The sequence below is a fragment of the Zingiber officinale genome, chromosome 6A (assembly GCF_018446385.1).
Source record: "Zingiber officinale cultivar Zhangliang chromosome 6A, Zo_v1.1, whole genome shotgun sequence".
Classification (NCBI taxonomy): Eukaryota; Viridiplantae; Streptophyta; class Magnoliopsida; order Zingiberales; family Zingiberaceae; genus Zingiber; species Zingiber officinale.
In genome coordinates this window covers 12,728,070-12,799,072 of record NC_055997.1, presented here as the reverse complement: position 1 = coordinate 12,799,072, position 71,003 = coordinate 12,728,070, and the positions used below count along the sequence as shown (strand labels likewise).

General features: G+C 37.8%; 3 protein-coding genes and 1 long non-coding RNA gene across 6 annotated transcripts in view; 1 reads left to right on the top strand and 3 right to left on the bottom strand.

The window, feature by feature from the left end:
• The window catches only part of LOC121995853 (DNA-directed RNA polymerase II subunit RPB2), a 9,213-nt gene extending 3,252 nt beyond the window's left edge, over nucleotides 1–5,961 (top strand). Inside the window, exons 7-25 of the mRNA XM_042549627.1 lie at nucleotides 1–30; nucleotides 111–155; nucleotides 235–372; nucleotides 476–548; nucleotides 648–724; nucleotides 880–987; nucleotides 1,103–1,219; nucleotides 1,762–1,917; nucleotides 2,001–2,102; nucleotides 2,452–2,577; nucleotides 2,733–2,810; nucleotides 2,898–2,993; nucleotides 3,073–3,188; nucleotides 3,274–3,343; nucleotides 3,416–3,469; nucleotides 3,586–3,729; nucleotides 3,837–4,136; nucleotides 4,232–4,654; nucleotides 5,488–5,961. The exon at nucleotides 1–30 is cut by the window's left edge and continues 91 nt beyond it. Coding sequence (XP_042405561.1) covers nucleotides 1–30; nucleotides 111–155; nucleotides 235–372; nucleotides 476–548; nucleotides 648–724; nucleotides 880–987; nucleotides 1,103–1,219; nucleotides 1,762–1,917; nucleotides 2,001–2,102; nucleotides 2,452–2,577; nucleotides 2,733–2,810; nucleotides 2,898–2,993; nucleotides 3,073–3,188; nucleotides 3,274–3,343; nucleotides 3,416–3,469; nucleotides 3,586–3,729; nucleotides 3,837–4,136; nucleotides 4,232–4,654; nucleotides 5,488–5,601 — 2,367 coding nt within the window. The 3' untranslated portion in view covers nucleotides 5,602–5,961. The remainder of the gene's footprint in view (nucleotides 31–110; nucleotides 156–234; nucleotides 373–475; nucleotides 549–647; nucleotides 725–879; nucleotides 988–1,102; nucleotides 1,220–1,761; nucleotides 1,918–2,000; nucleotides 2,103–2,451; nucleotides 2,578–2,732; nucleotides 2,811–2,897; nucleotides 2,994–3,072; nucleotides 3,189–3,273; nucleotides 3,344–3,415; nucleotides 3,470–3,585; nucleotides 3,730–3,836; nucleotides 4,137–4,231; nucleotides 4,655–5,487) is intronic.
• Nucleotides 5,962–6,466: 505 nt separating this feature from the next.
• On the bottom strand, nucleotides 6,467–8,430 carry LOC121995852. Of its 2 annotated transcripts, none has more exons than XR_006115923.1 (2): nucleotides 8,123–8,430; nucleotides 6,467–6,946 (listed from the first exon to the last, which is right to left on the bottom strand). It is a non-coding gene; the product is annotated as an uncharacterized LOC121995852 (long non-coding RNA). The 2 variants fall into 2 exon arrangements; XR_006115924.1 differs by having other exon boundaries at nucleotides 6,467–6,883.
• A 1,835-nt stretch (nucleotides 8,431–10,265) lies between these two features.
• Nucleotides 10,266–16,666, bottom strand: LOC121995851 (vesicle-associated protein 1-3-like). Its single transcript, XM_042549626.1, has 8 exons — nucleotides 16,378–16,666; nucleotides 16,020–16,090; nucleotides 14,835–14,916; nucleotides 14,609–14,724; nucleotides 14,361–14,519; nucleotides 13,832–13,873; nucleotides 12,745–12,822; nucleotides 10,266–10,583 (listed from the first exon to the last, which is right to left on the bottom strand). The coding sequence occupies exons 1-8, from the start codon at nucleotides 16,427–16,429 to the stop codon at nucleotides 10,473–10,475; spliced, it is 711 nt and encodes a 236-aa protein (XP_042405560.1). The 5' UTR covers nucleotides 16,430–16,666; the 3' UTR covers nucleotides 10,266–10,472.
• Nucleotides 16,667–17,408: 742 nt separating this feature from the next.
• LOC121995850 (oxysterol-binding protein-related protein 2A-like) lies at nucleotides 17,409–25,940 on the bottom strand. 2 transcript variants are annotated; one of them, XM_042549624.1, is made up of 10 exons: nucleotides 25,436–25,940; nucleotides 22,783–23,145; nucleotides 22,554–22,635; nucleotides 21,742–22,193; nucleotides 21,069–21,224; nucleotides 19,335–19,502; nucleotides 19,119–19,259; nucleotides 18,812–19,039; nucleotides 18,609–18,722; nucleotides 17,409–17,945 (listed from the first exon to the last, which is right to left on the bottom strand). In XM_042549624.1, exons 1-10 carry the CDS (start codon nucleotides 25,805–25,807, stop codon nucleotides 17,799–17,801), a joined length of 2,223 nt encoding a protein of 740 aa, XP_042405558.1. In that variant the 5' UTR covers nucleotides 25,808–25,940; the 3' UTR covers nucleotides 17,409–17,798. The 2 variants fall into 2 exon arrangements, with proteins under 2 accessions (XP_042405558.1, XP_042405559.1); XM_042549625.1 differs by lacking the exon at nucleotides 25,436–25,940 and adding an exon at nucleotides 24,683–24,944.
• Between the last annotated feature and the right edge of the window lie 45,063 nt (nucleotides 25,941–71,003).

Sequence of the window (71,003 nt, the reverse complement as noted above, 5' to 3'; positions counted from 1 at the left end):
GGTCCTCTGCTTGGTGGCTTGTTCCGAATGGTTTGTCTCAGTATATTCTACATCAGTTGATTTTTTATTGACTTGAGAGGTTGAATTGTTTCTTTTGTTTCCATGTGTAGCTCTTTAGAAAATTGACAAGGGATGTGAGATCCTATGTTCAAAAGGTTATAATCCTCCATATCTCGTCCTTGATCCTTCTATAATTGTCTGATTTCTGACTTGGTTGTGTTTTTGATGTGTTAGTGTGTTGACAATGGAAAGGATGTGAACTTGCAATTTGCAATCAAAGCTAAGACTATTACTAGTGGTCTAAAGTACTCCCTTGCAACTGGAAATTGGGGACAGGCTAATCAAGCTGGTACTAGGGCAGGCGTTTCACAGGTCCCATCTCTTCATTCTTTCCTATATAAATCCGCTGCCTTTAGGTATTAGCTTTGCTCTATTTGTTGGTGTAACAACTCTGTATCAATGTTTCAACTATCAGGTGTTGAATCGATTGACATATGCATCCACACTATCTCACCTACGGAGGTTAAATTCTCCCATAGGACGTGAAGGTGATTCCTATTACCATATTATAACTTTAGCATCCTTCAAAGTTATTTTACTTGCCTATTCTTTTTGCTATATTAATACTGATATTTTTTTGTTATCAGGGAAACTAGCAAAGCCTCGTCAGTTGCATAATTCTCATTGGGGCATGATGTGTCCTGCTGAAACACCTGAAGGACAGGTTGTTTCTTTAAATGTGCAAACAGCTAATCAAGAGTTGCCTTATAATTTATTATATGACATGCTATATTGTCTTGTGATTGATTATCCATGTTCCGTTTTTGACACTTGTTTTCACCGTTAACTTATTTATTCTGGTCATTCTGGTCATCACAGGCTTGTGGCCTTGTCAAGAATCTAGCATTAATGGTGTACATAACAGTAGGATCTGCTGCAAATCCAATATTGGAGTTTTTAGACGAGTGGAGTACTGAGAACTTTGAGGTAAGTTCTACTTGTTACAGAAAATATGCAGATATTGTCAATTTCAGGTCTAACATTCTAGTGGCTGCTATAATACACTAATTCACTTTAACTTTTTTTATTCGACTTCCTGCAGGAAATCTCTCCGGCTGTTATTCCACAGTCAACAAAAATTTTTGTCAATGGCTGTTGGGTTGGGATTCACAGAAACCCAGAGATGTTGGTTAAAACCTTAAGACAATTGAGGAGACAGGTATTATAGCTCATATATCATTTGGCCATGCGTATAAAATTTCATCTGTAGCTGTTGGTGTTTTCAACTATGGTTCTTTTAACATATATCATGGTTTTGAAATTTTTTTACTTTGAGGTAGAAAATAATTCTTTTTCACTTGTCTTTTTTTTTTTTTGAGGTCTTTATATGCGGGTTTAAAAAAAGAAGGTAGGACCATAAGTAAGTTCTGTTTGTGCTCCCCAAGGTGTTAAAAACACTAAAATTTTCTAAATATATAATTAGGTCTAGAATACTAAATGAGAAAAAACTGCCAAACTACCTTTTTGATTTTTCCATTCCCAAGATATGCATAGTTACATCAGTATGTTTGCCATTTTTTAGCGGAAGAAAATAGGAGCTCCAAATTGCTCCCTTTCTCCCCTTTGACTTTTCTTCTTGGTTTCTTCTGAGTATTTTATAATGATCACATGCAATTTTTTCTTTCAACATTATGTTTTACTCGATGCTATTGATGCTTTCTCTTATGAAGCTTGATGCCTTTAATATATGCATTCTCACAGATTGATGTCAACACTGAGGTGGGAGTCATACGGGACATTCCGCTGAAAGAATTGCGCCTTTATACTGACTATGGTCGCTGCAGTCGTCCACTTTTTATTGTTGAAAAGCAAAGGCTTTTGATTAAGAAAAAGGACATTCGAGCACTGCAACAGAGGGTAATATTATTCCGATGAAAAAATGTCAAACATTTTTGGTTTCTATTCATTTTGTTAACTATTATATGCATCTCATTTTACAGGAAACTCCTGAGGAAGGTTGGCATGACCTTGTTGCTAAAGGATTCATTGAATACATAGACACTGAGGAAGAAGAAACTACCATGATTTCAATGACAATCAATGTAAGTACCCAGATAGTTTGTAAAGTGTCTTTTTATGACACAAGTTCATTTTTTTTTTCGAAGAGATAAGACATTAAGCCTATTGGCCCCAAGTATTGATTATATCATGTTAGCTAATGCTAATTGATAATAGTGCACGACCTTTTCTATGTGAGACAGTAATTTTTTTAGAATCTTGTTCGCCTTTTCATTCATTGGAGTGCTTAGAGGATTGCTAACTGTTCTGTTTAAACATACTCATGATGGTTATATAAATATCTCAACTAAAAGTTGGCATTTACTAGGGTTTCTTCTGGAGTTGTAAATGCTTGTGTGAAGTTTCTATTAACTGGTATTGCTGTTGCTTCAGGATCTTGTGAATGCAAGGCAGAATCCTGAGGAGGCTTATTGTGATACTTACACTCATTGCGAGATCCATCCTTCGTTGATATTGGGTGTTTGTGCATCCATCATTCCCTTTCCCGACCACAATCAAGTGAGTTGTCTGTATTGATTGATGTCGTGGTAATTTGATAACATATTTCTATTGGTCTGCCAATTGATGGGAACTAGCTCTCACTTCAATAGGAACATGACCAGAGGAGCTCAATTAAACATATCTTATTTTTAATTTTCTGGTAATTGTTTCAGTCTCCTCGTAATACATATCAATCAGCAATGGGTAAACAAGCCATGGGAATATACGTCACAAATTATCAATTAAGAATGGTTGGTATATTTCAAATATTATAGTTACCTCCAAATCACAGACTTATGTGTAGGTGCATATGGTAATTTGTTGGGGTTTGTGTGCAGGACACACTAGCTTATGTTCTGTACTACCCTCAGAAGCCACTCGTTACAACTCGTGCTATGGAACATTTACACTTTAGACAACTCCCAGCTGGCATTGTAAGAATTTTTCGTGTCATCTGAAAGAGGCATGCTCTTATCTTTGAGTATTGGTTTCATATTTGTCATCCTTGTTTAGAATGCTATTGTCGCCATTTCCTGTTATTCTGGGTATAACCAAGAAGATTCTGTCATCATGAACCAATCTTCGATAGATCGTGGGTTCTTCAGATCCTTATTCTTCCGTTCCTACAGGTTTGTTATAATTAAACTTGATACATCAAACTTTTGAATGCTTATTACGTAGAACAGTATGTTGCTGACCTTTTTCCTGTCATAGAGATGAGGAAAAGAAAATGGGAACTCTTGTTAAGGAGGATTTTGGGCAACCAAATAGGGACAACACTATGGTTAGTAGTTCACATTTTCCTTGCCATGGTCAAGAATTTGCATCTGAGATGGTGTTGTTCTCTTAATTTCAGGGCATGCGTCATGGTTCCTATGAAAAATTGGATGATGATGGTCTTGCACCTCCTGTAAGTATGATATTCCAGTGCATCTGGAAGGGTGCCCATTTACAGTTTATAGTTTATGTCTTGCTCACTTCATTACCTCCACTGCCTTTCAATTTGTTTGTATGAATTTATGCCAGGGTACAAGGGTCTCAGGTGAAGATGTTATAATTGGGAAGACAAGCCCCATTGCTCAAGACGATTCACAAGGACAAGCTTCAAGATACACCCGACGAGACCATAGTACTAGTTTACGGCACAGTGAGAGTGGGATGGTGGATCAGGTAATTTGAAGACTTATATGCCAGCGATGGATTATCTCTTACAATTCACAAGCCTTTGTACTTCAAGCAGTCTTGTTGTGGTAATTTAAGCATGTCTCATCTTGCAGGTTTTGTTAACTACAAATGCAGATGGGTTGAGGTTTGTGAAAGTGAGGGTGCGATCTGTGCGGATACCACAAATCGGAGACAAATTTAGTAGCAGACATGGTCAGAAGGGAACTGTTGGTATGACATACACGCAGGAAGATATGCCATGGACAGTCGAAGGCATTACCCCTGACATTATTGTGAACCCGCATGCTATACCTTCTCGAATGACCATCGGTCAGCTGATTGAATGTATCATGGGTAAAGTTGCTGCTCATATGGGAAAGGAGGGTGATGCTACGCCATTCACTGATGTCACTGTAAGAGAAAATCTATTGACATGTTCCTATAAATAAGATTTGCCATCCCTTTCAACTAATACATCTTTTTTGTTTGTATGTTTGTTTCTTTTTAGGTTGACAATATCAGCAAGGCTCTTCACAAGTGTGGTTATCAAATGCGTGGTTTTGAAACCATGTATAATGGTCATACAGGACGAAGGCTGCCTGCCATGATATTCCTTGGTCCTACCTATTACCAGAGATTGAAACACATGGTCGACGACAAGATCCATTCTCGAGGGCGTGGACCTGTGCAAATTCTGACAAGGCAGCCTGCGGAAGGACGTTCTCGAGATGGTGGCCTCAGGTTCGGAGAGATGGAGCGAGACTGCATGATTGCCCATGGTGCTGCACACTTCCTCAAGGAACGACTATTTGACCAAAGTGATGCATACAGGGTTCATGTGTGTGAGAAATGTGGGCTCGTAGCCATTGCCAATCTCAAGAAGAGTTCCTTTGAATGCAGAGGGTGTAAGAACAAAACCGACATTGTTCAAGTAAGTTCCTCTGTTCCTCTCTTTTATTGTGTATCTGCAAGTGTTGGTTCATTTTCTTCCCGTGTTTCTTCTACCGTTGGTGAGGTTTTCATTTTGCTCCCTGAGGTTTACATTTTTTTCAATATGCTTTCTGGAATTTTGAAGTCATCAAAACACCCTATGGAGTTTCCAAACTCTTTGTTTCACACTTTAATTATGATCTTCATTAGTTTCCCTAATGGAATAATGATGTCGTGGGTATGTCGGTATGTACCTTGTCGAGGCCATATCCCCTGGTCCAAAAAAAACAGACTAAGGGATGGATCACTTGTAATTGCGGCCGGATCATGATCGCAATTGGTTGCGATCCCTCCTTGGCTTCATCGTCCCTAGGTTATAGTTTGGGTCGGGGCGGGTGGCCACCCAGAAGCCGCCCTTTCCACTTGGCGCCAAGCTGCTCGGCCACTTGCCCGTCTCCGGCAGCCTCCGGCCATCCGTCCCAACTCAAACTATAACCTAGGGGACCAATGAACTCAGGAAGGGATCACAATCAATTACAATCAGGTCGTAGTCGTAATTGCAAGTGGTCCATCCCTTGAGCCACTGTTTTGTGGACCAGAGGGTCTGCCCTTGTACCATGTCACCTTAGAAAACACGGCAAGAGTAAGAATGTTGGCTGTTAGCGGGTGAAATGAGGAGAGTTTGAGAACCTGGAGGGATTTAGAAAAAAGATGGTAAACTGTGCGATGTTGAAATGGAAAACTTTCCTTTTCGTTAACGTGGAAGATTAACATGCTATTTCTTCAAACAATATAGTCATATTTTAAGTGATACATTTTGATCTACTCATACAGGTACACATACCATATGCGTGCAAGCTTCTATTCCAAGAACTGATGGCCATGGCTATCGCACCAAGGATGCTCACCAAAGAACAGCAGCTAGCTAAAGATCAAAAGAAGAAATGAGAATCATCAGGTGCTCTGGATGTTCGGTTAAAGAATCTCCATACTTGGATAATTCAAGCCGTTAGCATGTGATGCCAAGCTCAATGCGTCTCATTGTGTGGACGTTCAGTTATCGCAGAATAACAGGGACCCCTGTGACTTTAAGCTTCTGCTTATCTGCAACGAGAAAATAGTTTTCTTCTCTGGAGTCAAGTTTGTGCACGTGCTTGGAGAAAGACGGTTTTCTACCATGGAACTGGTAGAGTTATGTTGTAAGTATACATATTATGATGTATCCAAATTTAGATAATATTGAAACCGGATGGTTCATTGTACTCGTAATATTTTAAGATGAAACAAACTTATAGTCTATTTGGAAAATTCTAGCAAGTTTTTAACGTGATGGTTGTATATTAATTACTATCAGAAGACATCTTATATCCTAATCAGAATAATTTATTTAAATTCATCCATTTCTATAAATAGGGTTTTATGTTTTAATTTAACAGAAATTTAGTAGGGAGAAATATGTTGACTGAGTTTAGATCCAGATTGATTACGGTACAGTTCTAAAAAAATGATTAATTAAGTTAGAAACAGATGATATGGACACGTTCAGCATTTTAAAAAATTTAGATGTAAAATATTAAAACCAATAGTTTATCAACATAATAAAAATAATATAATTAGCTTAAATAATATTGGTGATAGCAGTCTCACAGAATGGAGAAACGAAATTTATAAAATGCCATATCGAAAATAATTATAACAAACAATTTGAAAATTATACGTACCATTTAATGCTTCGTTTAATGCATAAAAGATATATCGGTCGCTAAATCAATACGTGCAAGAACACAATCAAAACAAATTTTAAAAAAACGAATAAACAATGCACAAGGATATAATTTCTGCAGCGATCGTGAGCAAAACAACCGCAAATCCAATGGTGGGGCCCTCGGTTTGATAGCCATCAGCCAAATCTTAGCCGTTGATTGTTAATCTATCAAACGGCTAAAATTCCATCTGCCCAATCAGACAAGACTATAACAGGACCCTCTCGACCAAGCACATGATCGACGATAGGTTTGGGGGTCTTAAGTTCAGTCTTCATTACAGTTGATACGCAATTATAATTGCTCAAACTATGTCTCACCAACTCGACATAGCAGCTGATGAGCATTCGTGTCCATGGCAGCACGATGCGAAAAAACAGACTCGTACTAAAGGAAATTGACACAAGAAATAAGCTGTCGAAGGATTCCATGGCTTGCTTCTTTACTATGCTCGCAGTCCCAAAGAGCTGAGGCACCAAAATCACATTGTTAGTGATGAGTCGAAGGATCAGATGCTGATCATAACATACCTAGTGAAAATAAAACACAAAAAAATTATATCTCCAGGATCAGCATTAAAACAATGGTGCATAAAGAAATAATGATTCCAATTTTGTACCATCATCAGCAATTGTATCAAAAATTATGTTTATCACAGTTCTAAAAAGCCCCTGCTTAAGCTACATAATGGGACGGCTAAGTAGATTTTAAAGGGAACCATATATATGATCAAATAGACATCTAAGTAGTTTGGCTTCATAGCACGTGGTGCATGAGCCATTTTTGGCATAGCCCAGGTTTCTTGCACAAATTGGGTCATTCCAACAAATCCTCTCTCGCTCACACTCTCAACTCTTTGAGTTGAACATTTATGTAATGTGGCAAAGGGTTCGATCCTTCCATCTACTGTTCAGAAACAAATGAATCATGCCATGAGAGTATATCCATCACAACACAGGCAAAATCTTCAAATTTCCCTGCTAATGTCTCACACCATGCTTACTTGCAGCAAAACCCCAAGCAACCTAACAAACAGACTCCAGTGGCCAATTGTATGCTCACAATCATGCAATAAGATTGCATCCATTCCAACTCTAAATGAAAGGTATCCAAATTACTGACTAAAATGTAATCTTAACACAATTTCTCACTTCAACAAACCATAACAACAAAATCAACAGGTTTTCCATGAAGAGAGTATATGTTCAATGATCACAAGATATGTTGTACAAACATCTCCTGTGAAATGAAGATAATCCAAAATTTCACCACTATTAAGTCTCACAACATGCTTACTAGCTTCCTGATAACTGTAAACAATCAAACAATCAGATCTTCAGCAACTACATGTTAGCAATTGTGAGATCATTCATCAATACTTAAGCAAAATGTATTCAAATTTCAACATTAAAAAAAATTAGACCATGATTTCTAACATGCAAAAAACCTAACGACCAAGCAAACATGAGCAATTGTATATTCACAATCACGAATTCAGAGTAGTTAACCACTGGAAGTAGGAAAGGTAATCTCATAAAAATGCTTGCTACTGCAAAATCTAACAACCAAACAAAAGTTCCCCATCTAGCAATTATATGCCCGCAGTCATGCAACAAGATGGCATCGACGCAGCTAAAGCGAAAATAGAAACCCTAGCGTGCGAACAAAGTGATTCCCCAATCGAGAAATAGAAAGGCGGAAAATACCAGAAGCGAAAGAGGGCGAGAGGGGAGGAATGCGGTCAGGCGAGATCCTGATCGTCGAAATCGTCCTCGAAGGAGTTGAAGAAGTCGACGTCGACGGGAGGCTGCTGTCGATCGAAGTCGGCGAGGATGTCGACGGGGTCGGAGTCATCAATCTCCATGCCGATCGACACGCCCGCCGCCTCCTCTATCTCCTCATCCTGCTGCTGGTTGTACAAGTACGACGACGCCGGCGGCTGCTTCATCGCTGCTGCTTCTTCCTTCACCGACACTCGGCTCGACCGGTCGACTTTAGGTCTACCCTTGCCATCTGAGGCCTTATATATAACACAAGGCAATCCACTGAACCACCACTGCACGGGTGTATTTGAACCGGGGCTGAACCACTTTTTGTTGCCTAGGGAATGTGTCATTCATATTTGTGGCCAGATCGTCATCGCGATCCGATCATAAATGATTGCGATTTCTTCTTGGGTTCATCGTCCCCACTAAATTATAATTTTTGTTCGGAGTGGACGGCCGGAGGTCGCCCGGAGGGCACCCTTGCTCGGTGCTCAGTAACCTGGCCACTTATCCACCACTGGAGCCCGCTCACTCCGAACAAAAATTATAACCTGGTGGGGACGATGAACCCAGGAAGGGATTGCAACAATTTATGGCCAGATCGCAACCACGATTCGGTCGCAAATACGAGTGGCACATCCCCTAGACCATAAAAAAATGATCCAAAAGATTTGTGCTCATTTAAACCGAGCCCAGCCGGAGAGGAGATTCTCTGGACCGCTTTTTGCGCTCCAGAGAATGCTTCCTTTCCATGCATTGGTGGAGATGCATAGTCCTCACCTATTTTATAAGTGAGGATCATGCATCCCCATCAATACATACAAAGGGAACATTCTCTGGATCGTAAAATCCGGCCTGGCCCAGCCAAACAGTAAAGGCTCAAATTCAAGCTCGGTTTGTTATCCTTAAGTTCAAACTCAGCTCGAGTTTGATTCAAATTTTAATTATGAGTCTTTTAATGAATATGTCTGTGAACCTCTTAATGAATATATTCGCAAACCTCTTAACGAATATGCTCACAAGTTCATGAACTAAATACTATTAAGCTCGAGCTCGGCTCGATAATTTTTTCGAGCTCGAAATCAAGCTCAAGCTCGGCTCATTAACTTATCGAATGAATTTTTTTCGAACCGAGATCCGAATAACTCGCGAGCGATTTAATTTATTTCCACCCAAATATTCAATTACCCAAATCACCGCCCTACCTTTTCAAAATTAATAAATCGCCTCCTTTTTGCTACAATTTAACTTAATCAAACCAACTCGAGTAGGCGACTGCGAAATCACAGCCAAGTGAATGAGCTAACCATAAAATCGTAGTCATACGGTCGAGCTGATTATGAAATTAGTGGCCGAGTTCGTCTAAAAGTCGCAGTCAGGCGACCATAAATTGTGACCAGATAGCTAAAGTAGCCGCGAAATCGCTCGACCGGAAGGTCATGATTTGGCAACCTCTTAGCTATGATTTCAAGGCTTTACAGTCTCCTAAAGGAGTAACGAACTAGCTGATTTCTTTTCCACTCTACAATTTTTCATTAGTTTAATTTAGGTAAGTAGATAGGTAGTTAAGCTAGCTGTTAAATTGCAGCAAAGTGACTACCTAGTCGAACGATTTCACAGCCAATTCAACTGACAGGGAAGCGAGAATTGTGCGTCGAATGAACACATGTAGCAGTGCAGTGGGTTGAGTGGAAGTGTGAGATTAGTTAGGATTCTTGGTATGTTGCGTTGAGATGTAATATCGATAGCTGCCAAGTTTACAGAGCTAGGTTTAAGCTCAATTAGATTCTTGCTAAAAACATGAGCAAACTCGAACACAATCCAACTCGATTCAGCTCATTTATGCCCCTGCATTCTGTGAACCAAATGAATCAGAACATTGGATGATATAACTATTGCTAAACACTGTCTAAATATTTTTTTAATCAAACAGGGCACCATTAGTAGAACTCTTAGGGAAGAAAGAGGTAGAAGTGCTGCAATGTAAGAAAATATCCACCTTGTGCTATGCTAAACAAAGTGAAACACACTCCGGGTTTTTTTTCCCAACTCAAAGGGAACAGCATTGAGCAAGAGTCAAAGGTAAGCTTAAACAAGCCCCAGAAACTATGTATTTTGAGGTCTTTACCTCCAGTAAAGGTATTTCAGTCTATAGCATAATGAAGAACACAATCCAAATAAATGACTACAACAAGATTACTAGATAAGTTATGATTGATAGGAGTCCCCGGTTTGATCAGAAGAACAAAAAAATACCATCGAGTTGGAGAAGCAATGGGAGAAGTGTGTCCTATGACTTCTTGATTATGTAGCCAATAAGAGCACCGAGCAATCCCACCAACACAACAAGTGTAATGCTGAAGCCACCTTGGTGCATGCTGCATTCTTTCCTTAGTAAATCCTGTCATTATAGAAACATCATAGGAACGTTAGTATCTCGAGAAAAAAGTATGTGGTGATCAAGGGGAATAATGGGAAAATTCTATGTTGACATTTTGACTGCGACCGGAGTGGTGGGTTTTTTTGAGGCTAACACTAGACATGTTTCGCCATAGTTCAAAGCTTATCGAGACCAAGTAACATTTTCATCTTATAATTCTCTACCATTTAGCTTGTTTATAAAATGCCGCTGTACCAATTTTACAGTCAATTGAATCAAATTTAGAGTAACAAATTATAAAAATACACCAATTTTACAGTCATTTGTACTTTACTAATAGCAAACCAGTATTGCATAATTCATGAGAGTATTGATTCTTATAGCATTCTATAAAGATTCCTTAAATTATGCTCTTAGGAATTCACATGTTTGCCCACAAATATATGTGGATTAAGCACTGAGAGTTAAAATAGAGCCACATGACTAGAAAAAGATGAGCAAGTATATGAATGACTACATCTCAGTTTCTTTGAATTCAACATCACTTTTCTTCTTTGCAGTTGTTGGTGTTCAATTTGGAGTTCACAGTCCTTAGTGTTTTACCTCTTTCCATGGCTGACAAACCAAATCAAAGGACAAGGAAAATAGAAATTTGCTGTCTTGGTTGGTTCGAAATGATACTGACTGAGACAGGCCTATCATGGTTGGCACAAGTAAAATAATGTTAATGTGATTTTCACAATAACATTTATCTATGTTGGCATGGTCTTTAAATTGGCCAATTACTGGAATGATATGTTTCAGTACACAATCAAACTATACTAGGAATACCAATAACTTAATCTAGAATAACTTCCTACTGACGAGCACTTGAAATCACGGTTTTAGAGATCTAAATTTTTTATTGTTGTTTTCCTTATAATCACCTTAGAATTGATATATGCAGCTGGAGAAATCTAGAAAAATATTCTAGGGATGTTCCGAGTAGACATCTAATACCCTTATTGATTGCATGAAAAATCATTAGATATACTCGTGTTGCATATCCATATCTAACTCGAAATAATATAGCTAATTTGACTTCTTGAATAATCTGTAAGAGGTATCTGAAAAGGTAAGGGAAATACATGTTGGACAACCTTTCTGCACCAAACTGCTGCCACCTTAATCAAGTATGTGTATGTTTGGCTTGAGTTGCTCTCATCCACCACACAATGGACATCCTGTTGTATTTTAATTTTTTTTATTACAGACCACTAAATGAAGCTAAACTAATTAAACTTGTCCCATTTTATGTAGCTTCCAAACTTCATCTAGCATCAACAATAAATGTGCCATGCTTGGATCCCCTCACATATCTCTTCCCTAAAATAGGGAAGCCACCTTAAGTCCACGTTCTCCTGAGATAATGGCATTCACTAGCCTCTTCTCTTCCTGTTTTGTTGTTGGCTTTCTATCTAGCACTATCTTGCCTTCCTGATCCGAGAGCTCTCCTATTTGGCTGACATTTTTAGCTTACCTCTTTTCTCACATTATATGCTTATACCTTTGGAATATGTAGGTCGCTTTGAGTGGCAAAGCTTTCCGGCACTGAACGGATGTTCCAGTGTTAATGAGTGTTCTACTGAGAATATGAATTATCATCTTTGGATGGAGATAGTTTCTTGGAAATATCTAGATCAATAGATAGGCCTCCACTAATGAAGAATTCCAAATTTGGGCCCCTCTATTAAAAAATTCTCGATTCAGCCATTTTAAATTGAAGTTGTGCTAAAATTGATCTAGGTGGTACCAATACCCAAAGCATATTAAATCGTGATAATGATAATATAAAATGAGGGAAAACGGTCATGAAACTATTTCACCAGACAACTTGGTAAAAAGCAACTTGTATGAAGGGGTAGTTCAATTCTTCGACGCAGTGGATTGCGAGAGAGTCTCTCATTCGGATATTGTCAAATACAGAAGCCCTATTTCAGTGCAATGAATTTGGGAATACAATGAACTTTGAAATGGAAGCATATGAAAAAAACATATAACAGAAATAACAAAGAATCAAAGGTTGCAGTCACCAGACTAGTCCCCCATATTTTCATTGTGACTTAAATGATAATCTGCAGAATTAAAGCCAAATAACACACTTAAAAGAGTAAAATACATTTGCGTGCAGAAAACTGCATACCAGTTCTTGTCTGAGCTTCTGGTTATATTGAATGGCAGAATTTTTTTCTTCAGTCAATTTTGAGATCATAGCCAATGTCTGCATGTGGCAAACAAAGATAAGCTATTGTCATACAACTCTACTAGATGATAAAATAAAAAGAAAAAAACATGTCTAGGGGTTTTACTAATAATAGCATATGAAATAAGAATGTCAAGAGAACTAAATCCAAAACTATTTTATTTCATAGATTAAGGTGTTTACATTTGGTGGTCAAGCACTTAAACATAAAAATGTAGGCTCCCAACTTGTATTACTACCAAGCCATCAAGCTAACCATTTATGCATTGAACTAGACACATTGTCAGATAAACTCACAATGGACATAAGAGACTTGGGAAGCCCAGTCAAACAAAAGTAAATCATAACTGAGAAGCCATGTGTTTGACACTAAATCTATGAAAAACCTAAACTTAGTTCTAACCTTGGATGTCAAGTAAATTGATGCACATCTTTAGTCTTGTTATGTAATCATTAAACAATAAGATTCACTTAACCAGACACAATGCTGAAATGATAGAGAGTAACTCAAAGATGTAGATGAGAATCAAGATGCAACCATGCCATGGATCAAACAACTAAGTGATTCAGAGGACACTGAATCTGTAAAATCATAAGAATTTGCACTGCTAGACCTGATACTCCTCAACATTACATTTTAGAAATAATAAAAAAGATAATAATTCAGGGCCAAGGAAAATTCAGGTTACTTCTTTTTTAAAAGACAAATTTGTTCATTTTTTTATGTGGCTCATTATTAGAAGCCAGTTTTGAGGAGCTTTGTGTTAAAGAATAACAAATCAGAAAAGATCGGCCAAAAAAGACTGGATGAGGCAACGGAAAGTTCGAGATTCTTAAATTTCTCCAGTAAATAGAATATATCAAGTCACTTATTTTTTTTCGCGTTTTTTATATTAACAAATCACTTGTAAACTTCTATGCAACATGGTATCTGATTGTATTTGGAAATTTATATTGTTCTAATATTAGCTTAGTTTCTATCAGTTTGATGCCAAAACATATAAAAGCGAAGGGAGAAAGAAATTACCTCTGATGACTTCTCCTTTGGGGGTTCATGTGATCTAGTTTCCTGAAATTTGTTTAGGAATCAAATAAACTAAGCAACATATAAAACACTTTGAGTATGCATCATTAAGGTTCTATTTAGAATTTACATCCTCGGAAAGGAGAGGAGAGGAGAGGAGGGAAAAGATTTGATCTCCTCCGACCTTGTTTACAAGCACAAAGAAAGTGGAGAGGAAAGCTAGGTGGAATAGATAAAAATACCCTAAGTACCTAATATTATTATGTAAAGTTGAAAAGGGATAAATTTGTCATTTCTCTCATCCACCTTTTCTCTTCTTCTCCCCTCAAAATTAGGGGACGAGTTTGGTGCCAAAAAATGGCTCTGCCTCAGAGTACTACTCACTCCATCCTCTGCTCAAATCACACAGGTAAACAGAAAGCAGAGAGTGACTCCGCATGCTACTCTCCTCTCCCACCAAGTAAACAGGCCCTAAAGAAAGAAACATTTGTGCTAATGCAGTTCAGTTATGGACTGGTATCATTGTACTTACTGAATCATGTTGAAAACTTTGAGCCCCATTTTCAAATGTTGATGACCTTGGTGAAGATCCTTCTTCTGCTTCCTCAGGCACAGGCGAGGGTGGACTAGAAAGAACATAAAGTACCGGCAACTTGAACTCATCTACAACCTTACCAGGTTCTTTATTGAACTGACAATTGGAATTTATAATCAATTCTAGTTACTGTCCTAAAATAAAAATAAACACAAAATATATATATTTATATGGCAATGAACTACCATTTCAGGGGTTACATCCTTGGTTTCTGCACCATGCTCCGTGATAACACTCTGAAGTAGGAACTTGTCTTTGCATTGCATGTCAGGTGGGGCTTCCTTTTGAGCTTGCATTGTGACTAAAGCATCGAGCATGAAGGATATAAGCAGTAGTAAGATTGAATGATGAAGACAATGAAAGTGAATCAGTTATCTAACATTCCCAACCAAATCAAGAATTAAGGGGTACCTGTGACATCACAGGTTGCCCTAGGTAAGACAATCCCTGTGTTGGGGCGAACACAATATTTCTTTGGATTGGTTGTTTTAACCTATAATGCAGGACAAAAACAATGATCAATATCTATTAACATATCCTTCTCTTTTTTTTGGCACTTTACCAAGTCAAGCCTCTGCACTCATTAATGATTAAACCATGCTCCTCGTGCTATTTTTTACCATACATGCCCCAACTTTATTTTTTTCAATATTGATATTGGTTTTGAAACGACAAATTGATTTGAGAATCAGCAGCATAATTTTTAAAGAAAAGTTAGATTATCTTGAGCCCCCATGAATCTAAATTGGGATTACACATCAATTTTTGCATGAAGTTATGGACTTAAACCCATAAATTGATTTGCAAATCTACTTGCATGATGAAAAAATAGGCAATGGCCACTAATCTTGTTTACAAATGATACAGTTCGACTAGATATTACATGTGGTGAAGAAATGTATGGTGATTCATATACATGAATGTAACAGCCGAAGCATATAATGGCTTTAGCATGAATAATCTTACATAATACTGAGGCGTGGATGATAACCAATAAATGATTTATATTGAGATGACAATTTTTTGTGGTTAACAAAAAACTCAAACAATTAGATTTGAATGAATATCATATTACAAGTTAATAGCTTTTCACCATGCAAGTAGATTTGAAGTCAACTTGCAAAGTCAAGACCCTAGTTTAAGGAACTTAAGCTGTGAGAGACCCCAAATTGAGGATATTAAATCAGAAGGTGCTGAAAAAATTAGTTATTTTTTCCAAAATGCCACATGCAAGCTGATTTGCAGAGCAACTTGCCAGACTAAGATGAGAAAGATCCTACTTTGACCATCTTAGGTTGGAAGACGATCAAAAAAATTATTTTGTTATCCATAAATCATGAGTTGGAGAGGGAAGTTGAAAATCAAGAATAATCCTGTTAAAACAAACTGGATCATAATATGGTGAAGAACCAACAAGATTTACACAAAACCAGGAGCGTGTTAAAACACTCATTTTCTGATTGTGCACAAAGGAGGTGAGGCAGATATAATAATGCAATAAATGGAGAAAATAAATTTGATAAAATGCTTTTCTTTTACCAAGCATGTAGAAATGCCATAGATATAATAATGCAATAAAAAGGAGAAAAGAAATACCTTAAAGGCAACATACTGATCTGTCTTGTTAATTAGTTGCAGGGAACACGAGCTCTGCTTCTTCAACTCAACTGCTCGATCCACAACCAGCAAAAAATTTGTTAGCAAACTAACTGAATTCTTTGCGATCAAACAGTCCACCCAAGAAGCCAAACAAAACAATCCACAATCATCATGCACGATCATCAAAAAAGAGGACTTTCGAGGATCAAATGCGAACCATTAAGCAAGTTTAAGATCGAACGCGAGTACGCGACTCCAACCTCACACCGTCCAGAAAGAAAGCCAAACCGCGTAAAACACACAGAAAACATGGATCGATTGATCGAGGAGAAGAAAAGGGAAATGTAGGACTTACAAACGAACTTGAGCTCCTTAGGCTCGATTTCCAGGAACCCTCCTTCGCTCATTTCTCCTCCCACCTTCAGATCTACTTTACGACGGATCTGGAAAATTTTATCCACCTCTGCTTACGATTCGTTGCCTCCTTACAAATTGAATGTGTAGAACTAGGAGATTGGTACAACGATGGGATCTCGGAGAGGAAAAGTTCGATTTTGGAGGAGCGCAGATCCCTCTCGCCCTCTCACTCTCTTCCTCAGTCGCAGTCCTAATAATAGTCGCTCTCTTATCTCCTCCAACAATTCTCATGACGAAAACACCCCGGGCTGGAGGAGGTGTTGGGTGATTGAATCGCCTTTTACCACTATGGACGAAAATACCCCTGAGGCCGGATTTTAATTGTCCTACATTGATAATATCATTTGTATCAGGGTGATTTATAAAAATGTTCCGTAATGTTTACTTCATATTTTTTTTTAAAGAATCACAGTATCTCCACCGCTTATGTAAAATTAATTATTATTCTAAATTTTCTATTTATTGTTAAAAAAAATATCATTTACGTTGAATGCCCTTATAATTCTCTAAATTTAAATTTATACTACAGTTTGAATCATAGAGAATAAAATTTTTTATTCTAAAAATAAAATAATATTTCCACCTTCCTACCACTTAAACTCTTTATTAGTACAGATATTATAATAATAATAATAATAAACAATAAAACAACCTGAAGATAATATATTACACATTTTAAAAAGTTAATTATTATTCATGTCCGTGCTACCTAGTGATTTTATTTATTAATCATTTTTAAATTGAGTTAGATTAGATTAATTTGATCACAGTATATTAATTAATCGACTTAAAATATTAAAATTACTATAATTAATTTAACTTAGAGAGTGATTTAGCAATAACATAAAATTCTCAATAGGCATTTCATAATAATTATATATTTAATTATACAAAAAAAAATTAAATTTGTTTGCAGTTCGCACCACCTGGCACATCCAAAAGTTCATATCCAAACGAAATGAAACATAATTAACAAAGGAAATATGAATTACTATGATCATTTTATTGTCGCCATCAATTGTACATAAGCTGAAACTTTGTCTGCACTACTCTTGCCACAAAATTTACGGTCTTGACCTCGTTTCGTTCTTGTCGAACAATTGTTGACTAATTAAACTCTCCCGGGAAAAGGGGATTGAATAGATATGACCACAAACAAATTGCTAATGCAACAAGAAAAAATAAAGGAAGAAAACAACTATAATTCTATGAATAAATACTGTTCTTGTTGGATGAGATGCAACTTCCTGGTGTTTGATAATCTTGTGGACAAATTGTGACTCCTGAAGGAGGAAGGTAGGATACTGTGAAGTGCCAACCTGAAGTAGTGGCGGGTCTTGATGTAGAGGAATGTGATCTTTAAACTTCGCCGAATATGTTTGGGCATTGATTCCAATTTTTCTGTTCCCTTGCCTCCCAATAGCCACCTGTGTAGCGGTATGTACCATCTTCGCTTGCTCTTTGGAACCATCTTGGCTTCCAACCATTCTCTTGCATTTTCCTTGCCTGACAGACAGTTCAAAGTATCAGACCAAGAAATTCATTCCTGTCTTAGCTTATATGTTAAGATAGAAATGCCACAGACAACTCAACAAAAGAAGACTCGAGTCGTTAATTCTTTTCAAGAGGTTATAGGCCATCCCGTAAACAAGCTAAACTGTTGGTTTGGCAGAGTCATAGTTTGCAGTAAATCCAATGGTTCATTCTTGTGGAGGTGAAGGGTTCTCCATCTTGTAGGAGAAGAGAGTGGGGAGCTAAGGATTGTGTTCCCCCAAATCCCTTGGTGGATTAAGCAGACCCACTAACTAGTCACTCAAAAGTAGATACATTTCTAAATATAAACATAACGAATCACTATGCTTGTACATGTAGACTAATGAGCGTGGAGATCGACATGCTCCCCTTTGCTCATCATGACTAAAAGGAACAGTCTTAGCTCTGATACCATATAAAATTAATAACTAGTCATTTTGGGATGGAATAAGCTTCGCCCCAATTTAACAAAATGGCTTTCCAACTTCAACAACATTTCTTTGCTTAGTGATGACAGTTAAATCGCTTTTGTTTCTAAACCAGCAAACATAAGGAGGCACACTGTCTGCTGTTCAGATGATTTCTCACAAGAATTAAGTAAAACATTTACATAATAACTGAAGGATGCTTGCTTACCATTCGCTGCCTTTGTTCCAGACGTAACTTCTCTTCATTTGCCTTCCCATACTCCCCATTTTCCAGATGCCTCTGATCTGGTCGAAGTCTCGAATCTGTAGGTGGGAGTTTCTCCTTGATCCATAAAAAACCATTTGCATCAGAAGCATTAGAAAGAGTAATGCACAAGTAAAAAACTAGCAACACATGTTCTAAACTGATACCTGCAGCTCAGAAGTTAACTCGTTGAGTGTGATTGCAAATGATGTCAAGTTGTATCGTGTTGGATCAGTAGAAGGGTCACTCCTTTTCCATAGCAAACAAGCATTTTCAGTAGGAATAGCAGCCTTGTTAGAAACATCATCTTCTTTATAGTAATACATTCTGTCATCCCATTTTCCAATTAAAGATGCGACTTTGGTCTTGTTTGTGTCCTCAACAAATCCTACCACCTGTGTAATAGTTAGATTGTTTCATGTATGGTCTTAGAAGTTGAAAGCAAGGCCAAATGCAAAGTAGTTTTCTTCTTACTTGATGAGGATTTCGATCTAGAAGAGACTTCTCCTTAAATCTGAGTTGGCATGAAAACATTCTGTTTCCTTTTATGTTCATGATTCCATGGTGTTCACAGTAAAGTTTGCCAAATATGAGATTATAGATGGTGGTTGTGACCTAGGATATATAAATTCAAATTATAATGAAAAACTTAAGCTGATAAGATTACATGAGAATGCCAGGTTAACAGACCTTGCTCCACTGGAATATCTCGCCATCATCAAATTCAAGGGTCAAAATGCCAACAGGATCGAGCTGGATAGATTGCCCCCAGAACTTTGAGGTAAGGTTGCTATCCCCCCAAAATTTCCAACCTTTGCCTTCGCAGTGGCAGGCAATGAGCATTGGATGATGGCTAACCTAGAAATTAAAATGATGAAGAAGATCATATCCAATTCAAAATCTTTTACTTTCTGATCTGTGAATAACTTTAAACCAGGCAATCAAGAAAGAAAGCTGTATGCAGGGAACAGAGATGTTTTAGATATCAACCTAATGATTCTTTATTTGAGATAATAGGTTAATAGATTGTATAATATGAAAATGTTTCAAGTAATTGTTAATTGGGCAGCAGTTACTGAAAAAAAAATTGGATGAAATGACAATTTGTTTTTACAAGGAAAATCACATCAAAATTAGCAAAAAAGATAATTCATGTTGTTGGCGTGGTATGATTTCTTTTTTACTTTCTCAGATCTCAAGGTATATTACTCTAAGATTCCTTTGGGAAAATAAATAATAAATCATGCTATAAACACCGATGGATTACGTCGGACATTTTTGGAGAGGAATATCAATATGACATTTCAAAAGGAGAGCGGAGTCTTGGCAGAACGGTAAAATTAGTGTCATGTGACCTTGAGGTCACGGATTGGAGTCACGAAAATAGGTTGGGTAAGGCTATGTACAATAAACTTAATATAGTCGGACCCTTCCTCGGGACCCAGCATTGGTGCACCAGGCTACACTTTAATATCAATATGACATGTTTATATTAGGAAACCAAATGTGCTAAATCTAATCATAAGAGAAGATCAACAGAATGCCCTTGATCATGGATACTTAATGAGGTTAATGGGAGAGAACCAACCAAGTAATTTGTTTCTAAAGATAATCCAGATGCATATATGCCACAGTGATAGAAATTTCAAAGGATTTTACACAAGCAATAAGAAATCTTATGAGAAATAAAAGCAATAATTTGCGAACAGATGTCTTTGCTTTGTTATTAAATGAAATAATTAAGTCACTTTGCCATAAATTAGTAAGTTATGTTGAAAAGGAAGAACTTCCCGACTGGTTTGTGGTCAGCTAAATCGCATTCTGTCCAGTCTTAGGATTTAGCTCTTAATGAAAATTCTGACAGCATTTGCTAGTTATGTAATCTATCAAATATAGTTGCATCTTCTTAATCAGAACATAATAAACAGAATAAGTAGGCATTCAAAATAAGTATTTAGGTTTTAACCTATACAAGTTTCTGAGTGCAACATATGACAGATAACAGTGATTGAAGCAGGTAATAGGAGAAAGGGAAAACGTTGTATTTATATCCATCAGAATGTTGAAAAGAATATTCAGCATTCAAGACACAACATCAGACAATATCTATAATTCAAAGGAATTGTTGCATGAATCTTATTCCACCATTGACCCTCTGTAGCATCACACCTTTGGTAATAAGTTATTTTAGATATCTTTCTCATATGAAGTTCTCTTTCATCATGCCCTATTCTTCACACTTCTTATTTATTAGACTCGGGCTGTAAATGGATAGGCTATCCAACAACATGCTTTCCCTAACTCTTTCATCTATGAGAATGAGATTACACCTAATTCAAAGCACATAATTAAAAGAAATATGAACAAGTTATAAGAAATTGATCTGAACATGTTCATAAGTGTATTGAACATGTTACTACTGACCTTTTCTGAGATGAAACGGATCCCTTTTTCAGGGAAGTCAGCTTCATATGTTTCTCCTAACAAAGGGTTGAAAGGCTTGCAAATTCGACCAATAGAAGAGGCATATGCAGAAACTGCGAATGCTGCTACCTTCAGAATTCTCATCAGACTGTTCCCCTAATAAATAAAGAAAAAAAAAGATCAAGTTTTATAAAATGGAATTACATAGTGCAGAATGAGAATTATAATGATTTCAATACAAGATTGAATCAAGTCAGACAAACTGGTTCATCAGATAACACCTGAAAACTAAAGTTTGTTATTATAGGAGGTGCTAAATTTGAATCAGTATGGACTCTAGAGTATTAAATGGAATTGGATGAAATAATCGCAACTGATTTTTTAGGCAATTCTTATTGAAAATTAGGTTGTCCATCCATCATTTTTCTACCTGCCATCCTGATTTTACATAAATCATTTAAAATAGGCAGCCCGCTGCACGAAGCTCCCGCTATACGGGTCCCGGGGAAGGATCCATTATACGCAGCCTTACCCTGCTTTTTTGCAAGAGGCTTTTACATGAATCATTTAGTTTGGAAAAAAATGGAATCAGCACAAAACTTTCAGCAGGTATTTGTTAATTAATGCATTGACATCAATAAAATAAGCAATGATAAGCAAAGAGCCATCAAACCTTTACGCCATATTCATAGGCTTCATCCAAGAGTTGTGAATACTCAAGCTCTTCAAAGCACTTCTGAAGGGATGACAGTGGTTCATTGAAGTAAACTGGTAGGCAAACACGTGTCAGATCCTTACCAACATTGTCTTTAATCAAAGACCAAAGACCCACACTTTTCTCCTTCTCAACAGGTTCTGGTAACTTCTTTCGCCTTTCAGGATATGGAAATACATCCTGACAACAATCTTTTTCTTTGGAGTGCATTATCTTCACATCACCAATGTTCTCACTTCCAGAATTCTTACATTCATGATGTGTCACCCTGGTCAAAGTAGAAGAAGAATGGGATCCAGAATTGTCACTGAAGCACTCATTTGTATCAAAGAAATTTGGCTCATCATCATCTGACATGTCATCAGTCTCTTGCTTTTCTACATCATCTGATGATTCCGTTGTGCTATATTCTGGACAGCCAAAAAAGAAATTAATAGGGAAGAAATTTGTGCAGGCCTTGAATCTGTTGCTCATTTATTTCTTGTTTTTGCTGACCGCGTATTAATATTATCTCATTGTAATAGGGTCTTAGGATGGATAAGGCAATCAAACACCATGATACCAACAAAAGAAACCAATAATCTAACTGAATACCTAAAAGTCCTAAACCATTTGCTAATTGACAACAGTGCAATTTGAAAGATATATGGAATAGTGAGCACTTCAAGCACCATTAAAAAAATGTAAATATTGAATATAAACAACATAAATGATCATCATTATGAAGTAAAACTTGAAAAGATAGGAACATGTTATACCACTGTACTTACCGTGTCCAGAACAAGAAAATTCAGTTTTCAATAGCTGCAAATGACCACCACAAGTTGTTTCTTCATCTTCAGTGTTAATGTCCTGCAAAAGTGCATATAAAACTCTGCATATTACATACTATGTTATAGCAAACACACAAATAAACAATGTTGTAAAGTAAAATAAATAAATACATTTTTAGTCTAGGAAAAACTTGGTAAAGGATTATTTGAAAGTTGTACTTCTTACCTCTAAATGCTGCTCAACAGTTCCTAGAAACTTTAGGTGTTCTGCATACTGAAGTTTTACCTGCCTCTGATATTCCGAGAGCTCTGATAACATAATATGTTCACAGTCTCTTATCACATCCTCCCTAAGTCCCTCAGCATGCATACGATCTCTAAGTCTATCGGTTGAAAATGTTACACCATTTGAGAGAGAAGAAATTCGTTCGCTTAATGTTCTAAATGAATATACACTTCTTGCCAAGATTAATGCCTGAATCCATGCAACACGATCTTTCTCTGTATCAGTTTTCAGATGAAGCGTCTTTGTGCGAGAAAATATATAGAACCGTCTATCATCAGACTTGCTCTCTCGAAAGGACGAAACCTAAGAGGAGTTAAATATAGACAAATTAGAAGTTTAAGGAGAAACAAATGAAAGTCTAATCCAATATAGCTACAAAAAAAACTCAACACGTACTAATGTAATCTACCAATCTAGTTTAACAAGATATTTTTGTGTGGCTTGAAGACCAAGAACCAAAGTTTGCCAAACTCCAAACAACTGACCTCAGGATGCAAAATGTAAACTTTGTTGTTTCTTAAACATTTGTCTAAGCCGTGTTTATTTCCTAAATGCTTGTTAATTGAATGATAGAGAAACCACACAATCTTACAATTGGTGAAGATTGTAGCTAAATATAAGAATTAGAGTAAACACACGCTGGATGGCATTTTGGCATACCAGTACTTACCCCGCTAGAATAAGAGGCCACAAGTGTTAGAGTGGGACATCAAAACATGGTAACAGTCAATTATTTTTATTCGTGATAAACATAGCAAGAAGGGGAGTCTTGGCGCAACGATATAGTTGTTGCTTTGTGACCAAAAGGTCACGGATTTGAATCCTGAAAACATGTCTCTTGCAAAAAGCAGAGTAAGACTATGTACAATGGATCCTTCTCGAGGAGGACCCCGCATAGCAGGAGCTTCGTGCACTGGGTTGCCCTTATAAACATAGCAAATTGCAATTATAGGCAACCAGTGAAATCCCTATTACCTCTATTGCTACTGTTTTATTGATTCTGAAATCCATATAACAGTCATTGTGGTGTGATGAACTATGTATCATCTCCTTATATGAATGGTCCAGGATATGCATCTATTCATTCCACTGGTACAGATCTGGCATGCACCTCTGTTGCAGTTCAGCACATAAATCATTTGAGTACTGTAAATGTGCCAGCAAGCAAATGCTAATCTAGTCATTTATCACAGTATCATGCATATCTGACATCTCCAACCATCATGCAATATTGGACATCTTCATCCACTTACCTCCTTTGTTGCCATGCTCCTAAGTCCCTTAAGAAAATCGCCTGTATTTTTCTTCAGTTGATTGATAAACTTATATTTCAAAGAAATTGTTTTGGCCTCTTTGAATTCATATTACATAATCTGTTGCTCATAGTCTCTCTGCTTAATGAATTAAACAATTGCAGTGTTCCTAAAGTAAAGTTTGTTAGCTCTTACAAAACTGCTCTTAGTTATCCTAGTCAAGGGCTGGCATCACAAAGTAAAAGTAGATGCTCTCCAACCTACATTTTGACAACATAAAGTTAGTTGAGATGTTAGTTCCCAGAATACATGAAAACCTAAGTTTGTGTGATCAGATTAGATGCCTAGGAGTATTCTGAAAGATACCTAAAGCAGACAAGTTTAGCAAACTGCTCCATTTGATATAAAAGAGGACCATAGCCCTCACAAGTCAACTAAATCCCTCTTAAAGCAGGCACCAAAGCTAAAGCGGAAAGATTCTCAGTTACAAGAAAGAAAAAATTTGGAAAAATAAATCAAATACAAAAGAACCTATCAAAGAAAGAATAGCAAAATAAATTTATTCTACTGTAAAATTAGAGATCCACCTTAGCTATGCTTCTACGGTAACTATTTTTTCCAATTCAAGGCTCAATGTGCCCATGCACCCTGTGCCCCAATCTAGTTGTTTCCAGGAATAATCATGAACAGTAGACTGACGCCAGCGACTAATACAACCCTAGAGACAAGCAACCACCAGCAATAAAATGTCCAAGCAAGACGAAACAAAACTTCGCTTCCGTGGCGCGGATCAAAACAACGCCGAGCTGCTCCCCACTTTATAACCAAAGAGTAGAGCGCCGTGGGTACTGCCTTGGTAGGCAACAAATTAAACCCTCGGAAGGGTGACCCACTCTCGAAAATTCACCTCTTTCACTGCGAGTAAGGGAGAGTAAAAGGAAAGGAAAGAGGTAAAAGAAAATCCATCATGAGAAATGAATTTGGAACTGGGAAAAAGAACTCTTTTTCGTTTATACATAAGAAGACGGGTAAGAAATTGAGAAATAACTAAAATAATTTTTTGGGAGGGGGTAGAATGGATGGAAGAGAGAGATCCAGTTGTTTAGCCCCACGGAGCTCGAAAGCGGGAGAATCGCAGCCGAGCGAGGAAATCGGGCGAGGTTTTTGTCTAACAAGTTAATTCCAAATTTTTCAATCAGCTCAACATTTTGGCCCATTCAAATTTCCGGATCTGGTGCAATGCCACTCGAGGGGATTTCTCTTTCGTGGAGATAATTAAATAGACGGGGGAAATAGCATTTTCCGCAAAATGAGATAGATGATCGGGATCTGCCGCGTACCTTAAGATAAACGATGCCGACCGGCTTGGCGGACGGCTTTCTCCCAGCGGCCGCTCGGGCGGAGAGCTTCGCGGAGGCGTCTCCGATGATCCGTACGCCGCCTTCTTCCTTGGCTACGTCGTCGCCTGGCCGGATCTTGGAGTAAGAGAGCACACCGTGGCGGAGGGAGAACCAGCGGGACCGCCAGCCGCGGCCGTAATTGGTCCACTTGTAGAGCACACCTTCCACGGCGACTTCCTCGCCGTTTTTGGTCGGCGCCGCCTCCGCCTCGTCGCCCCCGGAGGGCGCCAGGTCCAAGGATCGGTCGCCGACGTCGCTGTGCCGATCGAGGACGATGCAGCAGAGGGGGTGCATCGCCCTCGCAGAGCTCATTGCAGTCCTCCTCAATGCCCGATCCGGGAGCCGATCACGAGCCGGCGATCCGCATTGGATCAGGAGCTCCCCCAAACTGCCGATTCTTGTGGCACAAGAGAAGAGAAGAACTGGCGTCAAGATAAAGAATTAAGACGGAAAGAGAGAGAGAGAGATTGAGTTTTGTGCTGTAGAAGAGTTATTATTTGCAATTAAATATTAGAATAAAATAATAATAATAATAATAATATAATAAAATAAAATGATGTATAGTAAAGAGGATATTTAAACAATTAATTATTATATATAGATTTTTATTTGATAAAACGAATTTACACCCACAATTTTTTTTAGGAATAAATAAATGAAATGTTTTTATGTAGTTTAGATACGAGAAATAAATAATTTAATATTCCTCCATTAAATTTATTTTGATGTAATAGAAAATTTCATGGACTTGGGTTTCGATGTGAACAAATAATAAGCAAATTTTGCAAAAAAAAAGGTAAAATAAATAAATCGAGTCGGTTCCAATTTTGGATTATTTGCTAAATTTAGCAATTGTTTTTTTCTGCATGCATCTTTAAATTTAATTAAGTGGATGGAGTTAAAAGGTTAACGCTAAGTATTTAAATTACTTTTTAGTAGAAATAAAAAAAACAATTTATATGAATTAATACCAGAATTTTATTTTTGTGAATTATTATTTATAATTTAATTTTTAAATAAATGGTCCAAGCACTGATGTGATTCTAGACCCCATCAAAGTACAGTCACATTAGAGATTCTAATGAACAATGAGTGTGCATTATATGCCCGGAAAAATAAAGTACAGTATGCATATTTTTTTTTTTTATCGAATTTAGATAATTCTGTTGTTTACTTGAAGGAGAGGGGAGGTAGAGGAGGAGAATACAATTGGGATAAAGAGAAATGATAAATTTAATAATTGATAATATTATTTGATTTTCTTTTAGTTATTAATTTATTCTCTTCGACTTACTTCTATTGTCGTCAATCTCTATATGGGTACATGGCCGACTATCAAACTCTTTCATTTGCTCCCTCACCGTATAGCCGACGTCCTAATGAAGGTATACTTTTTATTAGTGGTTAATGCGTTTATAAGCAACACACTCCTTGTGTGTTGCTTATTAATTAAAACACAAAGTCAGTGATGAACTAACTCGTGATAAGTCAATTTTCATCGAACATGCTAAATGACCGATCACCAATTTACCTGGGCCTAAAGTTAAATTATATATATATATATATATATATATATATATATATATATATATATATATATATATATATATATATATATATATATATATATATATATATATATATATATATATCTTACTATTTTATTAAAAATCTCCCCCTTTTACTAACCAACTTTGGTGAAGCCTAAAATGAATTTACGTTAATATCCTTTTTTTCTATTCACACTAAAAATAATTTCAATCTTTATTAGTAATTCCACAAGCGAAACAATCAGTAAATGATTTAGAGTTCGAGACTTAGTTGCGGCATATTATTATGAAATTTTCTCATCATTAATTTTCTCTGGTTATTTTATATAAAAAAATATAGTTCTCTTTAGTCCCACATCTTAGAAATGACAACACTATGATCAAAGAAATTTCTATAAATATTTTAGGTCGACAATATTACAAAATATACTTTTCTTAGTTTTTTTTACTAAGATAAGTATAATATTAAATTAAATTAATTTTTTTCATAGGAAAGCTGTAAATGTGACACTCGAAAATTCAAACAATTCGGATTTTCAAAGATCCAAATAATTCAGATTTTCAAAAGTCAGTACTTTACTCTAATGACTCTATGTATTATATTACACACGCGACGCGTGCACGATCACGTATATAAGATTTTAGATTGGGAGGGGTCGGATTTAGGTTTGGAAGGCTGGGCTGATGTATTTTCCGATTGTGCTATGCGATGACTTGTTCTATATATGAAGTCAACGTCGACGGTTGTGTAATCGACCTATCAGCAATCGGCAACTCAAACTTTTCTTCCGCCTTTGGGAGACCGTGGTCCCTCTAGTCTTATGCTAATACGCCCCTGCTTGGCTGCAATCGTGGACGGTAGCGGTGGGTGACACTAGCAATTAGCGAATTATTTTTTTTCTTTTAGCTAAACATTATAACCTAATTTAAAAATCAGAATCCTAGAGGTAGAATCTTAAAAAAAAAAATTTAAAAATTATAACTCAATTGGGAAGCTTAAATCTTAAAAATAAAATATTTAAAAATATTTTAATTATTTTTTAATTCAAAATTTAAAAAGAAAAAAAGAAAAGAAATTGTGCACAGCGCGCAGCATTTCTGATTCGTGTGTATATATATATTATATTTTTTTATTCAATCAAGTTAGATTATTTATTTTAAGGCATCAAATTTTCTAAAAGAAAGTTCTCTGTTATGTTAATTTGGAGGAATGAAGTTAGTTTTTACTCATATTTTTAAATATATATATATATATATATATATATATATATATATATATATATATATATAGATTTGTTATGCTACGGACTCTATCCTACGGATTACTACGGACTTTGCCATGTCATTTTAATTTTAATTTTTTAAATGCAATATTTTCTCTTTCTTAATTGTTTTCTTCTTCTCGCTGTAACGAAATGCTCACCGCGCCGACTGGACGCGATCGTGCCGAATTTCGGACTGGACGCTTGCGACTGGACGCTACCGACTGGACGCTCGCGACTGGACGCTGCCGACTGGACGCGATCGTGCCGACTGGACGCTGCCGACTGGACGAGATCGCGGCCGGATTCCGGCGCGATCGTGGCCGGATTCCGGACGCGATCGCGACTGGACGTGATCGCGCCAGATTCCGTCCGCGATCGCGCCGGAATCCGGCCGCGATCACGCCGGAATCTGGCGCGATCACGTCCAGTCGCGAGCGTCCAGTACGTCGCGATAGAGGTCGGATTCCGGACGCTATCCCCGACGGGTTCACCTTCTGGTCTATAGTATGGGTGTCTCCAGGCGGCCGGAGGCCGCCGGCGGTGGGCAGATGGCCGGGTAGGGCGTGTGGCGGGCGCGCGAGGAGGCGCGGTGAGCACAGTCAGAAGCGAGAACCAATTGTTTTGGACGCGACCGCGCCGGAATTCGAACGCGACCACGCCGGCGGTGGGCGGCGGTGGGCGATGGGCGGGTGGCCAGCGGCGAGGATGGCACGATGGCCGCCTGGCATCTGGATTGATCGCGGCCGGAATCCGACGTGATCGCAGCTGGAATCCGATCACGGTCAGACCCCGGCCGGCGGTGGGCGGGTGGGCGGCGGTGGGCGATGGGCGGGTGGCCGGCGGCGAGGCTAGCACGATGGCTGCCTGGCACGATGGCCGCCTGGCACGATGGTCGTCTGGCTTGGCACACGAACAGTGTTCGTGGTTTCGGCAACGAGAGAAAAAAAAAGGAAAAGTTGCATTTAAAAAATTAAAATTAAAATGACATGGCAGTCCGTAGCAATCCGTAGGATAGAGTCCGTAGCATAACAAAACTCTATATATATATATATATATATATAGTTTTTTAATAACTCTTAAAACTTTATATATTTAGGTCCATACTTACATTTAGGATGTACTGAAATATGACATTTTTTATGGACTTGAGATATTAGTTTAAATATTTTATGGAAAATTAATTATTTTCCTCGATTGATGCTAATGTATATATAAAAAAAAAACCCTTTTTTTCTTGTGTTCCTAACTTTTATAAGCTTAAAGTTTGAGTATGAAGTTCTAATGAACTTGTTTACATCCGATGATCTATGCTTCCAACCACTTAGGTTATTTCTTCTCCTGTCGGACGATCAAACTCTCTAGGCGCGTGAATCATTGGCAATATCATGACATCTATAAAATAGGAGGCCCCCTTAAAGAAGTATCAAATTTCTAACAACCTACTCTAATCGATTAGCCTCCATATTCACACACAACTATAGGTTCATATTCACACACAGATATTATGCACACAATCAAAACAATCTCGATCGATAAAGGGACTACCGTGATCTATATCGTGCAAGGGCCCGCGACAAGCGGAGGCCTCTATTGATTGGATTAGACAAGCAAGATCAATTTCAATTGATACAAATGATAGGATTAAACATCATTTTTTTTTCAAAAAAAAAAAAAATCTAATTAAGAGACTAAATTAATTAAGGTCTAAACTGAAAAATTCTGACTGAACGACCGAGCTATCTTAAGGTGCTTGTATTTTTCTAAAAAAACCCTCGAAAAAAAAGAACAGGACGCAACTATTTTATCGGTCGCGGGCCCTATTTTGTTCCCCAACTTGAGTGCTGCATCACGAGCTCTTATGAACATGTAGAATTGTCTCATGGGCCAACCAAAACAGCTTCAATTATTAATCGAACAACAGTTCGTTTTCTCCTTGTCACTGTTTAATTAATATTCGCAATTTTTATCCATCCTAAAGGTATACTAGGGCTTTATATAGTCTCAGGGTGATGGTACAGCAGTATAGTATTTAGATTGTCACCTAAATATTCACGATTCGATCCTTAACTATAATAAATATATAAAAGAATTTCTCCAAATGAAACGCGTAACTAAAAGATGCTAAATTTCTGGACCGTCCACCATTAATACTTTTTGATTTACCATAATAATTGATAGAAAAATTCTATAAAATTAGACCGATCACTCTAGGTCTAATTAGGTTTATTATTTATTAGAGCTTTATATAAATTTTTTTATAGTCTCCTATATGATAAAGCAGGTTAGAAATTTCACTATCGCACTCAAATTAGGAACCTCAAATCTTAATTACAACTATAATACTTAGAATTTTCTTCAACTTGTTTTATTTCACAAACTTCTTTAAAAACTCCCAAACATATTTGAATATCAATTCCATCTGAGATTTTCGACATAATCACAATTCTATTGGTAGACGTAGAATAAAAATTAGGGCTCGTCTTCTTCCCTTTACGATGAAATTGAGATTTTATCGGGAATCCTTGACAGAATACCAATCCTGTTGGGGAATTATGACAAAATCATAATTTAATTGACAAACTCTGGGATGAAAAATTAGAGATCTTATACGCACAATCCTTCTTCCCTTCCTAACGAAATTGAGATTCCATCGAGAATCCCCGATAGAATTCAAATTCCGTTGAAGAATTCTAACGGAATCATAATTTTATTGGTAGACTCTGAGATGAAAAATTAGGGATCTTATGCACGCAACCCTTCTTCCCTTCCTGACGAAATCTCAATTCCGTCGAGGGATTCGAGGGATCCTAATGGAATACACGGTTCTATCGGTAACTTACTCATTGATTAAATGTTCCATACGATCAATTACTGACGAAATCCCATTTATATCTTTAGTTATGGATGAAATACTAATTCTGTTGTAAATCCCCGATAGAATCACGATTCCATCTGAGTTTTCTGATAGAATCACAATTTCGTCGATAATGCAATGAATAGTGTGGAACCTTTAAGTCAAGTCAAAATCAAGGAAGTCAACTGGCATGACAGTCAAAGTCAAAGTCAAAGAGTATTATTAGTATTCAGGGCCAACGCATATGATTGTCTCAACTGAGTGGTCATCTGACTGGACTCTTCATCTAATTGGACCCTTTGGCCAGTCAAACCCCAAGCCCCTCATTATGGTTGGAATTTCGAGTTGAGTCCGTACCCTCTAGAGCAAAGTCTTTTTCAACATTCAGGCTACTATGATTAACTATTTCGGCCGAGTCATCCAACCTAACGAACATATGGTTTGATCGGACAAACTGAATACTTAGTCTAATCAAATTCAATGGCTAAACTAAAAGGCTCAGCGAAGGAGGAATCCCCGACAACATCCCCTAAATCTGACCTCGTGGGTCTTGCAAGCAATATCTGGTCGGGCTTTACAAAGGACTCGGTCGGCTTACCAGATGAACATATTGTGGGTCCCTTAATCTAACGGCCTCATATTTCATTTTGACATTTTGTACCATGGGGGATAAAGGACTGTATGCAAACTGTACATCAGAAGCTTCCCAAACGTAGAGATTGCACTTCATTTTGGGAAATGTGTCAAAGCATCTTGATCGTCTGTCCTTTTTTGAAAGTACTTTGAGATTCATGCATAAACAAACAGTGACACTATAAAAAGAACTCTCTATTTACAGACGTAGGTATATGATACTATATAATTTTACGTACTCATAATCACTATTCCTCCTATTATTCATTCTACTCACTCAATCAATGACATAAGTGTTGGAGTACCTGAGTCAGAACTCTTTTCCTGACTTAGATCATTAATGTTCCTTTTGACACATAGAACCATTTAAAATCGTTTTTTGCTAAATTAAAATCTACACAAGCCATATATCTAACACGCCATCTCCAAGATCGATCGCTATTCGTGAATTTTCTTACAGTGTTCCAAAGAGATCCTTATCTTAGCATAATTAATTGTGCTAGTCCGGGACAAGGCCACGTGGACTTCTTCCACAATGGATGGCATCGACATTATTGTAATTTTATCTATATATTATAAAGCCAGAATAACCTATTTGGCTCACACTAACATTATTGCAATAATAATTAATATTTATTTGATTAAATTAGTCAATCACAAGCCATATGTACAAGAAAACAGGAACATCATATCATATCAAAGGAGTCGTCTGTCGATTTTGTATCATCATGTACAAAAATTTCAAAGACTATAATTTAATTTGCGTAGATATTTATAAGAAGCGACGGCGTGCACATCGATCATCTCTTCATATCATCTTTTATAATTTTATTTGATAATCATCTTTTTCATATAATTTTATTTTATTTGGGATGAACATTTTGGGATGAACACATATTTTGCATGCGTGCATGGGACATGCAGCATTTACGTGGGATTGGCGTGGCCACAAATTTGGCTCCTAATTGCACCGCCAGACACTTCACATGAGGGTGATTCATCAAGTGTTAAAACCTCTACTCGTGCATTTAGTTTGTCCCCTTGATTTGATGGACATTAGAATCATTATCACAGCATTTTTAATTTTAGTTTATACCATATTAGTAAATAATCAAAGAAAATACTAATACTACTACTAATAATAATAATGTGTGCATGGCTTAGCTTGCATGCATGAAATTACGTGAAATAAAGAATGATGAATATTATTGTAATTAGACAAGGTATTAGTTGCCACCACATGGCTTATGATGTGGCAGTTGGGATGTGGACAATCAATGAAATTAAAAAGCCATTTATAATCTTATCCAATTCCCATCGAGATCATATCACGTATCCCAAATGGATAATTTAATCAAATATATATATGATTTTATTCTCTCGTAATTAAAGAAAGACACTTACATAAATTATTTAGACAAATCACTTTGTTCTTCCGAAATACAAATGTTATATTTTAATATATATAGCCATGTGAGGCACGACTAATTGTGCCATACATGTCGAACCAACTGATCACGGATCGAGCAATTCAACTTGATTGCCAACTCGAAAGTAGGTTCGAAGAGGAATAATCAAATGTGAGATAATTTATATATTTTTTTTATCGATTTTTTGAGGCAATAGAAAATAAAATTTTAAAAAAGGAAGAAAACTCTATTGACGGGGACCCAGTAGACTACCCCACACATATAAATTATAGTTTTGGTCTCATATAGTGTCCGACAAGGCGGGTTAAGAGTGACTCTGCTCAAAAGTTTTGCCTGCTTTTAGATCACTATTAGTTCGAGTTGTCTCCTCTAACTTGTAATCCTTCATTTGTCACATTATGATTCCGACTGATCGATTTATATCATGAGGTACGGTGGAATGAGATGGTCCCAATTGGGGCAAATCAAGATGGGGACTTGACAAGGCAAATTGCTATACTTAATTCGCCACATGCACTAATAATATGTTAACGCTGCAGGAGCGGTTCGGATGGTTAGAAGGGAAAGGGAACTATGAATAATAATCTGTAAATAAAATTTAAATTTCTTTTGCTAATTAACGAGTTAGTAAGGATAAATATTGTACTGTTGATGGTTAAGACATCAGTCAATAAATAAATTGACACACACATTCTCCGAAGATTGTTGGTGAGAAGGATGAAGAGACTTGAAAAGCACTCCAAATTAAAGAGGATTGGACTGGTGCCAGAGAATCCTGACAAGCAATTCTGGCGCTTAAGTTAGGATTTCCTTGAGGTAGTTTGTTGGAAGAAGAAGATCGAGAAGGAGAGAACTTGGTAGAGTTGTAGAGAATCTAGAATCCTTTGCTCATTTCCTCTATTGTTGAGAGATTGTTGGTGCAATCGTCCATGGATCAAGGTTGACTAGCTTGACTAAGCTCGAATGGATTCGAGTTTGAGTTTTGATGTTTAAACAATATATTTGAAAAATATCAAAGAGAGGTCAAGTATGCCAAGATTGACTGGATACTTGACGATATGCGAGAGAAAAGTCAAGTAGGTCGTAGAGGACCGGATACTTGAATGACAAAATTCTAACCGGAGGTTAGGCAAGACAAAGTCTTAACTGGAGGTTAGGCAAAGACAAAGTCCTAACTGGAGGTTAGGCAAAGTTAAAGTCCTAACTCGGAGGTAGGCAAGGGGAAGTCCAAGTGAGTTAAGGAGAATCGCATGTTAACAAAGAAAGGTCTTAACTGTTGGTGCAAGATGCACTAGAATCAAACCTGAGTTTTGATGTTGTCAAAGGTTCAAGTTAAGTCTTGTTGTGATCTAATAAGTTGACTGAGTGTGCATGCTATTTACTCAACCGGAAAAGCTCTAGTTGCGATTAGGCAAGAAATGTTGGGGTTGCAAGGTTGCAAACATAGTCCCACATTGAAAATATATGGAAAAGATCATGAGTTTATAAGAGAAAAGATATCTCCATTAGCATAAGACCTTTTGGGTAGAGCCCAAGAGCAAAACCATGAGGGCTTAGGCCCAAAATGGACAATATCATATCATTGTGAAGATATCTAAATTCTTTTTGATCCAACAAGAAAAACTTAGCAGAGCCTGGAAGCCAAGAAGAAAGACCAAGTGGGCCAAGAGGACCCGACACTTGGCAAGGAAGCTCGATAGGTTTGGGGGATTGAAGATCAAGGGAAAGTCCTGGTGGACCGATCTGAAACTAAGCGACAAAGTCCAAACAGGTCTGGAGGACCAAGGTTTGACAGGTAGGTTGAGGTAAGCAACTGGAGGAGCGACAGTGAGGTCGTGTTCTAGGAAGGAACAAATTCTAGGTCAGTAATACAACTGAAAAAATCGAAAATATTTCCAAGTTGAGATCAAGACAATTCTACTGTCAAATGCTACTCATGCATCTTACTATATTATTGTGCTAGCCTTTGTTTTGCAGGAATATATTGTCTAACTCTATTTTATAGGAAATGACTTGATCGGTCGATCGAACCTTGATGATGTGGCATAAATTAGACCTAGCCAAAGCAGAGAAGGAAACTTGGCTAATCGATTGACCGAACCAGATGATCGGTTGACCAAAAGATCATTTCATTAAAGTAGCATTAAATGTGAATCTTAGCAAACAAGGAAATTCACTATTCGGTAGACTGAACAAGGTGATCGGTCGACCGAACCATTAAAGATCATAAATGCTCGAAGATTGGATCTCAGCAAAGAAGGAAGGGAGTGTGTTCAATCGACCGAACCTAAGGATCAGTTGACCGAACGGTGACGATGCTTATAAAAAGGGAGCTCAAGGTCTGAGGCAGGTAATAAGTTTGAAGTTCACCTCTGTGTTAATCCTTGTTCGTTCAACTGCTCTACAACACTTCTTCAAGCTACTACTCCGATAAAGTATCGATAATCTGTAACACTTCTTAATTGTTTGGTATATTTTTATTAGCTTGCATTGTACTTATTTACTAGTAAGATAGTAGGATGTTACTATCTTACATCTTTCATTGTACGAATTGCTTCTTTCTGGAGATTTCAGAAAGAAGAATTATAGTGGATTACTCAACGATACAATCAAGAGATTGCGAGTCTTGGAGTAGGAGTCGATTTAGGCTCCAAACTAAGTAATCAAAACGAGTCATTTATTTTTCGCTGCACTACTCTTGTTTTTACGTTACGAAAAGAAAAGTTTTTAACGTGTGATATTCACCCCCCCTCCTCTATCGCATCTTTTGATCATTCAATTGGTTTCAGAGCCAGATTGCTCTGAAATTACTTAACCGTTTTTGAGCAAATTTTAAAACTTTTTCTTTTTCCTTAAAGTGATTTCTTATACATTTATTTCTTTATCCCGCACTGCTAATTCCAAGACGAGAGTCTTGGAAATTTCTTTTGTTAATTCCCTTGTGCAAGAATGTCATTGTCATATCAAGAAGGGCGAAGCATCTATGACCCTCCACTGTACGATCAAGTCTATTTCAACTGTTGGAGGAGAGGAATGGAATCTTTCATAGGAAGTGAGAGTTTCAACAACTGGATTGCATTGAAATAATGGTCTTGAAACTCAGAAGTAAACACAAAGGTAATAGATATATTAATTAGTATTTTTTCTAATAAAATTTTATGTCAATTAAAAGATTACAAGAACACATTCGAATTGTAGACTCAATTGATCGAGCTTCAGGAGACTCCGTCGAGGCTAGAAGATCATGGAAATAGTGAGTTCGAATCAGAGTTTGTATCTGGAGAGCTATCCTCAGAGTCAAACGCAGAAGAGCAAGACTAAATCAACTTCATTGCGCTAATGGCTAAGGAGGAAACTGATGGATCTGAACTCATGTCAGAACAAGTGTCCAAGCCTGAATATGAGATGACAACAATCAAGGGGGAGAATCCTATAGAGGATTCAAAAGGTAACATTGCCAATTCAAAATTTAAAGATCACATAACTTGTTTTATGTGCAGTGAAAAAGAGCACTACAAAAGTAAATGTCCTATGAACCGATCCACACAACCGAAAGCAAAGGAGGAACCGATGCCTAGAGTCCAGAAAAGAAAGGACCATATCGAATGATTCAAGTGCAAAAGAATGAGACAATATAAATTTCAATGCCCGGAGAGAAGACCGAAAGATTTAGGGGGAGTAATTTAAATTACATGAAGATTTACATACTTTAGATCTTTCATGTTTAGATTATACTAAAGAACTAGAAATGCATGAATGTTCTGAATAACATTGTTTAACAAAAATAATTTAATTAATAAAAATTTAACTAATTCAAATGAAATTAAACTTAATCAAATTATCCTAAACTTTAATTTATTTAATCAAAACATAGATCCAAATATATTAAATTTAAATTTAAATTTGGATAATAAAAATTTAAAAATAACTAAAAATAAACAAAATTTAGTTAATAATTCTAAAAATAAAAACAATAATTTAATAAAAAATAATTCCTTAAACTTTAAAAAATTTAGAAAATAAATTTTCAAATCAAAATTCTACCTTAAGATTAAATAATAAAGAAAATATTTTTTCAAAATTTAAAAATTCAAAGCTAAGAAAATTAGAAAAGTAAAATAACTTCTTGAAAAATAAAATTGATAAACTAGAAAATATTATTAATAATTTTATTAACTCACAAAATCTAGATCAAGGTTACAAATCAAAGCCAAATCTAAAACAAAACTTCCACAAACCTAATTATAATCATGTACCCTTTAATTATGAAACTAATCAATAATAATAATAACAATAATAACAATAATAATTACAACAACAATAATAATATGACTTGTTTGAATTGATTGATTTGTCATGATCATGTATACTTATTGTGCTTTTAATTTAGAACAATTAGTTAAAAATATTTACCAACCCCTAATAACATAGTATCGGAATGGATTGGGATGATAATACGTCAAGAAAATCTTTATCAAAGACATGTCTAGGCTGAATCTTGTATATTCTATCTAGTGCACTAGACTTAGTGGTTCTAGCTGAAGCTACCCCAGTTAAACATGAGCTAGTTACACCAAAACCTACTATTAAGTTTTTTGGACAGGACTATTTTGGAAAGTATTCAGAAAGTGGCCCACCGTTGATACATAAGAAGGTCATATATCTCGCTACTGACTGAAAACTTATCCTTAGGATGCTTGCTTAATTAACCCAAAGCTAAGTTTGAATCTAACACGGGTCAAAGAATATTTTTGATAAGTTTTTAATTAAACTTAATTGAATCAATTTTAACTAAACCAAATTGAAACATTAATTCTAAGTTTAATAAAAATTAATTAACATTTTAACTTTAAGTTATTTAAATAAATCTAAGATAATTAAAACTTCAATTAACATTAAAATTAAAATTAAACTTAACTTAAAAATTAATTTATACTTAACTTAAAATCTAAAATTAATTTAAACTTAACATAAAATCTAAAACTAATTCAAAATTAATTCAAAACTTAATTCAAACTTAATTTAAAACTCAATTCAAAATTTATTTAAAACTTAATTTAAAATTTAATTCAAACTTAATTAAAACTCAAATTAAAACAAAAATTAATTAAAACTTAAATCAAAATTAATTAAAATTTAATTCTAACTTCATTAAAACTAAATTAATTATTAACTAATTCAACTTAATACACATGATTAATCTTTAATGAATTTTTATTAAAACTTTTAATAATCAACCAATAAAATACTTTAACCTTAAATTAAATTAAATTAAATTAATAAATTTTCAAAATTAATAAAACTAATTCTTTAATTGTTACCTAATTAATTTATAAGAAACTAATTTAATCAATCCTTAATTAATAATAATTAATAATAGATTAATTATAAAATTTTAATCAACAATTAATATAATAATCAACCTTAATTATTGAAATAAGTAATAATTAATCTAACAATTATATTAATTAATTTGAAACTAACTTTTTAATCCTTAATTAATTAAACAAAAATAATCACGATAATACTAAATAAATTTAACTCAAAATAATAATAATTAATAAATTTAATCTATTGAAACTAAGAGGGCGTTTGGTTTACGGGAATATGAGTGGAGAATGGGAATGAGAATTATTGATTGTCATTGTTAATGTTTGGATTATAGAAATAGGAATACAAATAAGGGAATGAATCATTGGAATTGGGTAATAACTCATTCCCATGTACCTCCCCTTCAATGAACTATTATCCTATTTTCATCAATCAAAATATTCTCTTATTCCAAAAATACCCTTGACCTAAAACTAAAATTTTCTCCCTTAATATCAAATATCAAAATATATTTATTTATTTTTTCTTTCATATCACTTCTCTCTCCTTGTTTTCTCTCATCATATTTTTTCTCTCATCATTTTATCACACACTTTCTCTCTCCTATCACACTCTCTTTTCTTTTTTTTCTCATTACACTTTCTCTCTCATCATACTTTCTCTCTCCTCAATCTCTTCCATCGCACTCTCTTCCTTTTTTTCTCATCATACTTTCTCTCTCATCATACTTTCTCTCTCCTCAATCTATCCCATCACACACTCTTTTTTCTTTTTTTCTCATCAAATTTTCACTTTCATCACACTTTCTCTCTCCTTAATCTCTCTTGTCACACTTCCTCCTTTTTTTTCTCAAAACACTTTCTCTCTCATCATACTTTCTCTCTCCTCAATCTCTCCCATCACACTCACTGTTTTCTTTTTTTCTCATCATACTTTCTCTCTTATCATACTTTCTCCGTCACCATACTTTCTCTCTCCTCAATCTCTCTCATCACACTCTCTCTCCTCTTTTTTTCTCATTACATTTTCTCTCTCTTCATCCGCTCCCATCATACTTTCTCTCACATAATATTTTCTCTCTCGTCTTCTCTCATCATGCTCTCTCCTATCACACTCTCTTTTCTCATTTTCTCTCATCACACTTTCTCTCTCATCATACTTTGTCTCTCATCATTCTCTTTCATCATATTTTTCTCTCACATTCATCTTTCTCTCACATCTAATTTTTTCTCTTATTTTACTTTAAGGGTAAAAAAGAAAATTTTGATTTATTACGATAAAAAATATGCAACTAACCAAACATTGTTTTTAAGAGTGATATCCATGCTCATACCCATTCTCATTCCACAATACAATGATTCTCATTCTGATTCCTATTCGTAGGAAAGAACCAAACACCCCTAACTTTAATTAACTCAAATCTACAAAATCATCCTATATAAATTAAAATTAATTTACAATAACTCAATTAATAATCATTAGTCAACTTAATTAATCTTATATTAATCCTTTCTTAATTAGTTAATTATCTTTTACAATTAACCTTAAAATTTCTCAACTAAACATAAAATAATAATAATAATAATAATAATAATAATAATAATAATAATAATAATAATAATAATAATAATAATAATAATAATGTTAGCTTAATTAATTTAAAATGATCCAAGTTCAACTATAATTCAAACTCAATTTTAACTCAAATCAAATAACAATAAACTCAAAATCAATAAAGTCATCTCACACAACTATAGGATTACCATATTTGAAAATTTAGAATGGGTGAGTTGCTAAAGTAAATTAAAAATATTTTTGAAAAGACTTTTGAAAATATATAAATCTATTTTCAAATTTTTGATTGATTGGGTGAATTATATTGATCACCACCTAAGTCTTTTAAGTTAACCATGACCCTTAGACACGGGTAACAAGGATATACAAAAGAGTGTCTAGTTAAGGGGGAGAGACTATATTGAAAGACATATTTTTAAAACAAGAGTTTTAAAATGAAATATTTTTAAAAATATATCTTCAAAGAGGGTTTGAAAATTTTTGAGTTCAAGCACTCTCTTCTAAAAATATTTTCTTCAAAATCATAATTTTGAAAAACTCTTTATTTTAGAAGCATCCTATTTTGAAATATCTGTTTGAAAAATACTTTGAAAATTCCTTTTAAAATCTTTTTTTTTTAAAAAATATTTTTGAGAACTCTTAAAATCTTATCAAACATTTTTTACAAAATTACTTGGAAACATTAATTATTCTATATCTTGGTTTTGCAAAAAAAAAATTAAAATATTTTTGAAATTAGCTTGGAAATATTTTTTTTTAAAAAAAATTGTTTGAAAATGCTTGACCGAGAATTTTTAAAATTATTAACAGATGTTTGAGTCATGTTCATTTTGAAAACCCTAAGTACATCTTATTATTATCTTTCAAAAGGGTAAGGGAATACCTTAGGGAGTACCTCAAGAATGTTCAAAGGTATTACATCATTGTTGGTGCAAAACTTAGGGAATATCTTAGCAATCAAGGATATTTATGAATGGTTCTGACCTTTAAGTTATGTTTCCCCTATTTTTTATTTATGCCAAAGAGGGAGAGATACTGAATTCAAGGGGAGTTGTAAACTCAGGGGGAGAGTTAAGTAAAAATTACTTGTTTACTTATCTTTGCATATGTTATTAACTTAACTGTGAACCTTGATTTTCAAACATCAAAAAGGAGGAGATTGTTAGTGCAGGATGCACCAGAATCAAATCTGAGTTTTGATGTTGTGAAATGTTCAAGTTAAGTCTTGTTGTGATCTAACAAGTTGACTGAGTGTACAGAGTGTTTACTCAATCGGAAAAGCCCTATCCACGACTAGGCAGGAAAGACTTAATAGATCGTGGAAGCCATGTGGAAAGACCAAGTGGGTTGAGAGGACCTGACACTTGGTAGGGAAGCTCGATAGGTTTGGAGGACCAAAGATCGAGGGAAAGTCCTGGTGGGCCGATCCGATGCTAAGCGACAAAGTTCAAACATGTCTAGAGGACCAAGGATTGGCAGGTAGGTTAGTTAAGCAACTGGAGGAGCGATAGTGAGGTCGTGTTCCAGGAAGGAACAAACCTTAGGTCACTGATTCAATTGAAGCAACCGGGAAGGTTTCCAAGTTGAGATCAAGACATTTCTCTGTCAAATACTACTCATGCATCTTACTATATTATTGTGTTGACCTTTGTTTTGCAGGGATATATTGTCTAACTCTATTTTACAGGAAATGACTTGATCGGTTGACTAAACCAAAGGATCGGTTGACTGAATAAGGCTAACTCAGACCAGACACTAGTTCAGACCAAAGCAAAGCAGAGTCCGATCGAAGCGACCGAACCTTAATGATGTGGCACAAATCAAACCTAGCCAAAGCAGAGAATGAAACTTGGTTGATGGGTTGATCGAACTAGACATTTCATTAAAGCAGCATTAAGTGTGAATCTTGACGAACAGGGAAATTCACTGCTCAATCGACCAAATAAGGTGATCGGTCGATCCAACCATTAGAGATCATAAATGCTCAAAGATCGAATCTCAACGAATAAGGAAGGGAGCGTGTTCAATTGATCGAACCCAAGGATCGGTTGACCGAACAATGACGATGCTTATAAAAAGGGAGCTTGAGGTCTGAGGTAGGTAATAAGTTTAAAGTTCACCTCTGTGCTAAATCCTTGTTCGTGCATCTGCTCTGCAACACTTCTTCAAGCAAGCTACTACTCCGATAAAGTGTCGATGATCTGCAACACTTCTTAATTGTTTGGTATATTTTTATTAGCTTGCATTGTACTTATTTACTAGTAGACCAAGTGGGTCATGGAGGACCAAAGAAAGTCTTAACTCGAGGGTTAGGCAAAGGAAAGACCAAGTGGGTCAAGGAGGACTACACGTTGGCAAAGGAAAGTCTTAACTCGAGGGTTAGGCAAAGGAAAGTCCAAGTGGGTCAAGGAGGACCGCACGCTGGCAAGAGGAAAGTTCTAACTACAGTTAGGCAAAGAAAAATCCAAGTAGGTCAAGGAGGACCACACTTGGTGATCAATCAGAAGTCTAACGAGAAGTTAGTAAAGTCTAAGTGGGTCAAATATTGACCGCATACTTTGTGGGGAAGTCCCTGTTGGTGCAATCATGCCCTAGAAGTTTGAATGTGTTGAAAATTATTTAAGTTTAGATTAATACATTGGATCTAACTCAAGTTACGAGTGTGCAGGATGGAAGAAGTCCAGGGAGGTCGGTGACCGGATTCTTGGCAAGAAGAAACCCTTGTATGTTGGAAGACTGAAGACAAGGCAAGAGAAGTCCAAGAAGGTCGAGGATTAGATTCTTGGCATGAAGAAGCCCAGTAGGTCGGAAGACTGAATGTAAGATAAAAGAAGTCTAAGAAGGTCAAGGACTGAATTTTTGGCATGAAAATCCGAAGATGAGGAAGCTCCAGGCATATAGTCCAGAGAACAAGAGGTTCATATGTCATGAGGTACTTGAGATTGATTGTGTTTAGGGATGAAAATCCTATTTTAGGATATACCAAATGACTGGTAAGTTTACCAATAGATTGGTGAAAACTTAAAATCTAGAAGCAAAAGAATATATCAATCGATTGACTGATCAATTGGGAAACCATCAATTGATTGGATAATTGATTGAAAAGCAACTTCACGAGAACAGAGCGTTCCCAAATCGATTATCTGATCGATTGAGAATTCCCAATCAATTGAGAAGCCACTCATGTGAGAACATAACATTCCCAGATTGATTAACTGATCAATTGGGAATTTCCAATCGATCAACAAATCGATTGAGAAGCCACTCACGCAAGAACATAAAGTCCCCCCAATTGATTGGCTAGTCGATTCAGAGCTTTCTTCGCAAGAATAGAAAACTCTTCAATCGATTGGCTGATTGATTGAGAAGGTTTCTTTGCGAGAATAGAAGACTCCTAAATCGATTAACTGATTGATTACGATGGGCAATCAATCAAGGATTGATACCAATCAATTGAGATTCAAAATGGAATAATCTCAACCGTCAATCTAGAGTTGGTAGCGCTCAATGGACATGTCAGACACACCGTAATTGAATGAGATCTTCACCAATCAATTGGAAGCGGTAAAAAGATGAGAAATGACTAGATTTTGAAGAGTTTAAAAGGAAAGATTTCGATACAACGAAAGCACCTGTTCTATTGCTATTATCCTAGGAAGCTCTCATCTTTAATTCTCAAGCAATCAAGAGAAGAAGAATCACGAAAGATTCAAGAATTGCGAAGAGAGATCTTCTAATAAATCAACTACAAAATTTCATAATGAAGGATGGAGAAATGATAAGTTCATTACATGGGAGATTCAAGGAACTTCTAAATAGTCTTCATTCAATTGGAGAAAGTATAGAGAATCGAGATCTGATAAGGTATGCACTAAAATTTTCCCAAGAAACTCATTATGGTCATAAATGGTGGATGCCTATAAGATTTCAAGGGATTTGTTAATGGTAAAGTTAGATAAATTATTTTGTGATCTTGAATTGCATGAGTAAGCTAACACAAGTCATAAAGAGAAAGATATAGTATTGGTTGCAGATGAAATAGTAACAAGAAGCACATAGAAAAAAAGAAGGAGAAGAAGGAAGAGTCCTCTTCTAAATCCGAGCAAGATAGTGACCCGAGCAACATAAATTAAATTAAAATAAGAAAAATTAAATAAAAATAAAAATAAATCAAATCAAATCAAATTAAAATAAATTAAATTAAAAATAAAGTAAAAATAAATTAAAATTAAATTAAATTAAAATTAAAACTAAAGTTAAAATTAAATTAAAATAAAGTTAAATTAAAATTAAATTATATTAAAAATTAAACTTAAAAAAAATTAAACTTAAAAATTAAATTAAAAATTAAACTTAAAAAAACAAATTAAAAATTAAACTTAAAAATTAAATTAAAAATAAACTTAAAAATTAAATTAAAAAATTAAACTTAAAAAAATCAAATTAAAAATTAAAAATTAAACTTAAAAAAATCAAATTTAAAATTTAAAATTAAACTTTAAAAAAATTAAATTAAAACTTTAAAAAAATTAAATAAAAAAATTAAAATTAAGCTTAAACTTAAAAATTAAACTTAAACTTAAAAATTAAATTAACTTAACATTTAAATTTACTTAAAATTCAAATTAGCTTCAAATTAACTTAACATTCAATTAATCTAAAATTCAAATTAACTTAAATTTTAACTTTTAATTAAATTAACTTAAATTGACTTAAACAGTTAGCTTAAATTTAATTAACTTAAAATAAAACTAATCTTAACTCCTATATGTTGTAGGAAATCAAGTGGATATTGGACAGTGGTTGCTTCAAACACATGACTGGGAATCACACTAAATTCACTCAGTTAACTTATAAAGCTTAGGAACAGTTGCCTTTGGAAACAATGACAAAACTCAAGGTAATTAGGATAGGTAATATTGAATTCAAAACTGATTTCATTATTAAGAAAGTATTACTTGTTGAAAAACTCAAATACAATCTTCTTAGTATAAGTCAACTGTGTGATTCTGGATTTAAGATTAGGTTTCTTTCCTCTGAATGTTTAATTAAACACCTAGATAACCCTATTATAAGCCTAAAAGGGTTTAGAAAGGACAATATCTATGCAATTAACCTAACTTCTTCATCACTTATGTGTTACTTAACACAAAAAGAAGAAATCTAGAACTATTGCACTTAGATCTATTTGATTTCCATGGGGTTAAATCAATAAATGGAAGTCTATACTACCTAGTAATAATAGATGACTACTCTAGGTTCACCTGGATAAAATTCTTAAAAAATAAAAATGAAATATTTGAAATCTTTACTAATTTTTGCAAACAAGTTGAAAATGAAAAGGACCTAAAAATTAAAAGAATTAGAAGTGATAATGGAGGTGAATTTAAAAATCATAACTTTAACCAATTCTACCTTGAAAATGGTTACCATCATGAATTTTCATGTCCTAAAACATCTTAACAAAATGGAATAGTAGAAAGAAAGAACAAAACCTTAATTGAAGCCTCTAGGATAATGCTAAATGAGTATAACCTACCAAAATACTTTTAGGCAGAAACTGTTAGCACAACCTGTTATGTACAAAACTAAACCACAATAAATAAAACTCATAATAAAACTTTATTTGAAATATATTATAGCAAACAACGTAATATTGAATACTTTAAAGTACTTAGATGCCCAACCTACATACTAAATACAAGAGAATACTTAGAAAAATTTATATCAAAAATAGAAAATGAGATCTTTGTAGGATACTCATTAAACAGTAGAGGTTATAGAATATACAATAAAGTTACACTAAGAGTTGAAGAAACCTCAAATATAAAATTTGAAGAGTCCAACCAAAACTTAGAATAAACTTAGGTTCAACCAATTAATTTTGTTCAAAGTAACACTAGTCAAGGGGGAGCCAGTGAAAATCTAGGTCAAGAAGAAGAAGATCAACCTCAAGTGAATGAACCTACTAGAACCATAAGAGTCAACCCAAATCATCCAATTGACCAAATAGTTGGTGACCCAGACCTAAGAGTTCAAACTAGGTCATCCTTTAGAAACTTAAGTCAAATATCCCTAATATCAAAAATTGAACCCAAAACAATAGCTGAATCCTTATTTGACCTAGACTGGATCATAGCTATGCAAAAAGAATTAGCCCAATTTGAGAGAAATGAAGTCTGGGACTTAGTACCATCACCTAAAAATAAAAAGAGAATAGAAAGAAAATGGGTATTCAGAAATAAATTAAGTGAAAATGGAGAGATTATTAGAAACAAGGCTAGACTAGTTGCTAAAGGGTTTAGTCAAGTAGAGGAACTTGATTATAATGAAACATATACCCCATTAGCCGGACTAGAATCCATAAGAATGCTACTTAGCTAAGCATCCCATAAAGGATTTAAACTTTACCAAATGGATGTAAAATTCACCTTTTTAAATGGGCTAATAAAAGAGGAAGTTTATGTAGGTCATCCATCTGGGTTTGAGAGTTTAGATCATCCTAACCATGTATTTAAACTCAAGAAAGCTTTATATGGTCTTAAACAAGCACCTAGATCATGGTATAAAAGGTTAACCTCTTACCTAATTTCCAAAGGGTTCAACTAAGGATAAATTGACCCAACTCTATTTGTCAAATCAATCAACCAAGATATTTTCATAGCTCAAGTATATGTAGATGATATAATATTTGGGTCAACCAATTCAGAATTTTTACAAGAATTTACAACCCTAATGGAACAAGAATTTAAAATGAGCCTAGTAGGAAAATTAACTTATTTTTTAGGGTTATAAATTAAACAAACAAATGAAGACAATTACATTTATCAATAAAAATATATTAAAGAATTACTTACAAAATTTGGAATGGAAAATACTAAAGAAATAAAGATATATGTTGTTAGTATTAGCCCTAGTACCAATTATGAGATGATCGTAAAGGGCCCATTTTGTATCTTATATCATTATTAATAAAAGGCGAAGTTGGTTATTATATTTATTTCAGTTCAGTGCCGATTGAATAAGTATAATAGTATTCTTGGGTAGTAAATTCTTATCTACAACATATCAATTGGTTGAATTGATAGTGAGATATTGTAGATATACATAGAACACTACTCTTAACTATTCCTAGTCAAGCATTAATATACAAGGACAATATTACTGCGTTGATGTCGGTGCAATATTCCCTAGGTCAAGGTTGACCTGGTTGACTAAGCTTGAGATGGCTCAAGCTTGAGTCTTGATGTTTGAGTTTCGATATTTGACAATATATGAAGACTAATAATACATGGAGATTGTAGGTGCAATCATTCATTTGGAGAGATTATTGGTACAATTCTCCTCTGGTCAAGGTTGACCAGTTAGATGTGAAGAAGAGTCAAGTAGGTCAAGACTGACTGATACTTAACTAAGAAGTCCTGGTGAGTGAAGCCAGGCAGTTGGAAAATCCTGGTGAGTGAAGTCAGGTGAAAGACCCAGTGAGTGAAGCTAGGTAGAGGAGAAGTCCTGGTGAGTGAAGCCAGGTAGTTGGAAAATCCTGGTAAGTGAAGCCAGGTGAAAGACCTAGTGAGTGAAGGTAGGCAGTATGAAAATCCTAGTGAGTGAAGATAGGTGAAAGTCTTGGTAAGTGAAGCCAGGCATATGGGAAACCCTAGTGAGTGAAGCTTGGTGAAAGTCTTGGTGAGTGAAGCCAGGCAGATGGGAAATCCTAGTGAGTGAAGCTAGGTGAAAGTCCTGGTGAGTGAAGTCAGGCATATGGGAAGTCCTGGTGAGTGAAGCCAAGCAGATGGGAAGTCCTAGTGAGTGAAGCTAGGCAGAAGGGAAGACTTGGTGAGTGAAGCCAGGCACGTGGAAATCTAGGTGGGTCAAGGTTGACCGGACACCTGGTATTGAGAAGTCCAATTAGGTCAAAGGGTTGACTAGATACTTGGCACGAGGAGAAAAAGTCCAAGTGGGTCAAAGGGATTGATCGGACACTTGGTGAGGAAGTCCTAGCTGGTTGAGGGTGATCAGATGCTAGGCATGATGTCCTAACAGGTCATGGTTGACCAGATGTTAAGTTTTAGGGACTTGGGACTTGATTAGGGCAAATCAAGTTGATTCAATCAATCAGCCGATCGATTGAATCATGTCTAATCGATCGGCTGATCGATTGGATTGGTGTCACGACAAAAACTTCTCCCAATTGATCACCCGATCGATTGGGAGCCTCCAATCGATCGGGTGATCGATTGGGAAGCTATCGTCGATTGCACAGAAGCCCTCCCAATCGATCACTCGATAGATTGGGAGCCTCCAATCGGTCGAGTGATAGATTGAGAGGCAGGAAAGCGCGCGAGAACCTGAATCGATTGGGCAATCGATTCAGGCGATTTCCAGAGAGCACAGAGGCGCTCTGGATCGATCGACCGATCGATGCAAAGCCTCCCCAATCAATTAGGAGCAATCCAATCAATTGAGATCTGATCGTTGGCGCTGGATAAAGTCGTTGCGAGCATCTTCTTCAACAGTGCTTTTCAGACTTTCGCCCGATTCTTCTCCGATCTTCACAGCAGCTTCTCCGAGCTCTCACCGCCAGTTCTTAAAGGCAAGTGCTTATGCACGTCCAAGTCAAGAGGTGATCAACGACAAGAAGAAGAAGCTAGGGTTAGGGTTTCAAGTGTAAATCTTGTAAGATTTCAATTATATTTGCTTCCCTTTCTTTCTTCTTGTACTGAGAGTGCTGTAGGGCTTCTCCGCCTTCGGTAGTTACCATAAAGGAGTGTTTTCATAGTGAAGAGTGTATGTCATGTGTGGATCCTTGGATTAGTCACCTCTTCTTGAGGTGGATACCAAGTAAATCCTTGAGTTAGCATTGTAATTTTGTTTTTTGTATTTTCCGCTGCCTATCATCACCAAGAAGCAAGACGACGAGCTATTCACCCCCCCCCCCCTCTAACACATTTCGACCCTAACAGTTGAGACTAGCATGTAGGTCAACGAATGATTTAATCTCACAATTCATGGATATGAGATATCAGGTTGACACATTGGTATATATTAGAGAATATATACTGAATAATCCGCCATGAGAATATTTCATGGATCATTATATGAGTGTCATAAACATTCTCATGTGATTATTGGTATGAATAGTCTTTAGACATGAAGTCGCTACGGTTCCTTACATAAGGAGTTGTGTACTTTGGTATCGATAAACGTCACATGTAACAAGGTGGACAATAAAGTTTGATCACTGGGTATGCAATGAATTATGTGGAGGGATGTGAGTAATGTATATGGGATCTATCCCTTCCATATGACGGAAGTGATATCTGTGGGCCCCTTGATTAGTAGGACACAAGAAAGTATGTGTTGGATCGCAACAGTCGGCTAAAAGGGGGGTTGAATAGCCTGCAAAAACAAAAAGCACAACCCTTCTCGACTTCTTAAACTAACACTTGCATATAAAGAGTAAATAAATAAAACAGAAAGGTCGAGGCTCACAATTTACTTGGTTACAACCGGAGAGGTTGTTAATCCAAGGCAAATGAAAAGCGTACTAACAAATCTCCTCTAGGCGGAGAAGCCTCTTACAGCGTTGACGTACAAAAAAATAGAAGCTTAACTCTAAAAAGAAGTGCACAAGTGCCTGAAATGAATTGCTTGGAATTATTGAAAAACTTCTGGACCAAGGCTGTATTTATAGCCTTGGTCAGGGTGCCCTGAAGGGATTTCGGGCACCCTAGGGGGGATAAAATTTTATCCTCCAACGTTCAGATCGCAATTGACACGTTCTGGTCAAAAAGTCAACTGGGGTCCGAGTGCCTTGGACTGTTCCGGGCGCCTCGGAGGGAAAAGTCAACCTCGTTGACTTTGTCCAGCCCGGGTCTTCTGCTCTGGCTCCGTTTGCCTCAGATCGAGTCTTCCGCTCGCTTGGCTGATCTTTGCCATCCGGAATAGGGCTCACCTGAACCCAACTTCCGGTCTTCTCAAGCAGGCTTCCGCTCTGGCTTCTCGTCCCTCAGAATCGCCGTGTGCTTCCTTCTCGTCCGCCAGCGTACTCATCCGCAGTCTTCATCCCTTGGTCGCATCCTGTGTCAACCTTCTCGCTAGCTGCGTCTCTTGCTCCTCGAGTAGTCTTCCGCTCCGGCTTCTCATCCCTCGGAACCACCGCACGCTTCCTTCTCGTCCACCGGTGTACTCTTCAACAGCGCCTCGTCCCTCGGACGCACCGCGTGTCGTCCTTCTCGCTAGCTGCGTCTTTCGCTCGACTACCTGTGTTCCTAAGCTCCTGCACACTTAGACACAAGGTTAAAAACACAGAAGACCTAACTTAACTTGTTGATCACACCAAAACAACCTTGGGGTTCCAACAATCTCCCCCTTTTTGATGTGAGCAACCCAAATTAAGATAGGGTAAATAGATATAAAAAAATAAACTAACTATTTTTGCAATAAAGTGCAAAAAGATAGAAAATTTAAATTTTGGTCTACCTCCCCCTAGACTTATACTTTTCCTTCTCCCCCTTTGATCACAAAAAAAATGGGGGTTCGAAAAAGTCTAAGGTTAAAAAAAATTTTCTAATTTTCTTAAAAAATTCTAAGTTGAATAAGTTCTAAGTTAGAGAATTTGCAAAAAATATTTTTGAAAAAAAATTCTAACAAAAAAAAATTCCAAAATAATTTATAATTTTTAGAAGATTTTTAACTTAGGCAAAAAAATATTCTAAGTTAAACAATTTCTAAGTAAAACTTTTTAAGTAAGAACATTTTCTAAGAAAAAAATTTCTAAGTAAAGCTTTAAGTAAGAAAATTTAAAAAAATTCTGACTTAAAAATTTTTTGAAAATTTTTCTAAGTAAAGATTTTAAACAGAAATTTCAGAAAAAAACTTTTAACTTTTATGTAAAAGTTTAATGTAAAAAACATTTATAAGTAAAAAAAAAAAATTGAAAATTTTAAAAAATGTTTAAAAAACTTTTTAAAGCATTATTAAGTTTCCACCTTAATGCTTTTATCAGAAAGTTAATTAAACATTTTATTTCAATATTTTAGCTTCTAGGTCATGGCGAGACACTAGACCTTCTTGGTTATTGGAGCAACAACCACTTCCTTAGACAAAGCCTCATCAAGAAATTTTAATGTCTAATTTTCTCGCCGAAAGCTCTAAATCTGATTAATTCAAGTTCAAGTCAGACAGGACTTTGGAACCCAATATAGGTTCCAGCCTACTGGATTCACTAAAAATTTCTTAGGGACATATTTCTTTGAAATATTTCTAATTTGTCCCTTATGATATCAAAAATACCAATTTAAATTGTTGTATTTTCTAAAATATGTTTTATTTGAACATGCATGATTTTTCAAGTTATCTACTTGAATTTTCATATTTTCATTTTCTGATTTCAATTTATCATTTGCTAATTTTGATTTGTCTAAATCTTCTAGAGGGCAAGATTTAGCTACTATTACTTTTAAACTTTTATTTTCTTTTTCTAATTTGCAGCAATCTTTTGTTAACAATTTAACGAATTTAAAGAGTTTATCAGGAGGACGAGATCGTACCTGACTTACCTTGTCGATCTCGTTGTCCGTATCTCCCCCTGAAGTGCTGCTTTCTTCCGACGTAGCTCCCCCATCATCGATGCTCTCGATGCTCATTTCGAAAGAGCTTGAATCGCAGTCGTCGTCTTGATGACTCGCCATTAGTGCGAGCCTAGAGAACGCCTCGACTTCCGATTCGGACGACGTATCGTCCCACGTCGCCTTTAGGGTCTTGCGCTTTTGGACAAGCTTCTTACCTTTATCCTTCTCCTTGGTCTTCAGCTTGGGGCAGTTGTCCTTGACATGCCCTTCTTCGTCGCAGTGGTAGCAGCGGATGGTCCTTTTCTTTTTCCCCTACGGATGGTTAGATTTCCTAGATTTACAAAGACTCTTAAACCGTCTTACCATCATTACCATTTCCTCATCATCGAGAGAAGACTCCGACTTAGGTTCATCTCTCGATGCTTTGAGGGCGACGTTGTTCTTGGGCTCCTTCGTACCTGCACATCTTGATTCGTGCACTTCAAATGTAGAAAAGAATTCTTCTAATGAAATTTTTTCTAAGTCTTTCGAAATGTAAAAGGCATCAACTAGTGACACCCATTTTGAATTTCTCGGAAAAGAATTTAACACGTACCTAAGTGAATCTCGGTTACTTACCTTTTCTCCGAGATTCGAAAGTCCGGTGACGATTTCTTTAATTCTCGAGTGCAGATGTGTAACTGTCTCGTCTTTCCCAAGTCGCAGGCTGGTGAGCTGATTGCGAAGTAGATCTCGTCTAGCGAGTTTGACTTCAGACGTCTCTTCGTGCAGCTCGAGGAACTTCTCCCAAAGTTCCTTCGCGGAGTTGTAGTTGCCGATTCGGTTGACTTCTTGTGGCGGAAGAACGCTTAGCAAATGGTATTCTACTTTTCCGTTCGCCACATAGTCGACCTGCTCCTTTTTCGTCCATTGGTATTTTTCTTTGCCCTCTGGAGCTACAAAACCAAATTCCATTATTAGAATTAACTCAAAATATGTTGTAAAAAATATCTGCATTCGCTTTTTTCAGGTAGCGAAATCCCCTTCGAATTTCGACGGGTAGATACATGGTCCGACCATTATTTTTGCTTTGATTGACGCTTAGTCCTCCTAAAGCGCCTTCACTCTGATACCACTTGTTAGATCATGGCAGACGGCTAGAAGGGGGGTTGAATAGCCTACAAAACCAAAAAGCACAACCCTTCTCGACTTCTTAAACTAACACTTGCATATAAAGAGTAAATAAATAAAACATAAAGGGCGAGACTCACAATTTACTTGGTTACAACTGGGGAGGTTGTTAATCTAAGGCAGATGAAAAGCGTACTAACAAATATCCTCTAGGTGGAGAAGCCTCTTACATCATTGACGTACAAAAAACAGAAGCTTAACTCTAAAAATAAACGTACAAGTGTCTGGAATGAATTGCTTGGAATTGTTAAAAAGTTTCTGGACCAAAGCTATATTTATAGCCTTGGTCAGGGTGCCTCGATGGGATTCCGGGTATCCTGGGGGGATAAAACTTTATCCCCCAACGTTCAGATCACGATTGACGCATTCTGGTCAAAAAGTCAACTCCGGGCGCCCGAAAGGATTCCGGGCGCCCCGGAGGGGTCCGAGCGCCTGGAAGAGGTCAGGGCGCCCCGACTAGGAAAGTCAACCCTGTTGACTTTTTCCAGCCCAGGTCTTCTACTCCGGCTCCGTTCGCCTCAGACCGAGTCTTCCGCTCGCTTGGGTGATCTCTGTCATCCGGAATAGGGCTCACCCGAACCCAACTTCCGGTCTTCTCGAGCAGGCTTGTGCTCCGGCTTCTCGTCCCTCAGAATCGCCGCGTGCTTCCTTCTCATCCGCCAACGTACTCATCAGCAATCTTCATCCCTCGGTCGTACCCCATGTCGACCTTCTCAGTAGCTGTGTCTCTTACTCCTCGAGCAGTCTTCCGCTCCGGCTTCTCGTCCCTCGGAACCACCGTACGCTTCCTTCTCGTCCGCCGGTGTACTCTTCCGCAGCGCCTCATCCCTCAGATGCACCGCATGTCCAACGGCTCGCTAGCTGCGTCTTCCTCTCGACTACCTATGCTCCTGCACACTTAGACACAAGATTAAAAACACACATGACCTAACTTAACTTGTTGATCACACCAAAACAACCTTGGGGTTCCAACAATATGACCATGCATAAATGAGTTAATATGAGATATTGATCTTATTTGATTAAGTGTGTCTACATAGAGATCAAGAAACACAAAGGTTGATAAGAGGATGACACAGTCTATACCTTATTGATTAATCTAGATATCAAGGATAGAGGGACAAAGTCATACAAGATAATAGCCAGGGGCAGGTTAGGTCAGATCTCGACTTTCTCGTCACTTGGGTAGCAATGATGCCTTGCTAGATGCCACTCATTGCTTATGTATCTAAATGTTGATTTGGGTATATTGCCAACGTTACGAGAACCTATTGGGTCATACACGAAGAACAAGTAGATTTGAAGATGGGTTCATATGATGAATCATTGGATTAAATCTTATAAGAATTGGACTTATTGAGTTAGACTCAATTAGATCTAATTATTGGATTAAGTCCAATTCAAACTAGACTCAAGGAGTCAATTCAAATTAATGAAATGTGATTCATTGAATTTGGAATTGCATGAGATTAATTGAGTAAGACTCGATTGAGTTAGACTTGAGTTAGACTCAAGTGAATTGGACTTGAGTTAGACTCAAGTGAGGATTAATGGAGGGATTTATTGAATTACGAATTTCAATGATTCATTTCATTCAATTTTTGAAATTGAATTTGAAATGAGGAGTTTCAAGTGTGGTCCTTAATGGAGTGTAAATGCTTATTAAGGTTATTAATGCTAATTAAGTGTTTTCATTAGATGAAAATACTTAAATAATTTCTCTTCTTTTTTTGAGTGAGTTCTTCATTCTCCTTGTTCTTCTCCTCTCTTGGCCGAAATCCTTTCTCTAGGTTGCTAGCATAACCTATCTCTATTTTGTGAGTTTGTGAGACAAACGAGCGCTTGTTCGTGTGGATACCGTAGAGGCGCGAACGTGAGATTGTGCTGTGATCCTAGCTATCGGGAGATCGTGTGCACGTATCAAAGGTATAACCTCTTATAATATTATGAAAAACTTAGTATATTTTTCTTTCCCTTCGTATGGACGTCTTGGAAGGAACTAGATGATTTCCGCTGCGCATAAGCGTGTTTAGCACTCTAGTTCCTGTTGGTTGGTCGTAGGAAGATCGTACCGGTTCCACTGTACAAAAATTTTGTACAAGTGTCAAACCTCTCCTAAACAACCTATTGTGTTCTTTACAAATTAAATTAGGAATCGCAAACGGAACTTAACATTATTGATTCCAAATTTAACTTATTTATTCTTAATGGTTTAGATATGGATCGCAAGCGGAACTTAACACTATTAATCCAAATCCACCTATGTTATAAAGTTGATTAAATATTTATTTCTAAAATCGGCTCTCAGGTCAAACATGGCGAGACACTAGGCCTTCTTGGGTATGAGATCATCCACTACTGCCTCGACAAAGCCTTTAATAGAAATTCAATATTTAATTTCCTAAATTAACATTAGGTTTAACCGAAAAGAACAATCGAATCACAAATCCGAAAAACAAAACAAAAGAAACACAACTTTGAAACAAATCCGAAACTCTAGAATCATATGCCTCTTATGTTTGGAATTCATACAAAGAAGAACTAGCATGATGCGGAAAATAATTACTAGTTATACCTCTTCTTTGTTTGCTAATAACCTCGAGATATTCTGCCGTATTCCTCGCCTCCTCTTGGACGTCGTGTGGGCGACGATCCTCCAAGATGAACACCACCCAAAAGCTCCTCCTTCTTCTCTAGTATTCGGCCACCACCACCACCAAGGAACAAAAGAGAGCAAGGGGAAAGGGAAACAGAAGAGGGCCGACCACAATAGAGAGCACCAACAAGAGAATAAGAATTGATGTTTTATGAGGTCTCTCTTCTCCTTCTTTTATAATACTTGCTCAAGGCAAATAAGGAAAGATTTTTACAAAAATTAAAATCTTCCTCTTATTTTTCATATGACAAGAAGATCACATTGGCCACCAACAGGAAGAATCAGGCCATCACCGACCTGGAGGCGAAGAATGCTGAGGCCCGGGTGCTTGAGGTGAAAATTAACGAATTGACCGACCTGCTGACCACTGAGAAGGACGGACGCTCGACGGAGGTGGCCACTCTTCAGAGTGATCTGAAGACCCTTCAAGACGTATTAGAAGCCTCCCGAGCTGCCTTTAAAGAATATCAAGACTCCGAGCCGAGCCGGGTTGCTATCATGCAACAGAACTATATTCGCTCGGAGAAGTTTGTGGAGAAAACCTGCGATCGGCTCGTCCACGCATTTGAGTTAGCCATTACTGCCACGACCGACTACCTGAAGACCAAGGGCTGGCTTCCTAAGGACTTCACTATTCCCGTCCGGGATCACGCTGATCTTCTAACAACGATTCCGGATGAGATTTTTAATTATCTAGAGTGAAGTCGTGGCTTATGTATTGGCCGTTTGGCCTATCTTGTTTTGTACGTTCGCCTTTTTTGGCTTAATGAACTTTCCTTATTGCTCTTCTGCTGTGTGTATCTGTGCGGGTTATTCGCTCCTTTGATCTTCACCGAATTCGTGGGAACATCTTTCGATTTCCGAACTGCTGCTCGACAATCGAGTACTTGAGTCTTGTTAAGCTTAAGCGATGCCTTGGCCGAATCATTACAGAGGCTGATCAGCGACAAGCCGACTTTTTAATAGCCGCCAGTTCAACTCTGGATTTAACGTCGCCGCTCGACGGTCTTCGGGTCGGGGGGTTTATAGTCGCCGGTCCAACTTTGGGATTTAACGTCGCCGCTTGACGGTGTTCAAGCGGGGTTTTTATAGTCACCGGTTCGACTCTGAGATTTAACGTCGCCGCTTGATGGTCTTCAAGCCGGGGTTTTTATAGTTGCCGGTTCGACTCTGGGATTTAACGTCGCCGCTCGACGGTCTTCAAGCCGGGGTTTTTATAGTCGCCGGTTCGACTCTGGGATTTAACGTCGCCGCTCGACGATCTTCAAGCCGGGGTTTTTATAGTCTCCGGTTCGACTCTGGGATTTAACGTCGCCGCTCGACAGTCTTCGGGCCAGGGGGTTTATAGTCGCCGGTCTGACTCTGGGATTTAACGTCGCCGATCGACGGTCTTCAAGCCGGGGATTTTATAGTCGCCGGTTCGATTCTGGGATTTAACGTCGTCGCTCGACGGTTTTCGGGCCGGGGGGTTTATAGTCGTCGGTCCGACTCTGGGATTTAACGTCGCCGCTCGACTCAAGCCGGGGTTTTTATAGTCACCGGTTCGACTCTGGGATTTAACGCCGCCGCTCGACTGTCTTCGGGCCGGGGGGTTTATAGTCGTCGGTCCGACTCTGGGATTTAACGTCGCCGCTCGACGGTCTTCGTTCGACATAAATTGTTCGTATCCTTGGTTTCCTTTGATTTTACTCCTGCGGTCAAAAGATACAGTAGGATTGAATATTATGAGTTACAATGACACACCTTTTGTTGGTTAGTCCTAGGAAAACGTACCGGTTCCATTGTACAAAAATTTTTGTACAAGTGTTGAGCCTTTCCTTAAATAACCTATTGTGTTCTTTAGAAGTTAAATTAGGAATCGCAGATGGAACTTAACATCATTGATTCCAAATTTAACTTATCTGTTCTTAATGGTTTAGATTTGAATTGTAAGCGGAACTTAACACTATTGATTCAAATCCACCTATGTTATTAATTCAATTAAATATTAATTTTCAAAATTGGCTTCCAGGACTGCATGGCGAGGCACATGACCTTCTTGGATATGGGAGCTACCACCACCGCCTAGACAAAGTCTTTTAAGGAAAACTAATATTTAATTTCCTTAAATAACTCTAGATTAACCAAAAAGAACAATCGAATCACAAATTCGAAAAACAAAACAAAAAGAAACACATCTTCGAAACAAATCCGAAAATCTAGAATCTAATGCCTCTTGTGTTTGGAATTCATACAAAAGAAATACAACTAGTATGATGCGGAAATTAATTACTAATTATACCTTCCTTTGTATGCAACGACCTCTTGATCTTCTACCGTATTCCTCTTCTTATCCATGACATTGTGTGGGCAACGATCTACCGAGATGAGAATCCACCTAAGCCACCTTCTTCTCCAAGCATGATTCGGCCACCACAAATATTCCATGAATAGATGTGGTTCGGTCACCACCACCAAGCTCCAAGGGATACTTCCTTTCTCTCCTTCTTCTTCATGCTAAAATCCGGCCATCTTCAAGCTCCATGAGATTACAAGGTCCGGCCAATGAAGAAGAAAGAAAAGGAAGAAGGAAAAATAATAGGGCCGGCCACCACCAAGGAAGAAAAGAGAGGAAGAAAAATAATAGAGTCGTGTATCATGAAGGCACCTCTACCTCCTCTTTTATATTCCTTGGCCTTGACAAATAAAGAAATTTAATTAAAAACTTCCTTAATTCTTTTTCCATGAAAAGGAAAATTTTATTTAATTAAAAATAATTTTTCTTTTCATTATTACATGGTTGACCACTTATTTCCCCAAAACAAGGAGAGTTTTAATTAAAACAAAAATTAAAACTTCCTAATTTGTTTCCGAAAATTTATAAAAAATTTCTCCAATAATTTTTCCTTCATGGTGGGTTATAAAAAGGAAATTTTATAAATTAAAATCTTTCTTTTAAATATGTGGATAATTTCCAAAAAGGAAAGTTATCTCTAAAAATTAAAATCTCTTTTCAATCTACAAATAAGGAAAGATATCAAATCTTTTCTTAATCTTTTGTAGAAACTAATAAAAGAGAATATTTAATTTTTAAAAATCTCTTTTAAATTATGATCATGGTTAAAAAGGAAAGTTTTCTTAAAATTAAAATCTCCTTTCAATCTATAAATAAGGAAAGATTTCAAATCTTTTCTTAATATTTTGTAGAAAGCTATAAAAGGAAAGATTTAAATTTTAAACTCTCTTTTAAAACCATGATATCCACATAAGAAATAATTTTAATAAAAATCCTTTTTAATATTCTAGTGGTCGGCCACCTAAGCATGGGACCCCAAGCTTTGGCTGGCCACCAACTTGGCTCATCCACTTGGTCTTGGCCGGCCCTAGCTTGGGTTCCAAGCTAGCTTGGCCGACCCCATTAGGATGGGTAAGAAAGTGGGTATGTGGTGGGTATAAATCTCTATATATAAGAGGCTACGATATGGACCGAGAGGAGGAATTGGTTTTGGTCTCCCGATGAAATTAAGCATCCTGTGTTCGCCCCGAACACATAACTTAATTTCATCAATAATAATTCATTCCACTAAAGAACTATTATTGAACTACCGCACCAATCCCAAATTATATTTTGGGCTCCTTCTTATTATGAGTGTGTTAGTCTCCCTGTGTTTAAGATAATGAATGCCCACTAATTAAATGAGTTACTGACAACTCACTTAATTAATATCTTAGTCCAAGAGTAGTACCACTCAACCTTAGCGTCATGTCAGACTAAGTCCACCTGCAGGGTTTAACATGACAATCCTTATGAGCTCCTCTTGGGGTTATTCTCAACCTAGATCACTAGGACACAGTTTCCTTCTATAATCAACAACACACACTATAAGTGATATCATTTCCCAACTTATGGGGCTTATTGATTTATCGAACTAAATCTCACCCATTGATAAATTAAATAAATAAATATCAAATATATGTGCTTGTTATTATATTAGGATTAAGAGCACACACTTCCATAATAACTAAGGTCTAGTTCTTTTATCAAGTCAGTATAAAAAGAACTTACCTAAAATGGTCCAACTCAATACACTTAGAGTGTACTAGTGTAATTTATTAGTCAAGATAAACTAATAACTAACTAATACCTAATACCTAATTACACTTCCAATGGTTTGTTCCTTTCCATCTTAGTCGTGAGCAACTGTTTATAATTTATAAGGTGCTGATAACATGATCCTCTGTGTGTGACACCACACACCATGTTATCTACAATATAAATTAATTGAACAACTACATTTATCATAAATGTAGACATTTGACCAATGTGATTCTTATTTCTAGATAAATGTTTATTCCAAAAATTAGACTTTTAGTATACATCCTAACACCTTTCACCCAGCTCGGTACGGCTGGAGGTGATTTGCGCTCCACGGTCGTTTTAACTTCCGTCCATCTTCATCCACGAGGTAATAGGCGCCCGAATGGAGCTTTTCTACAACCTTGAATGACCCAACCCAAGGAGCTCCCAGCTTGGTCACATCGCCGACCGGCTTGACTTTCTTCCAGACGAGGTCACCGACCTGAAAAGATCTGGGAATTACTCGTCTGTTGTAGCTTTGCTTCATCCTCTGTTGGTACGCCATCAACCGAACGATGACCTTGGCTCGTGTCTCGTCCACCAGGTCCAGCTCCAAATGCTTCCGCTCAGCATTGTTCTCGTCGTAGACTTTGATCCAGTCGGATTCTATCCCGACTTCTACTGGGACGATGGCTTCTCTCCCGTACACCAGGTGAAAGGGGGTCGCTCCTGTTCCCTCCTTGGGCATCATTCGGAGCGCTCATAATACCCCGGGCAGCTCGTCCACCCAACTGCCACCTTCATGGTCGAGTCGAGCCCGAAGAACTCATAAGATCTCCCGATTGGTGACTTCGGCTTGCCCGCTACTTTGGGGATATGCTACGGAGGTGAAGGCTTGCTGGATGTCGTACCCCTCGCACCATTCCCTGAGTTGCTGACCCGAGAACTGCCTCCCATTATCGGAGATGAGCCATCGCGGGATGCCGAACCGACAAATGATATGCTGCCATATAAATTTCTTGACCATCTCCTCGGTTATTTTAGCTAGCGGCTCGGCTTCAATCCATTTGGAAAAATAGTCCACTGCTACTAGCAAGAACTTTCGTTGTCCGGTCGCCATTGGAAATGGTCCCACAATGTCCATGACCCATTGATCAAACGGGCAGGACACCGTGGAAGTTTTTAATTCTTCCGCGGGACAATGTGAGAAATTGTGGTACCCTTGACAGGATAAGCATGTGGTGACTGTCCGGGCGGCGTCCTCCTGTAAAGTTGGCCAAAAGTAGCCAGTCAAAAGAATCTTCCTCACCAACGAGCGGCCGCCCGGATGCCCGCCGCATGAGCCTTGGTGTACCTCTTGCAGAATATAGTCCACATCCTCCAGGCCAACGCATTTAAGCAGAGGCCCGGAGAACGCTTTTTTGTAGAGCTGGTCGCCGATGAGGATGAACCGACCGACTCTCCTTCTGAGCAGATGCGCCTCTGATCGATCGAACGGCGTTGCTCCTGACTTTAGAAACTCTGTTATAGTCGTCCGCCAGTCATTTGGAAATGTGAGTCCCTCCATTCAGTCGATGTGGGCGACCAGAGACACCTGCTAGACTGACTGCTCGATGGCGATCGGTGATATCAAGCTGGCTAGCTTAGCCAGTTCATCTGCAGCCTAATTCTCCGTGCGGGGGATCTTCTGTATCACCACCTCTCGAAAAACGGCCGTCAGTTTGGCGAAGGCTTCCGCATAAAACTTGAGCCTGACGTTGCTTATCTCAAATGCTCCCGAAAGTTGCTGAGCAGCCAACTGTGAATCTGAATGAATCAAAACATTGCTAGCTCCCACATGCCGAGTGGCCTGCAACCCTGCTATCAGTGCTTCATACTCTGCTTCATTGTTGGTTGCCCGATAGTTCAGTCGTACGGAGAGGTGCATACGTTCTCCGTGGGGGGAAACCAGCAGAACGCCAACCCCACTTCCCTGCCGAGTGGACGATCCGTCTACGTACACCTTCCAGGTGGCTTCGGGCTCGGGATTTTTCACCTTCGTGACGAAGTCTGCCAATGACTGCGCCTTAATTGTCGTTCGAGGCTGGTACTGTATATCGAATTCACTAAGCTTGGTTGCCCATTTGATAAGCCGTCCGGACACCTCTGGGTTGAGGAGGACTCTCCCTAGAGGACTGTTCGTCATAACGATTATTGTATACGCCAAGAAGTAAGGCCGGAGCCTCCGAGCGGTGAGGACTAACGCAAATACAAGCTTCTCAAGACCAATGTAGCAGGATTCGGCATCCTTCAGAATGTGACTCAGAAAATACACCGACTGTTCTTCGCCGTCCGGCTATACCAATGCCGAGCCAACAGCATGCTCGGTAGATGATAAATAGACGCGGAGCGGCTCGCCGGTAATTGGCTTGGCTAATACAGGCAAAGAGTTCAGATAAACCTTCAAATCTTCAAACGCTCGGTCACATTCTTCATCCCACTGGAATTTAGTAGCTCGGCGCAGAATCTTGAAGAAGGGCAAGGCTCGGTCGGCCGTCCGGGAGATGAATCGCGATAATGCTGTTATCCGACCGGTAAGGCGCTGAACTTCCTTAAGATTTCTGGGTGGCGACATATCTTGCAATGCCTTCACCTTGCTAGGGTTCGCCTTGATGTCACGCTCGGTAACGATGTATCCCAGGAAGCGTCCACTTTTGGTTCCGAACAGACATTTCTGGGGGTTCAACTTGATTCTGTACGCTCTCAGCGTCCGGAAGGTTTCTTCTATATCTGCGCACAGATCAGCCGCTCGAAGTGATTTAATAAGTATGTCATCTACGTATACCTCTAAGTTCCGCCCGATCTACTTTCGGAACACCTTGTTCATGAGCCGCTGGTACGTAGCTCCGGCATTCTTTAGTCCGAATGGCATTACGTTGTAATAGTAGGTGTCGTCCGCCATGATGAAGCTGACTTTCTCTTAGTCTTCCCGGGCGAGCGACACTTGGTGATAACCCTGATAAGCATCCAGCATGCATATCAGTTCGCACCCGGCGGTTGAGTCCACCATTTGGTCAATTCGGGACAGCGGGTAAAAATCCTTCGAACATGCCTTGTTCAGGTCACGGAAGTCGATGCAGACTCTCCATTTGTTGCCGGGCTTGGAGACTAGCACCACATTTGCGAGCCAGCTTGGGAACTGTACCTCGCATATGTGGCCGGCCTCCAGAAGCTTCTCGACTTCCGCCCGTATGATGACGTTCTGCTCAGCACTATAGTCCCGCTTCCTTTGCTTGATGGGACGAGCGTCCGGCCGGACGTGTAGCTTGTGCTGCGCGACGCTTGGCGAGATTCCTGGCAGCTCGTGCGTTGACCACGCGAAGACGTCGTGGTTTTGTTGAAGACATCTGGTCAACTTCTCCTTCTGGCTTGCCTCCAGGTCGGAAGCTATGAACGTCGTGGTCTCCGATCGGGCCGATTGGATCTATACCTCCTCCTTTTCTTCATAAACAAAAGTAGGTGGCTTTTTGGTTATAACGTTTATCTCGATACAGGGGACCTTCCGAGCAAACCTCGACTTGGCTCGCACCATCTCCACATAGCAATGCCGTGCTGCTAACTGATCGCCTCTAACTTCTCTCACTTGGTTTTCCACGGGGAACTTGATCTTCTGATGGAAAGTTGAGAGGACAGCCCGAAACTCGTTGAGGGTCGGTCGACCCAAAATGACGTTGTACGCCGAGGGAGCGTCGACAATGATGAAGTTAGCAGTCCACGTCCTTCAGAGTTGTTCTTCCTCGAGCAAAATGGCCAACTTCATCTGACCGACTGGTTGAACCTTGTTACCCGTGAATCCGAACAAGGGTGTGGTCATTGGTAGTAGCTTCGCCTTGTTGATCTGGAGCTGGTCGAACGCTTTCTTGAAGATGATGTTGACCGAACTCCCTGTGTCAATAAAGATGTGATGAATAGTGTAGTTTACTATTACCGCTCGGATGATGAGGGTGTCATCGTGCGACACTTCCACTCCCTCGAGGTCGCCAGGACCAAAGCTGATCGCCGGCCCATTCACCTTCTCTTGGCTGCATCCCACAGCATGAATTTCCAGTCGTCGGGCGTACGACTTGCGGGCTCGGTTAGAGTCACCACATGTTGGTCCACCAGCGATGATATTGATTTCCCCCCGAGCGGTATTACTTCTATTTTCTTTCTCCCGAGCAGACGGTCTGGCTTGCTCATGGGAGACTCGAGGGTTGGCCCTTGGCTGGTGATGTTGCTACTGATGGCAGTGCCGCTCGGGTGAACGCCTAACTATTCGTCGCTCGGCGTGCTGATGATGAGCTCGCCTGTCCAGTGAAGGTAATCGGCAACGATAGTTCCTCGGCTCAGGTTGGCTGACCGGGGGGAGACTCCGGCAGTCCCGAGTGTTATGAGTGACTGATTGATGGATTTTGCAAAACATGGGCGTCCATACCTTGCCTTTTTTCGAGGCCGCTCGGCCGTAATGTGTTGAACGGCGGTCGACCTGGAATCTTGAGGTGGCCTCATCCCCTCGGCACGTGGTCCTCTAGGGGGTTGCTGGTTGGTGTGTGTTCTCAGTTCAGTTTGGGCTGGGGGCTCGCCTGGTTCTTCCTTCTATCGGGCCGCTTGCGCTTCCTCCACGTTAATATACTCACTTGATTTTTTCAGCATGTGGTCGTAGTCGCGAGGCGGCTTCCTGATAAGTGAGCGAAAGAAGTCCCTATCGACTAAACCTTGTGTAAAAGCATGCATCATTGTCTCAGACGAGACCGCGGGGATGTCCATAGCTGCTTGGTTGAAGCGCTGGATGTAGGCTCGGAGAGTTTCTCTTGGCCCTTGCTTCATGGAAAAGAGGCTGACGTTAGTCTTCTGATAGCGTTGGCTGCTGGCAAATTGATGGAGGAATTGTTGGAGTGTATACTGAAAGCCTAGGCTTTGTAAACATTCATTATGAATAAAGAATCACATTTGGTCAAATTGTCTACATTTAGTTGTAGTTGTTCAATTAATTTATACTGTAGATAACATAGTATGTGGTGTCACATGCAGAAGATGATGTTATCAGTACCTTATAAATTATAAACAGTAGCTCACGACCAAAATGGAAAGGAACAAACCATTAGAAGGTCGTAGTGTAATTAGGTATCAGTTTATCTTGACTGTATAATTACACTAGTACACTTAGAGTGTATTGAGTAGGACCATTTGAGGTCGTTTCTTTTATACTGATTTTATAAAGAAACAAAGACCTCGGTTATTATGGAAGTATGTGCTCTTAATCCTAATATAATAACAAGCACATATATTTGATATTTATTTCTTTAATTTATCAATGGGTGAGATTTAGTTCGATGAATCAATAAGCCCGATAAGTTTTGAAATGGTATCACTTATAGTGTGTGTTGTTGATTATAGAAGGAAACTGTGTCCTAGAGATACTAGGTTGATAATGTCCCCAAGAGGAGCTCATAAGGATTGTCATGTTAAACCCTGCAGGTGGACTTAGTCCGACATGACGATAAGGTTGAGTGGTACTACTCTTGGACTAAGATATTAATTAAATGAGTTGTCAGTAACTCACTTAATTAGTGGACATTCGATATCTTAAACACAGGGAGACTAACACACTCATAATAAGAAGGAGCCCAAAATGTAATTTGGGATTGGTGCGGTAGTTCAATAATAGTTCTCTAGTGGAATGAATTATTATTGATAAAATTAAGTTGTGTGTTCGGGGCGAACACGGGATGCTTAATTTTATCGGGAGACCAAAACCAATTTCTCCTCTCGGTCCCTGTCGTAGCCTCTTATTTATAGAGTACTATACCCACCTATACCCACCTTCTATACCCACCAATAGGGGGTCGACCAAGCTAGCTTGGGAACCAAGCTAGGGCCGGCCTAGGTATAAGATTGGGTGGTCGGACCTAGCTTGAACCCAAGCTAGTGGGGGCCGGCCAAATTACATTAAAAAAGAAATTTAATTTTAATTTTTATTATGTGGAAGATATAATTTATTAAAGAGAATTAAAATTAAAATATCTCTCTTGTAAAAGATCTACAATAGATTAAAGAAAGAGATTAGATCTCTTTTCTTATTTGTAGATTGGTGAGATATTTTATTTTTTCTTTAAAAATTATTCACATGTTGTAAAATTAAAATTATGGAAATTTCTTTTTATCAACCATGAAGAGATTTTTGAAGAGAAATTTTAATTTTAAAATTTCCGGAAACAAATTAGGAAGTTTTAATTGTTGATTGAAACTTGTCCAATTTGTTCTTCATGATGTGGCCGGCCACTTGAATTTAATTGGGGAAATTTTATTTTATTTTTCTCAATTAAATCATGTCAAGGAAATTAAGGAAATTTTATTGTAATTAAATTTCCTAATTTGTCTAGGCCAAGGAATATAAAAGAAGGGGTGAGGGTGCCTTCATGAGACACAACCTCTATTATTTCTCTCCCTCTTTTGTTCCTTGGTGTGGCCGACCATCCTTTCCCTCTCTTCCTCTTGTGGTGGCCGAACCCCTCTCTTTCCTTGGAGCTCTTTGTTGGTGCAATCTTAGGTCAAGGTTGACTTGGTTGACCTGACTCGAGTTGACCTGACTCGAGTTGTGTTTTGATGTTTGACGATGTTTGACGAGAAGAGAGTTGTATTCTTGATGTTTGACAAGAATAGGTGTTTGGGAGATTGTAGGTGCAACCTTAGGTCAAGGTTGACCTGGTTGACCTGATTCGGGAAAAGTCCAAGCAGGGAGCTTGGCACGCGAAAAGTCCAAGTATGGAGACTTGGCACTGGAAAAGTCCAAGTACGGAGACTTGGCACGGGGAAAAGTCCAAGCAGGTAGCTTGGCACGCGGAAAGTCCAAACAGGGAGTTTGGCACGGGGAAAAGTCCTGGTGAGTGAAGCCAGGCAATCGGGAAATCCTGGTGAGTGAAGACAGGTGAAAATCCTAGTGAGTGAAGCTAGGTGAAAGTGGAAGTCCTGGTGAGTGAAGCCAGGCATTCGTGAAAGTCCTGGTGAGTGAAGCCAGCGGTTTGAAAGTCCCGTGAGTGAGGCCAGCAAGGAAAGTCCTAGTGAGTGAAGCTAGGCGGTCGGAAGTCCCGTGAGTGAAGCAGGCAGGAAATCCGGTGAGTGAAGCCGTGAAAACCCTAGTGAGTGAAACTAAGTGAAAGTCCCGTGAGTGAAGCACAAGGAAAATCCAGATGAATCAAGGGTGATCGGACATCCGGTGATGGGAAGTCCAAGTAGGTCATGGGAGTGACCGGATACTTGATACGAAGAAAAGTCTAATGGGTCAAAGGGATTGACCGGACACTTAGCGGGAAGTCCTACAGGTCAAGGAGGATCGGATGCTAGGCGCAATGTACCAACAGTCAAGATTGACCGGATGTTGGTTTGGACTTGGTTTGGGAGAAAACCATGATGAACCGGATCGATCCGTGATCGATCCGGTGATACCTCGAATATTCTCATCGGTCGGTGACGCACAACACGTGAGACTATCGTGGTCTGGCACCGATCGTGAGTCGATCGGCCGAACAGAGCGAGGCGCAGAGGGGCCGATCGGTCCGGGACCGATCAGAAAGCCCGATCGGTCCCGCACCGATCGAGAGTTCCCGATCGGCCTGGACCGATCGAGACTACAGAAGCGGCGGGGAATAGGATCGGCGTGGACCGATCCATGGAGCCCTGATCGGTCCACGCATCGATTCAGTACCAGCGCTATGCACGCAACGGCTAGATTTCTTCTGTGTTTCTTCGTTTTCTTCGCAGGTTATAAAAGGAGGGCTTCTGCTGCAAGCCTGAACTCTTCTTCTGCTTCTCCTACTTCTAGCTTGCTGCTGCTTGCGATCTGAGCTTTGTTGAGCTCTCCCCAGTAAGCTTCGTGTGAGCTTCCAGTTGACGGTCAGCTGCTGCTGTTGTCCGAGAAGTTGTTGCTTCACAGGCAGTCGACGAGAAGGCGAGTTAGTGTTTGTACATTGTTCTTGTCTTTCTACTTGTATTTCTTGTACTCCTTCTTGTTGTTGCAAGTTTTGTGGCGAGGTTTCTCCACCCAGAAGGAGTTCATATTAGCCGGTTCTCCGGGGACTCATCCACCGACGGATTGACTGGACTCGTCCACCTTACGGACACGCCGAGGAGTAGGAGCCCTAATCTCCGAACCTCGTTACATCGGTTTGTTTGAGGTTTGTCTTCTTTTCTTTCGTTTCTATGTGTTATTTTCCGCTGCGCTAACCCTAGTTTGTAGAAACGCGACGATTTGGGGTCAGCTATTCACACCCCCCTCTCTAGCCTCCGTACGAAGGATCCTAACACTCTTGTGGTGGCCGGATACTACTTGGAGAAGAAGAAGAAGAAGGAGAGGAAGCGAGCATCTCTTGAAGCTTGGTTAGTGTTTTGATTTTCTTCCTTGGTGAAGCTTCTTTCTTTGTGGCCGAACCTAGCTAGGAGGAGAAGAAGGTGGTTGGTGGTTTCTCATCTCGGAAGATCGTTGCCCACACAACGTCCGAGGTTAGAAGAGGAATACGATAGAAGATCAAGAGGTCTTTCTAGAAGGTATAACTAGTAGTTTTTCCTTTTCCGCATCATACTAGTTATTTATGGAAATAATACCAAATACAAGAGGCTTACGTTCTAGTATTTCGAATATGTTTTTCGATGTTGTGTTCTTTTGTTTTATTTATCCTTGTGATTTGATTGTTCTTTTCGGTTAACCTAAAGTTATTTTAGGAAATTAAATATTAGCTTTCTGTAAAAGGTTTTGTCTAGTCGGTGGTGGTTGCTCCCATATTCAAGAAGGCCATGTGCCTCGCCACGTCAGTACTGGGAACCAATTATGGAAATTAATATTTAATGGAATTAATAACTTAAGGTGATTTGGGTCGAACGTGTTAAGTTCCGCAGGAGACCCAAGTCAAAACCTAAAAGAACGAATAGATTAAGTTTTGGATCAAACGTGTTAAGTTCCGCAGGCGATCCAAAATTTAATTTAAAAGAACATATGGTAGCTAGGAAAAGGTTCAGATCTTTGTACAAAATTTTTGTACAGTGGAACCTCTAGGTTTTCCGAGTAGCAACCAACAATTGGTATCAGAGCTAGGGTTTTGCCTCTGTATATTTGGTATTAGTTTAAATATACACATGTCATACATAATTTAGGCAGGATAATAGTAGGATATGCTAACTTTGTGGATGCATGATCCAACTATTATGGCTTTTAGTTATTATGTGTGTGATTGGACCCTTGGACATGTCAAGGGCATTTATCTGTGTGTGCATGATTGTATTAAAATACAGCAGGAGCTGTATTTAGTTTTATTAGGATTTTATTTTTGATCTAGATACATGTACATTCCTTTTATGGAATATAGGATCAAAAATGTAAAATTCTATTTATGTTGCGGATCGAATCTTGCAAAGCGTGTAACCTTCTAAGGACCAGAGGCGCAGCGGAACTAGGAGCAAGATGGATGCGACAGCTAGACCCGGTGGCGTTGGCCAAATATGGCAGCAGCTTGGGATGACAACACATGGAGGACAACTAGAGATAAAAGCCATAATAGTTGAAAATTAGATTTTCTATTTATTGCTTTTATATTGTGCTGTGTGTGCATGTTAGTTTACAAGTTTAGTAGGCTAGCATAGTTAAAATTCCTCATTTATAAATAACTAAGTGGGAGAGAGTTTTTTAAGTAAATCCCATGGTCTCCATTACTGGTTTTTAAGTGATGCAAACAAGCTTGCGCATTGGCTCTGAGTGCCTTCCTCCATAATGGATGAGCTTGTTTGTGGATCACTAGAACAAACTTCCATTTTTGGATGACTATAGGAAGTTAATTAAGAGCGTGTGATCTTCCCCAACGGAAGGGGCATAATCTTATTAATGGATTTAGTGTCAAGTAATGGTACACACTTAGACACATCTAATAGTATCCTCCCCATCGGAGTCACTGCTATTATTTGTGTGACCAAATGAAACCAACTATTAATTTTATTTGTCAAAAAGTTAGGTTGACAAGATAATAAAATTAATGGGTTAAAACCCTCCTTTTACAAATGTTGAATTTGTATACGTCCACACTAATGTGGCATGCAAAATTCAGGGTGTTTGAGGTGTTGGTGAATTTAAATAATATTGTTTGAGGAATCAATATTTTTTTTTAAATTCAAAAGTTTTTGACCAAATATTTGATCAAAGACAGATCAACTATTAATTTTATTCGTCATAAAGTAAAGTTGACGAGATAATAAAATTAATGAATAAAATCTCCTCTTCGTTTTTGTATACGTCCACACTATCGTGGCATACAAAATTCATGGGGATTTTTAATGAGTTGATCTTGACCAAATATTTTTGTGATTCTTAGGATTTAAATATTTGTCAATCCCCTAGTAGTCATACTATAGAAAAAGCTTAGTAGTCCCAATTGTAGTGATTGGAAATAGGACTTGGACATTAAGGTAGACTGTCTTCTTAAAACTAAGAACAACATAGGTGTATTTAATTCATTAGTTGAAACATGTTTAGTGGTGTTATCTACCATAACCTGGAGTGTAGGTACAGATGCCATTAATCATGTCCGCAATTCATTGCAGGGTTCCAGGAAACTAAATGAAAATTAAAACACCGTCCACATGGGCACTACTGTAAAAATGGTAGCTGTTGCAGTGGGAGATGTTTATCTTTTGATAAGAATAAAACATGGATTTTTGAGTAATTGTCTTTACGCACCAAGTTTAGAAAGAACTAGTTTTCAGTTTCTAAAAGAACTTGATATTCTGCCTCTTTTAATAACAAAGTTGTTATTAAGAAAAAGAGGGAAGTTATCTGTTCTGGTACGTTGGTTGGCAATTTATAAATCCAATAACTCTCACGATGCAACAAATGGAAATTAGTAACACATCTTTTAACTTTAAGAGAAAGTAACCTTCGGAAATGAACCAATTATATCTTTGGCATCTAAGGCTAGGTTATATTAACTTGAGTATGATTCATTGGTAGCTGATGAACTTTTGGGTTCATTAGTAGTGGAAATCTTTCCAACCTGCGAGTCTTACTTGGAAGGAAAAATAACCAAGAAGCTTTCAAGTCTAAGGGGTATGGAGTCAAAGATATGTTGAAATTGGTTCATTCTGATTTGTGTGATCCTATGACTATCCAGACAAGAGGTAGTATTGAATATTTCGTCTATTTTATAGACAACTATTCATGATACAAATAAATTTACTTAATGTACCGCAAGACTAAGTACTTTGATTAGTTCAAAGAGTACTAGGCTGATGTGGAGAAACGATAAAGTAAAAAGACACTATGGTGAAATCATAGTGGCAAGTACCTCTTGGGAGAATTTAGGAGTCACTTATCAGAAGTAGGGATTCAATCCAAACTAACTGCACCTGGTACACCTCTA

Excerpts from the sequence above, each read along its gene's own strand:
- LOC121995851 (XM_042549626.1), bottom strand. The coding sequence starts at position 16,429 with ATGAGCGAAGGAGGGTTCCTGGAAATCGAGCCTAAGGAGCTCAAGTTC. Across the intron at positions 16,091-16,377 it reads TAAGGAGCTCAAGTTCGTTT|TTGAGTTGAAGAAGCAGAGC; the intron begins GTAAGTCCTACA and ends TGGATCGAGCAG. Across the intron at positions 10,584-12,744 it reads AGAAGCTCAGACAAGAACTG|GATTTACTAAGGAAAGAATG; the intron begins GTATGCAGTTTT and ends CTATAATGACAG.
- LOC121995850 (XM_042549624.1), bottom strand. The coding sequence starts at position 25,807 with ATGAGCTCTGCGAGGGCGATGCACCCCCTCTGCTGCATCGTCCTCGAT. Across the intron at positions 22,194-22,553 it reads ATTTTCTTGTTCTGGACACG|AATATAGCACAACGGAATCA; the intron begins GTAAGTACAGTG and ends TTGGCTGTCCAG. Across the intron at positions 17,946-18,608 it reads TGGAACAAAGGCAGCGAATG|GCAAGGAAAATGCAAGAGAA; the intron begins GTAAGCAAGCAT and ends ACTGTCTGTCAG.